We start from the raw sequence: 71,010 nt of genomic DNA, 5'->3' as shown, positions 1-71,010 counted from the left end.
AAAAAGAGAAATGTTAACATGTGTGGTGCAGAATGTATACAGCAGACAAAGCTCTGCTTGTTCTTCAACAATAGCTTTGAAAAGCAGGTGTCATAGCAGCTGTACAAGGTTAAAGCACAGGGACCATTATGTACAAAATGAGTGAGTCTTTATCCAGAGTCTGCTTCAGCTCTTAAGAATGTGCTTCCTATTGTGCCAGTGTTTGCTGGAAGGACTCCATCTATACAATGGAGAAATTTTTCATTCTCACCTTCCTTCAACCTCCATTCCACCATCCAAATCTACAGTTATGGATATAATACAGACCTCTGGCATTCAAGGTCCTCATTGCCCTATACTTCTGAAACAAAAGCTATTGTGCTGCACCATGAAAGCCTGCCTGTGGCAGAATAAAGCCATTCAGCAGTGGACCCTGAGAGAGTATTTGTGAGGCGCTCTCTAAAGTTAAAATCTTGGTGAAAACAAAACGCTTCCAATTAAAAATGTTCTCTCATTTTGTTTTGTGTTTTTGGTTTCCTTTTCTCTCTCTCCCTCTCTTGGAGATGTTCAGAGAGATGCTCATATAAAAAGGCAAGTGACCTGTCCTTGCTTTCATTCTCAAAGGGAGAAGATGGAAAGAGAAGCAAGAATGCACAGCTTGGGAGACAAGCAGTGTTATTAAAAAAAAAAAAAAAAAATTAGAAACCAGGCCAGGACCTATCTTCTTCCCTCTAGGCAGTGGGATAGGCTGATGTGCTGTGAAATACAAGATATGAGGCTCAACAGCTACCCTTTTTTTTGGTAATAACAAGCACAGGGTGTAATAGGACAGCTATCCCATTCCCAGCTTTACCGTACCCTTCCCCATAGCACATCCAGCGTGCCTCAGGTCTCTCCTAGAGAGAGCATGACAGATGGTCCCTATGTTAAATAATTTGTCCCCTGGGCATGTCTTTTAGACATAACAGGGTGTAGGGAAGGCATGGAGCTGGTAGCTCTTCCTATTGCCTGCCCCCAACTCAGACCAACCTTGCTGAAAATGAACCATCAGAGTATGGGCAACCAAACACATACTGAAGACACAAAAGAGATCAGTGAGCACTTTGCTGTCACCACCAGTAGATGCTACTGGGACAAACCCACCCCCTTATTTCAGAAATATTATCTCTCTTGGGCTATTGGACCCTTCTTTCTGTGGGATGTATTCCCATGCTTGTGGCATGGTCCTCATTGGCTTGCACACCTTTCCTGGGCACCGGAAGCATCAGTGTGTAGCTGAGGAGGCAGTGCAAGGCTTGAGTCTGCCATGTGTATTTGAAATGAGTCAAAATCTGAAAAGTTAACAAGCTGGCAGGGGGTTGATGTCCCCAGGATGATGATTCACTCATCTGCACCACAAATAAGGTATGATGAGGGGCTAGAGGTGGAAACTGCTTAGTATCAAGGAGAGGTGTGTGCAAGGGTTATTCTAATACCTGAGATCTGTATCCTCCATGGCTCAAATTGCCCAGGTTTACCACTGTATCTTGACTTTGGGATTGCAAAGAGAGAGTAAAATGGTGGGGGGAGGGGGGAGAGAGTTTGGGCTTGATTTTTCTGTGGCTGGCTCTTTTCTGCATTGAGTTTTGCATTTAGTGCGTATCTGGTGGGAGCATGGAACCAGACGAGGGAAGCTTTGATTCAGTACCTGCTGCAACACAGTGCAAGCACACCTCTGTGTAAGCAGTCTCTTTGAAATCGCTACCTAGCTTATTACTGATACCAGCATCTAATAAGTCTTTACATCCATGATGCAGAGATGGCTGAAGTGGAACTGAGATTGATAAAGAGGAGAAATTAAGCCCCAGGACCCAAGTCTTTGGACTCCAGCAGATGACAAAGGCTGGAGTTGTTCTTCCATCCTTGGGCACTTGGGTGGTAGCTCAGATGCCAGCTGGGAGTCCCCAGGCAAGCACTCTCCTCTGGGCTTCTTTCTAGTGCACCCTGCCTCCCCTGCAGCAAGTATGTAGTTTTCATCAGGACCTGCTCAAATTCTATGGGCTGTTCTCACTTCTGCTTTTAGCACTGGTTGGAGTATGCATGATCAGGTGCAGGTGTTACACGCTGGTTATTGAGCTGTGTGCATGTACAGTATTGGGTAGCATCTATCTGAATGCGAATTACTGTTATCTACTATACTACATACTAGGATCTGAAGTTGTAAACTAAAGGCAACAAGGGAAAGGGCAGTGATATAGGGGAAGTAAGGGCAGTTCACCAGTCGGTGCCAAACACTTTCTACAAGATCCCCAAAGTAACACACGCAGTGCTTCCATATCCACCAGTGCAAGGCCCTGAGGATAAGAGCACTTGGGATGGCAGGGTAAAGACTTTGCCTCAGCAGCCTCTAGGCATGTAGGCAAGCAGTTACAGCACTGCAAGTGAAAAGCAAACATCAAAACCGTATGTGGGAGAGGCCTGGAGTGCTACACAGGTTACAGCTCCCTGCAACATCTCCTGTCTTGTCTCACCCTCCTCTCTCTCTTACAGTGGGGAGGGACTAAAGCAGGGTATGTATCTCTGGATGTCTTATATCTGTGTTTCAGCAGCAGCATGTTGCTCTTTGGTATGCATTTGTACAGCTATCCATCCTAGTGTTGTACCTTCTCAAAGTAGTGCCTAGCTTGAGTTTGGGGTTTATACTGAACATACTTCAGAACTGATTTTGTCACAAATCAACTTGTCTTGACACTTTGCAATGGCAATGCATTAAAAAAAATCTAGTGAAGAACCTTGTTACTAAATTGTTAGAAGCACTTGAGCCTCCAGCTGTATGCTCCTGAATGCATTTTATTTATGTTGCATTGCAATCACCTGGGTGCTTATTAGGAAGCATTTAGGAACTGCATTTAGGAAGCAGTTGCATTCACTGCACCTTTATGCAGTGTTCTTCTGAATATTGGGTCTATTCCTAGTTTGATTTTCCTCTGGCACTGGTATTAGCACCCACCCTTTAAAATGTTGTGACAGTGTGGGAGCTACTCCCACTGTGATCTTTGAGGAGTTAATCCCAGCTCACACCTTGCAAATCACAGCTGGACCATTTCCCCACTGCTCTTGCTTCGCCCCAGAGCACAAGCCCAAGAACGAATTAATGCCAGGCATGGGAGGAGGATGGACGTCACAGCTTGGCCCCTGGACATGGAGGTCTTCTGAGTGTGAGAGCCAACATTTTTGGCCACCAAGGTAGAATGAAAACTGCATTGTTCGTTCCTTCTTCATGACACACTTCCTCCCATCATTCTCCTTTTGAGGTGAATGAACGTCTTCCAGAATGAAACCATAGTGGCAAGTGGCTCACAAATGGTTTTTCTGCTTCTCACAAAATAGCTGCTGGGCAGTATCTCCTTTCTCATAAGAGACTTAGTGGATTCACAGTTCTCTTGTTGTTTTAAAGCAAAGGGAGAAATGGAGCTAGAAAAGCAAGCTTATGTAAAGAAATGAGCTAATGAAGTGAGATCACAAAGTGTGCAACCCCAGCCGGTAGTATCTTTCTCTCCAGTTACCTTGGTAACTGTATAGTGATATGATGTTGCTTCGTTTTGTATCCTTCAAGTGAAAGAAGCTCAAAGTACCCACCACTGGCAAAAATGTTGGTAAGATATCATATTCATCTACAAATCATAACAATTAAGTTACGGACTCACTAGATACTGTGTCGAAGGGGGAAATGTATCTTCCTTGAAGCCTGGATAAAATAACTTCTGTTTTTCTGTGAGCCAGCAATTTAGTGCATCTTTTGATGGGATTTCTTAGGGCCAAATCAAAGGAATCACAACAGGACCACTTTTTTTCAGTGACATGGTTGGCTGAATCTCTACACCCTTTCAATCTTAGGTCTTTCTGCTGATGATAATGTTGGTTAAAGAGAGATATGGACTCCTGTTGAATTCAAACAGGACTTAAAATATGTTTCGATGGGGATGGACTTTCTTAATGGGGAGTTGAAAAAAACCCCAGCTCACAGTGGTGTAGAAACCTCTCTGAAAGATGATAGATATTGATTCACGACAGTAGTGAGTCTGGGCAGATTTGGATCCACCAGCCACCTTCCACACTGTTGGCAAGGGGCTGCTATGGACCCACCAGTGGGATCTTTAGCAATAGAGGACGATGGCTACTGTGGGCTCATTCTTTCCCCGAAGTGTCAAATATTGAGGCATTGCTTTTCTCTAAGGGTGATGGAGTGCTACTGCATCCCAGTTACTTTTCCCATCACTCCTCCAGCACTATGGCTACTCAATACCACTGGGTAAGATAATTTAGGGGGGTCAGCATGGGGGAATTGGATAGGGCATCCCTCTCTGGAGGGTGCACTGGATAAAATTGAAGAAGGTGCCGCGAACCAACGCAGCCTAAGGGAAGGCCACCCTGACAGAAAAACCACTGGCCCTCCAAGTCATGGGGGTTGGGCAGGAGGCCAACTACCTCCTCCCGGAAAAAAAAATAAAAAGTTGCAGAAACGACGAGCATCAACTCGGAGATGGAGAAAATCAGTAATGAAGTGAGGAGGAGGAGATGGAATTGGATCGGTCATGTCTTGAGGAAAAAACCAATAGAAGACTGTGCTGTGGCCCTTGGGACTCCAGAGCACGCAGCCGCAGACCGATCAAAGTGGAAGAATGATGTTCGCGCCTTGTGTGCCTCCTGGCACTGAGAGAATTCAGATTCAGATCAGAGCATGGGGGAATGGATCTTTACCTAGCCACCCTACCTGACCAACCACCAGCTTTTGCTCCTATATCCACCCTTTCCAGCCTCATTTGTGGCCCCTGACCCTGAGGTCTAGGGTAATGGTGTCATACAAGTGCAGTGTCTCTGGGGTATAGTGCTGTTCATATGGTCTGGAGAAAACCCTGGTCTGCTTCAGACTTCCTTGGTCTTCTTGGTCCAAGAGTTTCCCTGATTTTTTACAAAATCTGCAGCAAACTATTAAAATGGAAGGAGCTATGTAAGTAGAGGACTTGAACAGGAAAAGGAGATGGGAAAAACATTTGAAAGGGGGACAATTCACCTGGGAGGAGAGGAAGCAGCACTCCTCCACTGAGGGGGAAAAATGCCCAAACAACTTATTTAATACTGAATGTCATCTCCTTTCCAACCTCTACACCTGCAGGCATTGAAATAGCACGAGAAAATTTAGGCTGGGAGTATTCTCAGCTCTGGATGCAAAATCTGAATGGCCAGAATTTTACTGGTAGACCTGGAGCCTCTCTGGGGGAAATGTGAATTACAGCTTTGCACTGGTCTCTTTTCCCATGCTGTTTTCTGTGCAGTTCTGCAAAGCCCGGGGAGTGTGACCTGGAGACTGGGATGCTCAGAGCTGGAGGCAGGCAACTGGGTTTAAGAGCAGATGTCTTGGAGAAGAGCAGGGCTGGATACAGAGCATTGTCTCCTTGTGCACCCAGGGAAAGTGTCAGAGGTCCCAACAGGGCTGGTTAAGGTCTTTAACCAAAAAGTAAAAATCTGGCTTCAGAAAAACCACATGGCTTGTCTTTGCCAATGCTGTGAAGCAGTTAAACTAGAAAAACAATCAAACAAAGCAACTCTCTGGCTGGATATTACTCTAGGGGCTGATCATGGGAGATCTGTATGCGAAATTTATGTCTTAGTTCACTTACGGAACACTGACAGTCAATTCAGGCTCACCAAAACATGGAAAATCAAAAAAAATAAAAAATCCTAGGGCTACCACCATTACTTGCCTGCATAAACATCTAATATCTGTCTTTTAAAGGAGAAAATATAGCTACATTATTACAGAGAGAGCAGACAGAAAGATCAGGGCAAAGGCAGTAGCACTGATGTGAAGTTTGCAGAGTCCCTCCAGCTGCTGCTCAGGCCCAGCTGTTCTTGCGCAGTGAAGCACAGGGAGAGGAAAAGCAGGTCAGACATTGATACAGTGCTGTGGCTGAAAGCTGGTCCCTGCCTTTGAGAGAAGACCCAGAGGATGACAGACAGATGGACAGGCAGGAGGAGTGGGAGGGTGTTTTTGTTTTCCAGTGGCCTGAGCAGGTTTGCAGGTGTCCCGCTGTGCATTCAGGTCTGTACAGCCAGCTGCTATTGACAGCACAGCCCAACAAGTCAATAAAAAGGAGGGAAAATGAAGAAGAGCAACAACGCACCTGAAATGGGCTGGAAAGACTGAAAAGCCTAAGTATGTAAAGGTTGGCTAACCAACATCCTGGAGGGAGGCAGCAGTGAGGAGGAGGGAGGTGGACAAGTTGGACGAACAGCCTTTATATATATATATATATATATTTCTTATTAATCTGTGCTCAGCGATTCTGCAATGTCTCAGATGAAGTAGCAGAGTGCTCCTATCAATTAACCTACCAGCCTTTTGCACCATACCCCAAGGGGTGCCCGTGTCCCGCTGGGGGAAACCCATGTGCTGTGGGGCACAGGACACCTGTGTGGGTGCTGTCATCCTTTATCTTTGTACCATCTCCTTGAAATACCAAAGCAGGTCTCTGGATGGAAGACTTCAGAAGATTCCTCCAGACAATAAAACGATTCAATTTACTACCTATAATAGAGGAAGTCCATCATAGCAGGGCAGAATTCAGGCCAGCACTGGATCGACGAGTTTCTGCTGCCATCCTGTGGCCACGGTCCACGTTGCTTTGTCTGAGCCCAGCCTCTCTCTTTTTGAGAGATTTCCAGTCTGAGCAAGGTGGAGGCAGATGTCCCTCGTGTCCTCTGGGCAGCTGCCTGCACTTAGGGCAGCATGTGCTGGGGCTGCTCCTCTTCACACTGCTGCTGGCATCTCCCTGCCATGTGCATGCAAACGCTCCATGCTTTTTCCCCTGCCAGCCTGACATTTTTGCAAAAATATTTTGTTGTGAAAGTTTCCCTCAGGTTAGATCTGCAGGGTTAATCTGTGCGCTATTCTCCACCATAAAAAGTCCATTTTTTCCAAGTTGGGTAGGTGTGTTCCCATTACTCCAGCAACAGCAGAATCATGAAAACCCAGAGATCGCACAACTCCCAGGAAGGCAAAGTAATTATAAATATTTGTGTATTCATGTCACAGCCCAGATGTTGCTTTTATTCAGATCAATAGGCCTATCAACACATTTAAAGCCAATACCAGCCAGGCACCCTGTGCAGGGTCAGGGTGCTCTCAGGGGACAAAATGAGAGGCTCTGGTACATGCCACATGCTCAGGGGTCTGCAGGATCTCCTCCTGCAGCCTGTGCCTTGTGTAGAAATTAATTAGTCAAATGTTTGTGAGTTGCTTCAAAAACAAAGAGCCCTGGAAATATTCTTGATATGGCCAGTGACAATATTTATAGGCTTTTTTCTTCAAAGTAATCCATGGACATTAAACTTTGTCATTGCTTTGGGATGTGATAATTTTTAACAGTTTCACTATTTGCCACATCAGAAGGCAGCTTGAGGAAGTAATGTAGATGAAAAAGAGGACAAGAGAAAAAAAGCGCCACACCTAAGAACAGGAAAATGCAGGGGGGACTTTGGAGTTTTACCCTTGTTTGCCAAATGAAGAGGAGGAGATGGGAGAAAGGTAAGTTGGAAGAAATAAGGCTGGTACTCTGCACAACACTTGAAATTCTCACCCGAGAGGGGAGGTTTGGCCAGTACAAATGCAATAATTTGGCACTCCTATCTTTTTTCTGAAAAATCAACCCAGGATATGCATTAGACACCCTATGACTCTGAAATGGGGGTTCATGCAGCCTTACATTAATGGCATTGCACAGAAATATCTACATTCTACATACCAGAATTATGTGCCAGCTCCATTTCAGTTGCTTTTCCAACAAAGTTTACCTAAAAAACTGAGTTGAATTTAAACAGAAAATTGAGTCTTTTATTACAAAAAAGAGTATCCGCTTTCCTTGGAAGAGTAAGAGACAGCAGCAAAGGATACAGACACGACAAAAGCAAGTAGAGAAAAAGTTTACTTTTCTAGAGTGAAACTGCACTTTTCCTTGTGACTTTCTTGTCTAGCTACACATAAGGACAATGGATAGATCTGAATGCTTTTGAGTAAAAAAATTAATTAATGATTAATTAATGATTAATTTAAATTACAAATATACAATATGAAGGCACATCCCCTAATGGGTGGGAGAATTCTTTTCCTTCCTTGCAAGGACTCTCTGTTGCAGCACTGGGACTCGCCAGTGGCACCCCCACACCTTCTGAATTCCTGGACTATATAGAAAACTGTCCTGGAGGGGGAAAATAAATCCTGACTCTTAACAGCTATGGAGGGGAAGGTGGGAGAGTTTATTCCTCACCCCTTGTCCTGAGTGGACTTTGCTGGAGCCTTACAGGGACATCTGCCCTCATTCCTCACATGCTGCAACTTCTCTCTTTCATTCATCCTAAAATCAGAGACTCATGAAATTCCCTCCTTGTTTCTTTTGCTCTATCCAGAGCACTATAAAACAGGGCTGAAAGGCACCTTGAGAGGCCTTCTACTATGGCCCACATAGGCTTTCTTGGAAGTAAGAAGTTGTCGTGGTTTAACCCCAGCCAGCAACTAACCACCACACAGCCGCTCGCTCACTCCCCCCCGGTGGGATGGGGGAGAGAATCGGAAGAGTAAAAGTGAGAAAACTCATGGGTTGAGATAAAGACAGTTTAATAGGTAAAGCAAAAGCCACACGCACAAGCAAAGCAAAGCAAGGAATTCATTCACTACTTCCCAGCAGCAGGCAGGTGTTCAGCCATCTCCAGGAAAGCAGGGCTCCATCACGCGTAACGGTTACTTGGGAAGACAAACGCCATCACTCCGAACGTCCCCCCCTTCCTTCTTCTTCCCCCAGCTTATATACTGAGCATGATGTCATATGGTATGGAATAGCCCTTTGGCCAGTCTGGGTCAGCTGTCCTAGCTATGCTCCCTCCCAGCTTCTTACGCACCTGGCAGAGCACAAGAAGCTAAAAAGTCCTTGACTAGTGTAAACTCTACTCAGCAAGAACCAAAACATCAGTGTCTTATCAACATTATTCTCATCCTAAATTCAAAACACAGCACTCTACCAGCTACTAAGAAGAAAATTAACTCTATCCCAGCTGAAACCAGGACAGAAGTAAATACAAGAAGAAGAAAAAAAAAAAAAAAAAAAAAAGAGGATGATTTAGAAGAGTGTCCTAGGCACTTTCTGCCCACCAATGCAGAAGCCCTGCCAAAGTAAATTTTGTCTGTCCAAAGAAACTGGAGACAGATGCGATTGTTCTCTTCAATGCCAGGCTTTAGGTCTTGAGAAATCTGGGTCTGTACTGTTTGCAGGCACAGTTCCTGAATTTCCAGAGGGAATCTGTTGGTGTCAAAGCAATGAGAAGAAAACAAAGGCTTGGAGAAAAAGACTTGAAATGGTGTTTGTGACAGATATGTCTGAGCCTTTACATTCTGGCCACAAAACCTGAAGCAGGAATTTACCATCTGTTTGGGCTTTAGATGTTAAAAATCACCCTCCTCCCTCCCCCCAAAATTAATTGTTGCTGGTGGAGTAGGTTTAATATGGGTTTCCTATGTATAAGAATGATGTGGTTGGCACATGCACTGATGGTATTTCAGTAAGTCACCCACTTGTGCCTGGGGAACCTAATGGCTGTGGCTGCAGCATGCCAGTGGGTGGGATGGAGTTGCAGGCAGTCACACCTGCTCCCCTGTGATGCGACGTGGGAAGGTGATGCTCTTGGCTAAGAAGGAACACTGATCCGTACTGGGGCTCTGGCAGATAGGTGAGAGGAGTTGGGGTGTGTTTGTGTTCACACTGGTTTCCCTCCAGTTACCTTGGGTCACCTCCCAGGTAACCTCTCCACCCCTCCAGACTTCTTGCCTGGGTGGGCATTCATGCTGCAAAGGGAGACCTGGGGATAAAGAGGGTTTGACAAGAAGGCTTAAGATTGGGATTTGAGCCTGAGATACACAGATGGCTGGCGAAGTGGAGCTTTTCTGGTGGTGGCAATCAAGAGGTTGAAAAACACCGTGCTTTTGGCAAACCACAGAGTAGTAGGGCACCAGGATATACTGATGAGAACTGATACCACAAAACACTAAGTTGTGCCTTCTGTGAGCAGTGGAGAAAGCCATTTTGCATCATGAAGCCACTGAATGAGAGCATCATCCTTGCTATAATGTTCAGTGTGAGCTCTATTCGTGCTCTGGATATGGCAAGTAGAACATGCCGGCTCCGGTCTCCCTGCAGCCTCTGTGCAATCTGGTGCTCGCTCAGTTAAAGTGTGACACCAACTTCCAGAGCCAATTATTGAGAAATCACTAATGACTCCTTAAATATGCAGAAGCCAAAAAAGTCATTGTTCTGTGGCCCAAAATAGTGTTTAAAGTTGTTCTGATTGGTCAGGTGAATGGAGTTTACCATGGCACATCAAATTTATATACTTTATATAGTATGTAAATTATTCCTGTCTACCTCTCACAAGCAGAAAACTTTTTCATGGATTGCTTCTAGTATAGAAAAAAATGAAGGTACCAGGATTCAGTACACCATGTTGCCTTGAAATGTGTGAGCAGCAGCATGTCATCACCTCTGAAGTCCTTATGCACGTCAAACACACTGACCTTTTAGGCAAGCACTCCTTAATTGAAGACTGTAGGGTCTGAGTGTGTCACAACATGCATACAAGATATCACAGCTTATTCTACTTTTAACCTCAGTTTCTGCTTTTCTTGGCTTTTAAGTACTTAAATATGCAACCTCAGTGTTGTATTAGCATAAGAGGAAGGGTTTGTAGCGAGTTGTAAAAATAATAAAAAAAGCATTGATACACTGGAGGGGGCTGAAGCTGTGCAACAAATACAATACAAGATTAGAGAATGATTCATGTAGCGAGATGAAGAGATAACTGCCGTGCCACCTAGAAGAAAGATAATAAAAAGTGGCACACATGGTATTTGTATACAAATGCATGAGTGGAAACAGCACAAAGTGATCAAGAAATTATTTAAGGCAGGAGAAAAAGACCTATCGATCCAAATCTGGAAAAGAAAGGAAATCTAGTCTGGCTGTCAGCAAGAGCATCAGTTCATGGACAAGTACATTGTGAAAAGGCACTGTGTGCTCGTAGGAGCTCATCCTGGGGGACCACTCCCACCTGCTTCACAGTTGGACTCGATGATCTTAAGGGTCTTTTCCAACCTTAATGATTCTATGATTCTGTGATCGAGAATACCTGTGCCATTTGGTTCACAGTACAAGTTTCTGTTGTCACTCAAGGCCAGGATGTCGAAGCTAACTACATCCACTATTCTGGGCAGTTCTCAGATTCTTCCTTGCAAAGCTCTGATCCAGGAGAATATCCACTGTTCGGGAATGTATTTAATTGCACAGTTAATTGCACATGTGCTTAGCTTGTAGTAGTGTCAGTGAGACAAGATCCTGTACCTGCAGCCTATTGCTTGTTCTTCCTTGCTCGCAGAAGTCTCTGTCTGGGGTCCCAGATTGAGCTCGCTGGGTCATCTCCCTCCAGGGACTTGATTTAAACAACCTGTTCTCAAACACCAATAAATCTAAAGAAGAGGTATTAGCAAAAGCCCAGCCAGCTAGGTTCATAAAAGTGTCTAGGTGCCAATACAGGGTACTGCAGCCCCTGTAACGGGGGCCAATGTCGTTCACTTGTCCTCTAGACACACTCGAAGGTCCCAGCTTCTGTCTGCTGGTCTGGTCTTTCTGCTTCCTTTGACAATAACCTTGTCTGGGGACACTTCAGGGCGGGTTAGTTTTAAGATCTAAAAGTCATTGGTAGAAAAACGGAAGGCTGTAGAGGTAAGTTGAGGTTGGGTGGGAACAGGGGTTTCCCTACATCTTCAAACACTGTTTCTTGTGTTGCTGCTCCTTCAGGATTTTTCCTTATCACAAAACAGGGAAACAACCAGCAATTATTGAGTTCTCCTGAACTCTCTTTGGTGGACAAAAGCTCTCCTGCCCATATGTTTCCTCCTCCTCCTGGGGACAGGCAAGAGTGTAGTAGTTGAGAGGTTGCGTGAAGTTCACCCTTCCTGAGAAGCTCATCTTGCTCACGCATGTACAAGGAGGTGTCATGGTTGAGCTAATGAACTTGTCTAGGGAAAGCACTCCTTGTTCCTTTTTGAAGACTCTGATAGTCTGAAGCCAGGGCTGCTTCTCTGACCCGTTGGGAAAAACAGAAAGGTGCAGAGCAGCTCTGCTGCCTGTGCCCTCCTCAGCTACAAACCTTTTCTTATCCTGCTCTTCTGAGTCACCCCCATCACCCAGCCCTCCCTGGCTAATTGCAAAATGTACTCTATATCAGGTTTCCTGGTGTGCCCAGCATTTCTGGGACAAAGCTTACTATGCTGTCCCCTGTTAGAAGCCACCCAGTGATGGAAGGAGTGACTTCTTGACGTGGCCTTGCTCTTTTGATGGTAGCTGCCTTTCTTGCCTGATGACTAACACTCCTGAGTAGAACTTGGGAAGAGAAGTCATGGCCAAGTAACACCATTAGAATTCTCTAACCTCCTATAGGTAATGAAAAGCATAAATATATTTTTTGGGCATGTGGCTAAAAAAAAAATCACAGGAAAATACATTTCAGCTGGACCAACACGTTTCTTCTCAACCTCTTTTTTGCATCCTTTCCTTTCCCTTCCCTTTCCTTTCCTCTTTTAAATCTCTATGTTCTTATAAGTGAAGTTAGAAACAGAAATGTAATTTTGAAATGAAAAGTAGAAAAAGTTTTCACTTCGCTAAATCTGCATATGAAGATCTTGGCTTCTCTCTCCCCAGATTAGTTTTTAAAACCACACCTTGAAGAAACCCATCCTGAGCTCATCTGCAGCCACGCTCTGTGTTTTCCAGTGAGTTCACTCTTTGCAAAAATCCCAGACAAACCGAGTCCCTCCAGCTCCCCAAACCCAAACCCCCTTTCTAAATAACAGAGTACGGCGGTGCCTAGCCCTGAAAACAGTTAACCCACTGTTTTACTTGAGCATATCTTGTTTCAGAGAAGCAGTGGAGGCCCGTACCACTTTGTAGGCTCGTTTTTATTGACCTCTGGCAGGTACTGCAAGTGATGTGCCTGGCAGTTTATCTCCTTCGCCATGTAGGAGTTCAGTGAGGCCGGGAAGGAGGGATGCAAACAAAAGTATTATTAGCATGTTATTTGGCTCTTAATGGGTAGAAACTATGCAAGATTCTTTTGGCACAGTGGTACTTCTTTTCCTCCAAAAAACAGGGAAGAAAAAGGACTTTAATTGAAGCCTGCAATGTTGTATAAATGGAAGATCTAAGTTTTAATTGAAAAATAATTATAACCACTTAATCATTTTAAATGAGGGCTGTAATTGCAGTCAGTTCATAATAGCCAAATACAGACACTTAGATTCCCGCAATAAAGCAGGGATGGTACAGCTTGATTTGCTAATAGCTCTTCCACTTCTCTCCTCTTTTGTCTCAAAGATTAATTCAGGCAAGGGCTATTAGTGCCGTTAATTGGTTCTGCAATTTAGACCTTGTGCTTGTGAATGAGTGACTGATGCAGACCTATCAGCCAATAATGTGAACACTTTGTCAATGTGTTTCTCATTGTCCAGCTGCACATAACTCCCCCGGCAGCTCCTCCACCACCCAACCCCAGCTCCCTGGAGGGATCAAGAAGAGTGGGTCTCCTCCGGGGTGAGGGATTCACTTAGCTTTAGATAGGTCACCTAGATGTCTTTGAAATTACGGCTGGCTTATGAATAAAATAATTAGGCAGTCAAGGCGTCCTCCTTGGCAGGGACAAATCCCATATTCAGGAGAAATCTTCTCCACCGTGCTGGAAGAAGGAGGTTCAATGGGGCTGTGAAGTCGTTGAGGAGATATGTTAAATGGAGAGTGGACGTTGCTGGTGGGAAGGGGCTGATGGCTCCAGGCAGGGTCCCATGAGGGGTCCCCTTCCTAGGGGCAGTAGCAATGACTAAAGCCAGTCTAAATCACCAGAGTCACAGAGAAAAACACAAGCTCCACTCTCTAACAGGTATTATTTTTCACTTAAGCAGTCATGGCATGGGTGATGGGCAGTGGGAACAGCTGGTGGGCACAGCTGGCAGGACTTGGCCTAACAGGAGCAGCTGGTGGCATCATCCCTGACGAGGCCCTTAGAAAAACACCCAGGGAAGGCTTTGTCCTTGTCATATCAGTTTTGTGGGAGATAACTGAGAAGATACTGTGCTATTTAGTCTTTACCAGAAACTCCAGGTCACCTGCCCATTGTAACATCTTCCTTAACTTCAGCATCTCTTATCCTTCCTCCTAAGCTATTAGTTTGGAAAATTCACATGGGCTTGACATGCAGGGAAAGAGTATGAAAATGGGGTGTTCTGGGATGAGTGTTGACTTCCAGTCACACCACTTCTCCTGTCTGCAGGACAGGTGGGGAAAAGCATCAAACTGTTGCTGAGGTTTGGTGGTGCACACGAAGCACACAAATATTCACAGGCACATCTTCCTGCTTTAATCTTATTTGTAGCATCAAAAATATGTTTACAACTATGCTTCTGTGGAGTTCAGCTCTGGTGCAGCTCTTTTTATCCTGAGAGGAGATGCTGTGAGATCTTTGACCCTATGGGGAGATTTTCATTTCCTGCTGGTTTTTTTTTTTCATACTGGAGGTGGTAGCTATTCAGAACGGGTTTAGACTGGCATTCTTTCAGTTTTTTAGAAATAAAAAAAATTACTGGTTTTATAACACAAATTTAACAGACGTAGGGAGGAGATTGGGGCGAGCTAAATTTTCCTGTTTAAGATATTAAATTAAGTAATAAAAAATAAAGAAAAGCCACCCTTCACCCTCCTCTCCCCCCCTCCCCCCCTTTTTTTTTTTCTTTTGTTTTTTTAAATCTGCTCCCTTAGAATGAACAATGGTTAAAAGGACCTGCATTTCCTACCAAACCTTATTCTGGTACTGTTCACTGGAGGGTGGACCAGCTCTTGCTCTGGGGAAAACCACAGTCTAGGAATAAGCTTTTACAGAAAACCTAAACAGGGCAGGATGCATTTTATTTCAGTGCTGGGAAATCAAGGAGTAATTGCTCAGATGAGAGGCACTGTGAAAGGTGGGCAGAGGAGGGGGAAAGGCAAAGGCAAGAGCCTTTGTGGTGGTTGATCCTCCCAGGTGACCTGGGTGAGAGTTGTGGATTGCACTTCAACACAAGAAACAGTTGTTAAAGGTGCTGGTGACTTTTGAACAAGGGAAATAAGTGGTACTCTCATGTCAAGTTGATAAGTTTAGTTGGTTGAAGGAGTTCAATCCTTGATTATTTTCACTGTGAAATGCTGTCAGTAGATAGAATCATAGAATCGTTAAGGTTGGAAAAGACCCTTAAGATCATCGAGTCCAACCGTTCACCTAGCACTGGCAAGTCCACCACTAATCCGTGTCCCTAAGCACCACATCTACCCATCTTTTAAATACCTCCAGGGATGGGGACTCAACCACTTCCCTGGGCAGCCTTGTTCCAGTGCCTGACTACTCTTTCAGTGAAGAAGTTTTTCCTAATATCCAACCTAAATCTACCCTGGCACAACTTGAGGCTGTTTCCTCTTGTCCTATCGCTTGTTACTTGAGACTGACCCCCACCTCACTACAACCTCCTTTCAGGTAGTTGTAGAGAGCAGTAAGGTCTCCCCTCAGCCTCCTCTTCTCCAGGCTAAACAGTTCCAGCTCCCTCAGCCGCTCCTCATAAGACTTGCTCTCTAGACCCTTCACCAACTTCGTTGCCCTTCTCTGGACACGCTTCAGCACCTCCATGTCCTTCTTGTAGTGCGGAGCCCAAAACTGAACACAGTACTTGCGGTGCGGCCTCACCAGTGCCGACTACAGGGGGACAATCACCTCCCTGGTCCTGCTGGCCACACTATTCCTGATACAAGCCAGGATGCCATTGGCCTTCTTGGCCACCTGGGCACACTGCTGGCTCATGTTCAGGTGGCTGTCAACCAACACCCCCAGGTCCTTTTCTGCCAGGCAGCTCTCCAGCCACTCCTCCCCAAGCCTGTAGCATTGCATGGGGTTGTTGTGACCCAAGTGCAGGACCCGGCACTTAGCCTTGTTGAAATAAAACTGAGATAAAACTGCCCTTTTGGTTACAGCTATGAAATTTCTGTTTGTGAATGACACTGCTCATGCACGAGGACCCTACTCTTCTGGCTGCTGTAAATTGGCATAGTCATTGAAATAAAAGGAGTGATGACTTGGCCAATATCTATCCCTTTGCACATATTTAGTGCTTCCTACCCAGGGATCAAGGTGTACCAAATAGAGATGCATTTTTTAGGCCTTGCAGGCTGATCGAATGCAAGGCAAATTCATTCTTTTAGTTAATTTATTGAAAATAATCCCTGGCTGTCATGAGTCTTTCCTGTCACCAGGTGATCCTGGTTGTGACAAACATGGGGAGTGTATTTGCGCTCTAGTCTTAGGCTCTATATTTAGCTATGTGATACTGGGAAAGCTTTCTGTGATTAAGCTATGTTGACCGATACTGAAAGTAATTACAGCCATGACATGCAGCAGGTGAGGTGTGTCACTAGGACTGGGTATCACTGTGTCCAAAAAAGGGTCTGTGAGAAAGAGTGAATTACGAAAATGTATATGAATCATCAATACTGTTCCTTTGGAGAAAACAAGGAAAACAGGGTAATGTTATGTTTAAACCAGAGAACTCTTGGTGAGACACATAGAGTGTTATCTTTTCCTTGTTTGGTGTTTACTTTTGGGCACTACTTTTAATGAATGATGTGTAATGAACTTCAGTATTAGGCATAAAATTGTCAGAATTGATTTTTGAAAGTCTGGGATAAATTATCTCGAGTGAGAGCAACATCTTCCTCGTGGATGCTCTCTGATAGCAGGTCAGAGCTTTATGAGAAGTAGAGTTGCTCTGCTTTCAGTGTGGGAATGGACTGGATGGCTTTCCAAGGTCTCTTCTAGCTTGCTCAGTGCTCTCAAAAAGATGCAGAAACAAAATAATCTCTAGGAGCCAACCACTGCATTCACATAACAGGTTGGATCTTCTTCAGAAGCTGCTTCACAGGGAAGTCTGTCTACATATGAGGTCAAGCATCTGGGAGAGACCCAATGGTCCTTGAGCAAGGGTGAATGTAGCCAGATGATAGCAGTCCACTTCTTCACGCTCCTGATGACTTCCTTTTCCACCACCTAAATGTCACCCCACCAGGCTCCAGTTCTGCTGAAGGTCCCTTCCTGGACCCTTCCCATGCCATGTGTGACTCTGCCACTGCCGAAACAGGGCTTATCATCTCCTCCCTCCCACGGAGAGCCGCTTTCCAGCAACATCGCCCTTTACTCCCCAACTGCAAACAGGTTGGAACCAGCGGAAAACTGGACTAGGAGGGAAGTGGTGAGGGATGTAGGAGAATGGGCAGAAAAGACATTACCCAACAAAGAGATTTTCTGCAATAAGGTTAGGTCTTTTAGGTGCTCTTGTCTTACAGCAATACATAGCAACGTCTGCCTTGCCCTCATTCTTTGCGCATCTAAACAAGTCCAAATTCATATTTTTATATCCATGGATGAGGGGTATAAAGCAATAGTGAATGAGGCCATACCTTTGCTTCTATGTTTTTTTTTTCCTTAGTCTGCCTGCCAGACTTGGTCCTCCCACAGCAAACTGCAGGTTCACACCATTCACTCTTCAGCAACTGCTGCTTTCCCATGTCCTCCCAGCCCAACCTCGCTGAGCGGCAAGGTCCATCCGAGCATCTGCTGCAGCAGTGCACTGTTCTTTGTTACACACTATCCTTTTTTATACACTATCCTTTGCTTAAATGTTTTGCTTGAGCAAATATCCCCAGATAGAGTCCTCTCCAGTTGGCTTAAAAGCATCATCTCTGCCAGTAAAGGGTTAGGCTCTCCACAATTTTTACCCGTTTAATCTGATTTAAGCACCTCTGTAGTTGGCCTCCTGGAGCATGCAGTCACTTCTGCAGAAGCTTTCCCCTGGCTGTTTCAGAGGGACCTGCTGGTCCCCGTCTGCCCACATTGGCTGCACCTCTGCCTGGAGGGAGAAGGTAAACAGAGAACGAGGCGTTCACACCATGCGTAACAAACGGCTCTTGGTACCGAGCGAGGAAAATTATCTCACAGAAACAGATAAAGGGAAAGGCTAGGTTTGCATGGTGCAGTCCAGACCTCTCCTGACTCCCGTCCGTGACGTAGGCTGTGCCTCCAGCTAAAAGTCCCTTCTGCCCTGGCTGCCTGCCCCAGACCTGGCTTGTGGAGGCTTGTGCACGTCAAGGACCTGCCTAGCGAGTGCTCGGCACTATGTCTGTGACAATATGCCAGTCCATGGGCTTCGTGGTGTCTGCTTTAGGAATAGGAGGCATCATTGCATCAACGTGCATGGACCAGTGGAGCACCCAAGACCTGTACAATAACCCGGTAACAGCAGTGTTCAACTACCAGGGCCTCTGGCGTACGTGCGTCCGGGACAGTTCTGGCTTCACCGAATGCCGCAGCTACTTCACCATCCTGGGGCTGCCAGGTAGGGCTTGCTGGTGGCGAGGGCAGAGAGGTGGGAGGGCAGAGCCATGGGCACGTCATCTCCCACCTATGTTGCCAGAATCTGTGTGTGAGTAGTGGTGATGGGTGTGTTTTTTTCAGTGCAGAGCGGGCAACCCAAGTTTTAGCCAAAAGGGACCTCAGGGACTCACCCCATTTGGAGGACATGTCCCTTGGAGGCATCTCAACCTGAACCCCCTCCCATGGCCAAGCTGAGCTTCAGCAAAACTCGTTACAGCTGATTATGCATCAGGCGCCTGAGGTGTTGTCCAGGCAATACACTTGGGGCGATGGCTGCTCTGTGGGTGGATTCGTCACCCGTGCCTTGGCTGGCTTGGGTATATAATCCTGCCCCAGCTGCCTGGCTATGCATGTCTTCCCACCAGAAACCACTAATATTTTTAGCGTCAGAGAAGATCCTTTTCTAAGAGGATATGTCACAGTTCAGCTCATTGTATTTCTGTACGGGCTAACAACACCAGGCTGGATTTCTCCCTAATTCTCCTATGGTTCCATTTTTTTCTTGCATGGGTATCATTCCTGTGCTGGTTGTGCCCGGAGTATCTAGGGGTGCAAACAATTAGGTTACAACAGGATTATCTGGATTTCCTTCTTGCCTTAATACAGTGAGAAAAAAGGCACTTAGACTATTATATCCAGCTAGCCTCTGTGCTTTGGCACAGCAAGAATGGAGGGAAGAAGCCAATTATATCAGCAAATCATTGCAGAACTTCTGCAAAATGGCATTTCCAAAATACACAGAAATAAGCATTGTGCACAAAAATTGCTTCTTTCCTGAGTAGTCTATCTCTGGGCAAATCAAACCAGTATAACCCAATGAAGCTGTGGCTTCAGACACCAATAGGAGTGGTGTTTCATCCCCTCAGCTGTATTTCCATGTCACTCATCTCTGGATCCTCGTTCCCAACTGGCGTTAGCTGTGCTGCAGCATCTTCCTCTTGCTGGAGCCGTGGCTTTGAACGCCCTTGTTTGTTCACACAGAGTCTAGGGTGCAGACACACATTTTCCTAGCATTACAAGGGCCTGATCCTGCCTGGGCATCCAGTTGTGCAGCCCCTATCAAAAGCTGTATGTTGTAGCAGGTACAAGTGAATGTAGGATGACATCCAAAGAGGGATGTCTGTGCAGGGCTTGTATTCACACACTGCTATCACAGTCAGCAAAGCCAAGCAGTTTCACCAAGGGAAAATTCATGCAGCAAGGGACAGGACAGGTTGGTAAAACTTGACTTCAGCAGGCTAATTGCTTATAGGTAAAGAGATTAAAGTTGTCATATGAGGAACAAATAGAGGTGTAAAAAGCAAATCCTCCCCACGCACATATACACCCATCACAACTGCAGAACTTCCTCAGTTCTTCAGCTCTGAAAGCTTAAAATTACAGAAAATATAACTCTACAGAAGAAGAAATTAATCTTTTGAAGTGTTCAGCTCTGGGAACTACTTTAATCTTTGAAGAAACCAAAATACTTGAGATTTGGGATTTTTTTTTGTTGTTGTTCCTTCAAAATACCTCCATTGCTAAACTCAGCATTACAGTGAAAAGCTAAAGTGTCTTTTGCAATTCCCATGCCTCCAGACTGGTGTCTGTAGGGTGGGTATTAATTCACTAAAATGGAAATACACAGCAGTGTTGGGGGGATTGATTTCCTTCATTTAGTGGATGAGCTGCAGGAGATCAGTCTGTCCCTCCTCAGCTACATCCAACAACCTCTGCGGCTCATTCCCAGTTGTGGACAGAAACGAGCATCCTATCCAAAATGTCAGAGTTTCTAATGAACTGGTCGTCTTAGAGTGGAATTACCATGTGCGTTTGCTGGGCTTATTGCAGTCACCTACAAAAAGGAATTAAAAAAAAGTCCAAAGAATAAAGCACAACCTTTAAAAATAAAGGTAGGTGGGACCCTGAACCCCCCAAAATTGCTATCCTCATCCTTGGTGGTGTTGGAGAGTTGGTGCCTTCCCCACTGGTGTGTAGATATATGAATATTTATGTGCTTTTGTCCTGATGAGATGATTTCTGTGACTGGTGCTATCAGCATTGCCCTATAAAGTGAGGTGGATTTTTTTTCCTTCCTTTTTAATGAACAGGGCTTGCTCTTCTGAAGGCACTCTCTTGCTCTCCCCCCTCTTTTCCCTCCTGTTATATATTGTCTGACACTTCCAGTCTCTGGAGAAGCTGGTGCAAAAACAAGCGCCCCACTGCTGTGCTTTATAGATTGGCTCAGTCTCCTGAATTTATCTGCTCCTACAGGCATTTCTTCTCACCCGCTGCCTGCAAAGGGCAGCTGTATCCCAACCAAAAGGGGAGAAAAACGATGCTAAAAATCAAATTATTAATTTGCTAAGATATTATTTAAGCAGATCATCCCAGTGTTTATTTTAACCATGCTGCACCTTGATCTCCATTAAACCCTCCGTGCTAACCACACCATAGTTAATGGTTTGTCAGCATTTCCATTATAAACCCCTATTTATTATTCTGACAATGGCAATTTATATTGGGAACAATAGTGCCGGAGTGAATAAAAATAATAGGACTCTAGCAAAGCAGCGAGGTGACCTGAGTACATCAATGAAGTTTTGGTTTCTGAGGATTTTTTTTTCTCAATCCCGTGCTCCCATAGCAAAGATTAAACTTGTCTTGCCCATAATCTATCTTCAATTTAGTTGGGAATTTTAATTTCAAATAAATTGAGGAAAAATCAAGATAATAGATGAAAATGAGAAATAACACAGGTAGTTTATGGCTCTCACCCTCGTTGCTCAGTTATAAACAGTCAGTCTCTGGTGAAAACTGTCACTTGAGAGCTAAGCTTGTTTGTTGTGATTTTACTTTCTCTTATTATTAGCTGCTTGCTTTGGTGTGTTGGCAGACCTTACTGTGATTGTCTGGAGGACACAATCTGAATTTGAACACACAAATAATAGGCAAATGGCAATAGCTGAGCTCTGACGAGGCCGGCAGTTTCACCTAGTGCAGAAGTCACAAGGTACTTTCTGCTAAAAGGAGCATTTTTCAGTTGCTTACAAGTTTGCTAAACTACAATAACACAGGCAGTAATTTTCCTGTTGTCTGTCTTGGTTTCTTTTTTCCAGACCTCTTCAGCTAGACCAGTTCAGCCATTTTTGAAAGGACATTTTGTTTGCAAGTCAAAACCCCTTTTGACTCTTTCAGAAAGGCTGAGGCATCTCTCTGCTGTGGAACAAAAGGCTGTTGACTTGAAAAATAAGAATATTTTTGCTTTTCTAACAGCAAACTTTGAAATTCTGAGAGCACCCTGTTAAAATTCTCCAACTAGTAAAAGGCCATGTGTTGCTAGAGGGGTCAGAGTAAAAAATAGCTTATGGGAGTGTAATCATGACTGTCCAGACTTTTGCATAAAACAACTGCTCTCAGTTTTGCTGGTGCAGGGTAGCAGAGATGCATAGAGGTTCCCTGAGGAGAATTCATGTCTGGGAAGTCTTAATGCTGGTGTCTCTGGATTTTTTTTCTTGTATATCGATGCTCTGACAAGGTTTTCTTTTATTTCATGCAACCAACACACATTTTGTGGCATAACCCTAGTAAAACCCTTGCTCTGGGGATTTTAGAGACAGGGCAGCCCACTGGCCAAGGAAACAGCATCTCTGCTCCCTGGAACTGTTTCATGCCTGAAGGTTGTAAGGATGGGGACTGCTAATTGCTGTGTCACGATCTTCCACTCGTGATGGCCACGGCAAAGTCTCTTCCAAGCTCTGCTTGCTACTTAAAATCCTTTAACCCAGTCAGTTCAGCTCCAGATTTTGAAATGTCTGCAGGCAACTGCTGTAACCTGCTTAAAGTCTTTTGAGACCAAGTTTCATGCACAGAAGGTTTTAGGTGGCCCAGGTGGGCTAGAGACTTGATATAGCCCACCAAGGGCCTGTGTGAGGCTGCGGTGGGTTTGCGCTCACAGCAGGAGCTGAAGGAGGTGTGAGGATGGGGAAAGAGCTAATGTGAGACCCTTAGAGAGGTCTTGGTCACCCTGTTCCCCAGCAACACTCAGGGTGGGGAGAGGTGGCAGAGAGCCCAGCAGGGGATGTCAGGAAGCTAGATACATGTATCACATCCTTGCTACTGTCTCGTGCCTTTACACCATGAAAGGATGAGAGACATGAAAAATAATCCTAAAAGATCTGAGTTGAGGGCCAGAAGAGAAGCAAGGCAAGGGAAATGGCAAGAGGCGGTGGAGATGTGGGGTTGGGCTACAGCTCATAGGCATGTAGGGAAGGACACAGCTTCATGCACCCCAGCTCTGCTGAGGGACCTCGAAGGCCCCTCTGGACCACCTGAAGATCAATGGGGTAGAGTGAGTCTGAGCTGGGACGGAGGCCTTCCATGATCCCCCTTTGAGTTTCAGAAAGGCCTGTCAGCCCTTCTCATGCTATGGACCGGTGGACCACACGCTCCTGGAGGCTGTGGTCATCACAGCAATGGAGGGACAGAAAGAGAAGTGTGGGTTTGCTTTGTTTCAGTCTGAACAAGCTGGAATTGACTGGCAGGGTGTGAGACACATTTGCAAATTTTAAAGTAAACATGAGCTGTAGGTGATTTTTATGGGAGAGGCAGTGATAACATTCAGGAGTTGCAATGGGCCCAGTGAACGGTTTTGAGATAATATAGAGGCAACACCTGGGTAGATAAAGCAAGTATGAGCTGAAATAAAGGTTGCAGAGGGGAGCAGTCACAAAGTACCCTTCCTCTTCCTAGTTTGGGTAAACTGCTGGAGATATCCCAATACTCAGAGTGGGAGCCCTGTTCTCTGCTCCTTGGTGAGGAAGCTTGGCCTTTGCAAGAGCTGTGTCCCCACCATGTCCCTTCCTTAGATACTGCTTGGCATTACCACATGGCATGGCAAGGCCTCTGGCCCAAGCATTCAACCACCTTGCTGGAGACTTAGCAACAGACATGTGCTTGAAGAGAGATCCCCATCCTTCAACCACTCCTGGCTGTACACATCTCCCGGGGTGGCTGGAGATGAGCATCATGTTGTGGTAAAGATGCTTAGACATGCTCCACAGCTATCCTATCACCCAACCACTTTTCAGGTTGTGCTCTGAGCCAACAGTTCAGATAAAACTCCCAGGTGGTTTTCTGTTATTGGGCTGGATGCTGGGAAAATGGGGTGATGAGGCTTTTGCAAAGGGAAACATAGTTTTTCCTCAGAAACGCCCACTAAAAATAAGCTTAAAATAAGAACATTTTAGAAAGGAAGACAAAATGGGCTAGGAGAATGGTTGGGATGGAAACAAGTTTGTGTTTTTTCTCCAGAACTTTGCTTCAGCTAATCACCGAGGAAGGTATTTGTGGGAGCTTTGAGTTCCCAGTGTTTACAAGTGTGATGCTAATCAGAGCATGAGAAATGGCAAGCAGTTAATGCTGGGATGGCTGGATAGCACCTTGGGCAATATTCTTAGGGATGAGCAAATAGAAACCCTCCTAAAACACAATAATCCTTCAAAGACAACAACATCTGGAGTGTTGAGCATGGTTGGGTGTTTGTTTGCCTCTTTAGCTAAAGACTGCAGCATGACCCTCGTTACTGAAGCTGCTTTCTCAGCTCCATTTTTGCGGAGAGCATGCATGAGATTTCAGGGGGGAATATGGAACCCTGTACTCGTTTATCCTCTTCAGAGACATGATTCAATCTGGCCCTCAAAATCAAAGACAGACTGGTTCACCGGGGCTTTCTTGCATACCTGGAGACTATTGATGATATTTTTTGGTTGCTCCGCCATTGCTCTGGGCTTTCGATGACCCTGAGTAAGAGGGACGATGAGAAGCAGCATCTCCCATCAGCAGGAGGAAACTATATCCCCAAGGAATGGTTAGCAAGGCAGCACTGCCTGGGTGGCAGACCCCGCCTCAGGGCACAATTAGGGGCAATCCTGGGGATAGCCCTCTTTCCAATAGGTGTGTTGAGGGGAGCAATGCGTCTTGGGGGTGTGAAATGGTGGAGGGGAGTGGAGGAGAAAAGAAGGTCCCTATTGGCTTGAAGAGCTGCTCCAGCTGCACACTGCTGAAACCAGCAGAAAGGGTTAGAGGAAGGAGTGGTGACTCCCCTCCCAGCAAAGCAAATACACAGGCATGGTGCATGGGAGGGCCACCTCCACTGGTGTTCATGCAATCACCCAGATGTCCAATTTAGCAGAAAAAACAGTAATTTAAAAAGTTGTAGAAGTTTCTGGAAAAAGAATCTGGAACAAAATACGTTCGCCCTTTGTATTCTCCCCCACACCTTTTCTTTTTCCTCCCCAGGGGTTATTTTTAGCTGTGACCAGTCCATGGGTCCATTTTTCTGTGCATCCCTGCAAGCTGTTGCACACTAATGATGCAGGGTGGCACCACCCTTGGGAACAGGGGTTATGTCCCAGAGGAATATCTGTCCCTGGGACATGGTTTGAAGTGGTCTAGCCTGGAAAAAGTCATGTGGTCTCTTACCACTAGATGGCAAGAAGGCAGCAAGTTCTGGGGCATGAAGAAGGAGAGGAGTCCTGGAGAGCTGCTGAGGAGCATCGGTGCTTGGGTGCAACCAGCTTTTCTGTATTGGGACACAATTCTGGCCATGGGCAGTGAAGGATGGGATGGAGAGCAGGCCACATTACTTGTTTTAGCACTTATTGTCCTCCCGGCTTCTAGGTCCTCCGCAGCCTTTGTTGTCCTCTCAGCTTCTAGGTTATCTCCAGCCCTGATTTATCACAAAGCATTATCCAAGATGAGGAATGTTAGTCAGCATGCCCTCTCCCTCACTGAGGGAGCAGCTCTTACCACTTCTGGTTCTTGAGGGCTCACTTCTCTGTTTTTTGTTCATGCAATTATTTTTGCTGGCAACTTCTAACCTTTACATAAGTTGGAGGTAGCCCTTCCTCTGATATAAACTTGCCAAAGTCAGTGGAAATTACTAAATTTGAATAAAATTGCTTGAACAAAAGACATCTTGTGCCTGACCCAGGAGGGCTTTGGTGGCTGTGATTTGTGGCCACTAGACATATGAATTGTGCTCTGACTGCTACAGCAGAGTCCAGTGCAAAAGTATTTCTGTCTGCTGCCCACCAGCTCACTGCACAGCCACAAAAGCAAAAGGGGTGTCCTGGGTGGTCATTCTCCAGAAGGCAGAAGCAATAGCCAACATGTAATAACCTCACTGAAACTCGTCCATCCACAGAAATCAGCCTCTCCTCTCTTCCTGGTGGCTTTTACATGGCTTCACAACCAGGCAATGGTGTTGACGGTGCCTGTGGCACAGAGCAGTATCAGGACTGGTTAAAGCGGGAATTTGAAGTAAATCAGTCAGAGCAGGGTATTAGATGAGAATGGATGAGAGTAAAGTCTGGAAGGTCCTTGTAACTCGCTGTACTCCGTTGGCAGAGTGGCACGGCGAATTTATACTGCTCCCCTGAGCCCAGCACTTCTCCACTGTGCAAAGAGATAATTACTTTCCTGATTTTTATACCCCCCGCCCCTTTTTCCAGGACCATCCCCCCAGCCAATATAGAGAAGCACCTGTAAAAAGGCAGTTTCCAAATGGTCCCTGTGCCCTCCCTCTTCTTCTCCCCACACAGGTTTCAGTGGGGCCACGAGACAGATGATGGGGATGCGGGCAGGAGGAGAACAGGGTTGCAGGAGCTTTGCTCAATCAGTTTGGGGCTCTTGGCTCAGTGCCCTGGGTTGTACCATGGTCAGCATCCGAGGCAACCTCAGTGATGTTTGAAGTGGCTGCAAGGAGCAGCCACATCCCTGTTTGTTCCCTAGGTTGAGCCAGTGGCCCTACATCCTCCTGCAGAGCTCACTGTTGGCATCCCTATCTATTACTGTGCCTCTTGTGCGAACACCTCCATGGGTGGCCAGGTGTAGAGATGTCCCTACCTTGGCCTAATGGCAGACCTTCTCCCCCTTTGCATAAGCAGAGGGGCCAGGAGGCAGTGACCTGGGCCAGGTGCTGAGTTCATCTGGGAATGTGGTCCTTCCCTCTGCCCCTCTCAGCACCTTTGCACCTTGCCAAGCACGCAGGAGAAGCCCAATGGACAGCAAAGGGTTTCAATGGGAGGACGGCGTGTGTTCCAAGTGGGTTGCCCAACACTCGACGGAGCACAGCTGCTTAGCTGGGGAAGGACAAGCACTTCTAAAGGACAAAAGCTCATATCTCTGGCCCTGCCAGCACAAACCTACCCAGCGAGAGTGAAACTGGACTATCTTGCAAAAACACTTTGAGCAAACACACCGCTCAATGGAAAGCATCTGATAAGAGCTGCTGCATTTCTGGTCGCTCAGTCAAGAGGAATTCTGTGCTCCCATTAGGTCTGTGGCTTCATCAGGGCTGTCTTACCTCCTCTCTCTGGGGGAGACACCATGTCCACGACCATCTGCCAGGTGATGGGGTTCATCGTTTCATCATTGGGTGTTGCGGGGTGCATCGTGTCCACTGCCATGGATATGTGGAGCACGCAGGACTTGTATGACAACCCGGTCACAGCTGTCTTCCAGTATCAGGGACTGTGGAGGAGCTGCGTGCGGCAGAGCTCTGGCTTTACAGAGTGCCGGCCGTATTTCACCATTCTCGGGCTGCCAGGTAGGGGCAAAAGATGAATCGGGTTTAACCCAGGAGCTCTCTTGTAGCTCTGCACAATTTTCATCCAAAGCAGGAGCAGATATCTTAAAGCACTTTGCGTGGAATAAAATTTCCAGTTTACTCAGTGGATGAGCATAAAAATATGTGCATATTTGTTACCAAAGTAATACTCAGTGAAGGTTACAACTTGGAGCATGTGTAGGTGATCTCTGGATGAGTGTCATGGGTTCAGCCCTGTTGCTGGCACGAATCAGCACAGCTCTATTGATGCGAGGAGAGTGAGTATGTTTAAACCCAGAGATATTCTGTCCCTTTGAATCAAAACATAAGGAAAACAGTTGCATGTAATTTTGCATTGTTATCGGAATAATGGTTTCTACAGAAAACAATTGAAATAATATTTTTTTTTCCAAAGAGAAAACTGGTACTGAAGAAATCTGCCTGGGAGCAGCGCATGTAGGAAGGGTGAGAAAGGGAAAGGGGCGCTCAGTCACTTCATGTTACCTGGGCAGTTTTAGTGGTTACAGAGGGGTATTACTTTCTTGTTTGCTTGCTTACTTTACAAAAAGAGCTGTTTTTCCCACCCCACAAGGGTGGGAAAATGCGAGAGTATCCCAGTGCCCCTGAGCTAGCTGGACCCATGGGAGGGGAGCAGCCAGCCTGGCTCGCCATGCCTCCCTGTGACCTGTCGTGCCTGTGCCCTGCCAGCTAGCAATAAATACGGCCCTGAGAGTGTTCTTCACTTTACACAATTGCAAATAGGTACAAGCAAGCACTACTGTACATAGGCCTTTTGTATCTATTGACTGGTGTAGATGAGAGCATGATGTGGGCTCTCAGCCCTGTATCGTCAGGGATGCCAACCTTGCTTCCCTACTGTGAAGTAGGAGGGAGCGCTTTGCTGAAGACCAGTGTGTTGGCTGCGGTGTCTGCTTTTTGAGAAAAGCCCATGACTGTCCCAAGGGGTGTGATGGAATAAATGTGTTTCTGTGTTTCACCTTCAGGATTGCTAGGTGACTTCTTTTTCATTTGGAAGAGCAAAACTGATGTTTGGAGTCACTTATCCTATGGGATCATTTGTTTTAAAGAATAAAAAAATACATTTATTAAACTATATATACCAATGTTGATCTATATATATACATATCCTTATAATGCTGTGTGTAGGTGACTGTGTTTTAAAAGATCAATGAGGCAATGGTAACCATCATTTTGATGCTAATTTATCATAATCAAGATTTTACTTTTTATGTTATTTTTAGGTAATATAGCAATAAGTAAATGTGCAAAGCAGTCACAGGCATTCCCTGTTGTGTCTTAGAGATATTCTGTCAGTTTTGTTCTCTTTATGTGTCCGTTTAGTTGATGAGTACCTTAAAACATAAAGGAATGCCCCTGCTTGAATTTAGTTAACTTAAAAACCTTATTTTTTTCCCTAAACTTTCTATATTCCATTAATCATAACTAGAGTCATAAAGTTAGATTTCCAGCTTTGTATTTTGTATTACTAACAGAAATGCAGGTGATGTTAGTTTAGATGACTTTAAGTTGTTTTTCTTCACTCACCTCTCACTACTCACAGCAACGCTGGGGAAAAAGGCAACTCTCCAGTTTCACTTATGTCTGAAAAACACAGTGATGCAAACTGCTTTCAGATCACTGACATTTATTTTGGTGAATATGCTTGCGTTTTTACTATTTTCTGTGCACACCATCCTTTCATATGGAAATCAGGTGTGAAAAATGAGCAACCATATGTGTGCAGGTAGGAAGCAAAGTTATCCTACCTCATGCAAAGTGTGTATGCAAAACAGCAGGTAGTTTCTGTGCTTGACTTTAATTATAGGGCTGTTTGCTACCTAGTGCTCCTGATATAATTTTTTTTCCTTAGTCTCCTATTTTGTTTGTCTAAGCCCTTCCACTCCTTCCTTCTAGGGGAGGTCATTCACCTCCTATTCAGAGGACTTTTGATGGATGCCAAAATTCACTTGAAACTGCAGTGCTCTCTTTCCAAACAGGTCTCACTTTCAGTCCCATGAGCCAAGAGGCCTTCATGCCACAGCAGACCTGGGAGCACTTTCTTCTCCTTTCTGTCCCTTTGTGGAGATGGTGCATAAGTCAGCCTCATGGAGAGAGAAATCACTGCTGATGGCTGTTTTGCATTTTTCTCTTCATTTGCATTTTGTGCCCTGCTGTGTTCCTCTCTCTACCCTTTCCAATAGCTGCAGATTGCTCCTTTTCAATGGAGATTCACCACACATGGACTTCAGTGCTCCAGCAGAAGTGCAACGTTCCAGGAGCTGCTTGGCTTGGCCTGCCTCTTGTGCCCTTCCATGGGCACCCAAGACCCTGCGAACATCTCTCCTGGGAACCCACAATATCCCTGTGAGGTCTTAGCTTAGGGTCCCTTCTTGAAGGATTGAGATCACCACAGTGATGGCACCTAGGAACCATAAGGTCTGCAGGAAGCATCCCAGGAATGAAAGACTGTCTTGGGGACAAGGACCTTCCATCATGATCTGTAGTGTCTTATGCTGCTTTGGAGTATCAGCCTCTTCTGCCTGCCCTGAAAAAAAAACAGCTGCAAGAAACTTAAGTGACTGTAAAGACAAATGAGTATTATGATTTTCCTCTCTTTGCAGCTTTCTGCTTTGCATCAGGTGCAGTGCGAACAACCTTTGAGGGCTGATAAGGCGTATCCGACATCTTCTTGTTCTCTGATGAATAATAACTAATGAGCTCACACCTGGGGGCTGATGAATGGGAGATTGAAAATCCCAGGCTCTTTAGCACTTGTTATCAGCTGATAAGGGAAAATTGAGTCATAAGAGCAGCAGCCCCAGTGGGACAGCCAGATGGGAGAAAGTGGTGTATTCCCAGCCTGTGGGATGGCAGACCACTGGCTTCCTTGTGCATCATGGTGCTAATGCAGTTCTGCTCAGGTTTGTCGTACCCCACAAGCAAGGAGACCCACACAGGCACCCCAGCACCCACCCTTGCCCTCCTGGGGAGGGTTTAGAAACATTTCCCTTCTCTCTCCCTGTGCAAGACCAGCAGGGTCTACTCCTTGCTCTCCTGCACCAGGGCCTTCTGCTCCTGTCGGGCCATGCTTGGGCGCAATGGTCATCCTGGCCAGCCCAGCAAAAAGGGTGACAGGCAGGCTGAGTGGAGTCCCTGGGGCTGCAGGATATGTTGCCTGTCCCTCTCAGTTGGTCACAAGCCCATGTCATCTTCCCTGAAGATGGACAGTCATGTGTGGGGAGCATCAAAGCCAAACCCAGGGCTGCAAGAGCTCATGGGAGGGCAAGAAGAGGCTGCATATCATCCCAGCCAAATCACAACAGCCCTTGAAATACTTTTGACCACCCCCTCCCAGTGTTCTGCCAGCCCTGCCGCCTTCCTGTCTCTGCCAGGGACGCATGCACAGGCGGGGAGGAGAAGTGTCTGCGGCTAGCACTGAATTGCAGGTGAGATGGAGTATGTGCCACTTTATTAGAAAATCATCTTGGTATTCAAATGCATGACCTTTTCCCTTCACTTCTCCATTTTAAAAGGTGTAAGTTTCCATTTGCCTTTTCCCCTACTTATCTACTCTGGCCAAGAAGAGTCCGGAGGGTTTTTGCTACCTTCATCTGATTGACAGCACCACTCAGCTCCCACAGGCATGACCCACCAGCACCACAAACTGCCTCCAACCAAGCATTCCCACCTTGACAGCACGCTGCTAAACAAATTCAGGGATAGGGTATTTGTGTGTTGTATTAATGAATGTGGACAGATGTATACAGGACTGATACTACAAATAACCACGGAAAGGATACGCTGCGGGAGGTCATTGTCGAAGCTTTGCTGCTCTCCCTTGGTGTGTGTGTAATGTTTGTCAAGGCGATTTTCCTCTTTTCCTGTGCCATGCGTTTTACTGTAAAGCAGGAACATACAGAACTTCACTTTGAGACAAACAGTAGCTGGAAATACCATGGATAGCTGGGTGGAGCTGTCTGCTTTCATTGCTGCTTGGGGAGAAAAAAAAGCTTTCTCAATCATTTCAGTTATGAAACAACTCATGCTTATCCCAGCTGTACACCAGCTCAATTTCAGCTGAATAAATCATTAGTAGTGCCAATGAACATACACAAAAATTATGCTGAAACCATCAAACTTTTGGAAGTTGAAAAAAACAGCCACATTTCCTGAGGTGTCCCATAAAAAACCACTGAGAGCAGATCTGGTGACATTTTCCAAGGCATAGTCTTTGCTTTCAGCAAATAAATTGCAAAATATGTTCAGAGTTTTCTTCTTTAATATTTTTATTTTGGACAGAAACAATATTTAAAAACCTCCCAGGCTCTGACAAACCTCATTTCAGTCGTGTAGAGTGGCTCTTGTCAATTTGTTTTCCAGCCATGTTCCAGGCTGTGAGGGCCCTCATGATCGTGGGTATCGTCCTGGGCATCCTTGGCCTCTTTGTGTGCATTTTTGCTCTGAAGTGCATCCGTATAGGCAACATGGAGGATTCTGCAAAAGCCAACATGACTCTGACCTCTGGCATCATGTTTATTGTTGCTGGTAAGTGGGTGGTGTCATGTCTTTCATGTGCAAGGTATTGCAGTTGCCTCGAATTGAGGACTGGGCAAGTCTTCACACTCTTCTGGTCTTAGGTAGCAGATGCTCTGGAGCAACCGAAAGCATTGCTGCTTGCATGAAGTTATTGGCATTTGTCTTCTAGCCTGCGCTTCTGGGGAAAAGTGGTTTCTACCTTTGCTTAGTAAAAGAAGACCAGAATTTTGTATGGGATGGAACATGGAAGGCTGAAAAAACAGCCCACAGACAAAAAAAGAAATTAAATCTCTTAATTTGTTAGATGTATATTGTTGTTATGTACTACTATATCCTTTATTTATACATAAAAGTTTTATGCAGAGTCTCAGGCTTTATACATAATAATTTTATGAAGACTCTCAGGATTGTTGTAGCTTAGCTTGTAATTTTTTAATACCTTCGATTATCAGGGAGGCTGGAGGAATACCTAATGTTGCCTAGATACCTCGAAATTGCAAATACTTAAGAACATCACTTACAGGTTTTCCCACACTTTATTGCAGATGAGTAATCAAATCGAATCCATATCCTAGTGAAGGGAAGGAGAATGTCCGTTTTTAAAATCTTTACAGTTGAACAACACTTACTTTTGCTGGGATATGAGACATACAATGCAACTTAAAGATGTACAATAAGTACAAGCTGGACAAAGGAAACCACCTCCTGCAACACAGCTTTAATTTTGCATTTAAAATCCATCATTTTATTGATCTGAGTCAATGGGTTGAGAATTTGGCCAATGAGGATATTAGAAAAGTCCACCATACATTCCCACAGAAAAGGTGTCTTAAATGATGATATGGCTGGCTTTTGGGATGGGACATCCTTTGGTTGATTTCACCCATTTCAAAACAAGGTCCTTAGTTGAGGAGTTGGGTACAATGTGCCATGGTGGACCTGGCCCTTGGTCACACCTCTGTGACCTGGGGGTTGTGTTTCTTCCTAAAATAAGGGCTGCTTTCAGGACAGAAGAGATAAAGACTGTGACACTGAAGTACCACGATAGTGACAGCTACACGGGGACCTGAGGCAGAAGCACCACTGATTGCTCAGTCCCTCCCCAGTGCTGTGAATAATTGGGTTTCAGGAAAGACTCAGAGGTCTTGGTGGGTGTAGTGAGGATAAATAAGACTTGGGGTGCTCAGAAAATCTGGAGTCCATAGTTACTATGTGGGTCTCATCCACCCTTCTGTCTGATCTCAGGTCTGTGTGCCATCACTGGAGTGTCTGTGTTTGCCAACATGCTGGTCACAAACTTCTGGATGTCCACGGCCAACATGTACCAGGGAATGCAGAATGTCCAGAACAGGTAGGTGATCATCTGGCTTGGGGTGCTCCGCAGTGCAGATGTCCCTCAGGGCCAGGGTGTGCTGTAGCTGAAGGAAAGGCAAACTCTGGGTGCATACTAGTATGATCCCAGGACTTGGAAGATTTATTGAGTCTTTCTTATCTGCACTGGAGATAATTTGTCCAAGCATATTTGCTGGAATGTCTCTGTTCACGCAGCTCAGGAAGGAGGTAGAGAGCCCATTGACGATGAGCCTGCAGGTGGGATAGTGCCCATGGGAACTTCTGCAGGGACAGAGAGAGAATGACAATGTTCAGTGAGTTTCAGAAGAAGCAGACTGGGACCACTGTCACAGCGCTAACCAGCCACGTCTCTCTGTTTTGTAGGTACACCTTTGGGTCAGCCCTCTTCGTTGGCTGGGTAGCAGGTGGCCTGGCCCTCGTAGGAGGCATCATGATGTGTCTTGCTTGCAGAGGGCTGATTCCAGAAGAATCCCGGTAAGCCTATCTGTGGTAGACATGGGAACATATTGCATGAAGCCTTGAGTGTTGGGGTAGGATACAGCCACCTCACCACAGGACATGTCTATGTGTAATACCCCTGTTGCAAGAGTTATCATGATGATACATCTGTTTGCCCTGTATTGTGGGTCAAAAGCGACCATTTCCCTTCCCTGACTATATGACTTGCAAACAAATAGAGAGGGCAGGACAGATCAATCTTAAAATCTAAAATTTGCAATGTGCTGGCTAAGTCAGGCCCATTAATTGCAGCTTTGATTGCAAATTGCATAGCAGATCATCAGCATGTGTAGACTGTATCAGCTGAGCTATGATTTACATCAGGCAGGACTTTGTATACCTACGTAGCTGGTTATTGTAGGTGGCTCCTTCACTTAACCAAGGATTTACTCATGGGAAAGAAAGTATAAGTTTATGAAAAAACATAAAAGAGACTTGCAGCCTGTCCATGGAGGGTTGGCTCTGAGCTCATTGAGTGGCTCCAAGTGATGAGACAGCACAAAGCTGCCTAAAATCCAACAGCAAACAGGAACACCAGGTGCAACGTTGGTAGCCACAGAGCCTCCAGTGGCTGATGCCATCTTTCATGTCTCTTTCAGTTACAAAGCAGTGTCCTACAATGCGTCGGGACGGAATATCTCCTACAGAACGGGGCCTTATAAGGTTGGTTCGGGGTACGAACCTGAAACGAAGGCTAGGAAGGGTGCAGGGTATGAAGAAGCTGCTCGAAGTGAGGACGGAAGACGCTCGTACCCTTCAAAATACGACTATGTCTAGTAGACTTTCTGGGCTTGAGATGCGCTATCTTTTATAAAATATTTTTCACTTCAGAAGCAAAAAGTATATGCAAACAAAGCAGTCTGTAAATAGGATTGTGTTTTCTATAATGTTTCCCCTACTCTGAGGTTGTATCCTAGCTTGTTATGAACATTGGTTTTATTCAACTGCCTGCTAGTATGCCTACGATGAGGAGGTCTATAACAAAAGTAATGTCTTTTTATGCTCTCAGAGTAGAACAATTTGCTCATATTTTACGTATAAACTCTAATATCCAGGACCAGGATTATGCCTTGTACCCTTTTTTAATTCTTCTAATAGGTTAAAATTTCCATTTAATAATAGCCCAGATGTAAAAGCGGTGCTACCCCACTGCCTTCTCCCCTTTGAGCAGGCTTTCATGCAATTAGGAAATGTCATCCACTACTTTCTCAGAGTTTGGAGAGCTGAACAGTATGCCATGACCTTGGTGTCCTCTGTTCATCAGAAAAAACGGTGTTTTGCTGAAATGGTAGTGTGTATTTGCTCTGGTTTTGCCACCCAATTTTTTTTTTTGAGCAGGTTGAAAAGCAAAAATTATAATCTTGTAGTCTCCTATATTATTTTGCTGTGTATTTTAAGTAAATTCAGTTTTGTCCCTTTGTCTGTGGCCAATGCGTACAAACCCCACAGTTATGGCATCTTCCTCCCTGGTGACTGTTTCTACTCAGACACACCTTTGCTTTGCTGGTTGTACTACGATGCTGATCTGCTGTGATATTTAATCTGATTTATGTTACTTAGACATTTGCTATAACCTGTGATACCAAAGTGTATTTATTTCTTCTGTTCTCTCCAGGGAATATGTATAATCCATTGTTATTCCTATGCTAGATATTTGCTGTAATAGCTGAAAAACTCTGTGTGTGACTGGTGTTCCTACAGATGTCATCTTTAATGAAGCCATATGAATTTCTCATTTAGAATTAATTAGAGTTACATTTGGAGCAGAAATCCCAGGGAGCATTAGATGTGTAACTCCATACTGACATCAGGACTTTCCTGTGTTAATTCTTCCCCCGATGATGTGAAAATTAACTCCTTAATGGGACATTGCCTCTTCTAGCCAATCCATCAGAGAGGAAGTTTATTTGAAGGGGTCAAAGGAAGAGACACAAGAGCTTATGTGGGAGGGGAGAGCTGTGTGCCATTAGTAAGTCCTCCCACCTGGCTCCAGAGCACATCCTAGTGAAGTTATGGAAAGAGGAAAGGGTACTGAAGGATAAGTTAGAGAGAAAAAAGGGGTCCAAACCCTCCAAAGTAGCCATTTTGATAGATATCTGCAATAGGTTTTAGCCCCGCTTGTAACAATTATAAGTCCTCTGCAGGAGTTCACTGGCAAAACTGTTTTGGTGAAATGCTGATATTCCCTTCAGTGGCTTCATGTTCTGGAGGGATTAGAGGTAGAGCTGAACATTTTTCCAGAGCTGGACCTTTGGTATGTCAAGCTGCCAGTCTAGCTGGTATCTCTGGTGGCTTGTGTGAATAGGGGGGGCAGACTGTCTCACTGAACATCAGTTCTCCCAGTGAGCACAAACCGTATTCACCAGCTCTCCATAACCCTCACCTCTCCATAACCGCCAACTCCCCACCACCACATGGAGGCACATCTCCAGCACAGGGCTGGGAGATGTGGAGAGGTTGCACCTTGGGCAGGTCAGTGAAAGGAAGAGGGAAAGCCTGGCAGGGTGCGGGGCCAGGGGCTGATGGTTGGAGGAGATCACCACCATGCAGAGAGGTGGGAAGAGCTTCCATCCAACAGAAGCTCTTGGTCCCATCTCAGAGTGGACGTTGGCCCCTGCTGCCACCTGGGGTAAATCACTGCCTCTGCTGGATGTCAGTGCTGACTCTCCCTTTTGTACTAGCGAAGGACTTGTTTTAATGATCTGTTTTTAAAGGAGAACAATTCAGTTTTGCAGAGGTAAATACTGTCCTATTTTTAAAAGATCAATATTCTTTACAATGGATTTTTCCCTATCTCTCAGTATAGACTTAGCTTTTCTGCCTCTTTTTTGCATGCTGGATTTTTTTTTTGTTTGTTTGTTTTGTTAGTTATTTTTTTTACATGAATGCTAAAAAAGAAAAAGTCTTTAAGACCAAAATCACTGTTTTCACTTGTTCTCTCTTTGTCACGAACAGCAGCTACTGACTTTCCTGCTCAGCTAAACTCACTCCAACTTCGTGTTCTACAGCTTCTTGGGAGCAGTATGGACAAGTATGTGTGGTTGAGGGGAAAAAATAAAAGATGAGGCTTTTTTTTTTTCCTTTATAAGATACAGTTAGTTATATGCTGAGACAAAATATCAGTAAAGTAGTTGAATAAGCATCAGGGGACCCCAACTCACAGATGCAATGAAATCAGAGGTGCTTGCTGGGACCCTGGGCTTGCTGAGGAGTACAGTTCAGCAAGTGAGTGAGTCTTTTGGGGTTTGAGGCCACTTTGGTCAGTCCAGCATCTGCCCAAATTTCAAGGTAGCAATTAAACACTTCTAAATACTTCACTGTTCTTAGGAGGGCAGAAGAATTGCTGGTATGCTCTCACTCCTGCCAGCCTCCACTGGGAAGGAGCTGAAAAGCATGGGAATGTTTAATTTAGATAGGAAACACATAAGTGGTCGTTAGGTAAAGGTACACAGGGTAATGAAAAATACAGAAAAACACCCAGAAAAAACTGAAATACAAGTTCCCAACTGCAGTAGAAAAAAAAAAAAAAGTGCACACAGAAAATCACAAGGAAGTACCTTTCAAAGTTACATTTTATTTTTATGCAACACAAATACTCTTGACAAACTCACCGAGCCAGCTATCTCTCAGTTTCACTTTGATGTGTGCAGGCGTGTAGATGACAAGATTGCGGGCAGGAGCATTATGGAGAGCGGCAGAGAGCTGAGACAGAGCTGTATCCAGGAATTCCTGCCCTCAGTAGATTTCTAATCTTCCAACATCGGTTTTCATTTCCTTACCTTGGCTGAAAACTTGCAGTATGAAAAATTTTAATGCAGTGAACTTTACTGAAAAAAATCAAATTCCGAAGCAGAGAATCATTTATGTATGAACCTCTTTGCTGTGTAACAACACCTGATATTATGGCTGCTCCCCTCTTTTTCTGGCCCTAATGGACCTTATCTTGTGGTGAGCATCACCGCGAGTGGTGAGCATCCTGTATCAGGGGAATGACAGCATGGGGAGAACCAGTGTCTGCAGCCACGGAGATGCAGTTCCTGCCGCAGAAAGCACTTGGTGTTTCCCTGTCTTGGGACATGGACCCAAATATCCCTTTCTGAGCTGAACTGATCTGTCTCCTGAAAGCCCTGCAGCTGAAACCACCTGCTTAGGGAAAGCCTTGGTCTTTACTGAGAACAAAGTTCCCATTTCCAGGCTTTCCTCTGCAGCCCCATTGGTTAAAAAAAATGAGGATACCCTAATTATTTCTTGGCCTTTAAGAAAAAAGCAAGACCCAAAAGCCCCTCAAGGATGACCCAATGTTGTCTTAGTGGCAGCTCATTGTGTCCCAGTGCTGCTGTGTCCAAATGCCCACATGCAAAGGACACAAAACCCTGTGCCACATCCACAGCCCGTGGTGATAAGCACCAGCTGAATGGGGAGGAGGGACACCCAGACCATATGCTGCCTGGGGAGCACCCTGGAGCCACCCACTCAAAACACAGCATCTGCACCCCACACTGTGCCTGGGTCCCCAGTGCTGCTGGGTGGCACTTTTCCTTAAAGGGTGTGAATTTAGGCTCTGAACCCAGCACTATATGCAACTGAGCTGCTCGAAGGAGCGACACCCTGTTCTCAGCTAGTCACCCTGCAGGCAGAAACTCAGGAGGGTACGGTGCCATACCGAAGCATGCAGAGCAAAGCCCTCACCATCCTGCCTTGATGCCTGGCTGCAGTTTGGGAGGAGCAGTTAAATCACTGAACTGGGCTTGCTGGTTTGACCAATTGCACAGCAACAAGGAGGTTTGTGGCTCTAGAAGTCAATGGCTGAGTAAAGCCTGGAAATAACTAGAACCCAGATACTGCAGATCTCTTGGCTCCGTGAATAAATCCAGTGTTTCCTCCTGCCATTGTTACTGGCGAGGGAGGGAAGACACACACACACACCCACCCGCTGATTATTTTGCCTTTAGTGACAATAAACTGCAGAGCAAAGGATGCATTGGGTAGCACTTGCAGAGCCAAGGGAGAGGAGTCAGGGAAATTGTGACTGGAGATGTGTGTGTGCATGTGTGCCTGCACTCAGAAATGGTTTTGTTTCCATAAATTTGATCATCCTCTGAAAAATGTATATCCTGTTTCAGAGGTGCTAATTAAATATAGGCTTGTCTAATAAAGCAAACGCTGAAAAGGCTGTGTGTATTATCTGCCAGCAGAGCCCTATATAATTTTTTCCTGAGCTTCTGCAACTTTTTTAAGTATATGAGAGCACAGCAGATTTGCATGGACTTTGACTAAAGGAGGCAAAGACCCATATCTGAAGCTACAAATTGGACTATGAGATAAGAACTCTCCTGAAATCTATATGCAATTAAAAGCCCAATCTTCCTTCCTATAGTGACAAGGTTATTGCTTTTATATAGCTGAACAGAGATGAATGAGTCTATGGATTAATAGCACTAAGATTTATGACACTGTGCTTGCCCCAAATATTATGGGAGAATAGCTCTCTGGGTGAGATATTCCAGCTGAATAAATTTGACAGGATTTTTTTTTTTCCTTTATTTTTTTCAGCTTGGTATTATTTGGGAGAGTTGCGTTGCATTCAGAGATTGTTAGTGCTGTGGTTTGATTATCTACTAATTGTCCCACACATATTCATGCTTTATAAAAGTGTTACCAATAACTGGAGTCTCATGAAGACAAATGTCATTGAACAAAACACAGAACATGTTATTTTAAAGAGCATGACACTCCAATGGCATTAAACTCCTGGCAAGGGCCTGACCAATAATTTCAGTGTAGCTGTGCTGCTTTGTACCCATCGGAGAGGGTCACGCCTATGCCCCATGGATGTCCTAAATGGTATGGCTGTTACAGTACCTGCAAGCTGGTTGTGCAGGCATAAGCTGGGATACCGTTTATAAAACCAGCATCAGGTTTCCCTTAGACCCTTCAATTTGCCATGGCAGTGCAAAGGTCCCTTTTTCAGAGGGAAACCCTGATTTGCATGGTTTCTCCTTCATTAAATTGGCTAGTTCTTTATGTTGCTGGCTCTGAACATGTTTTACTGTTCCCAGAGACTCCAGAGAGGACGAAGACAAAGGAGATGATACTTCTGGTAGGAGAAACAAGGTTTCAGCAATTGGTGAAGACCATGGAAAACCCTCCATGCTGTGCTAACCTGAAGACAAGGTTGAAAAATTAGGGGGCAGAAAATAAAAACCTGTGGGAATTTACGGGGAGTCATTTGGGTATGGAAGGAATGGGGTTACATGCCCGAGTGGGGGACATAGGTCAGGGCAGAGGGGTGAGTATTGGGGTGCTTGTACTGGAGGACAGGTAAAACCATGGCAAAAGTCATGCCAAGGAAAAAGCATGAGTACTGGACAGGACCTGCTCTTCCAAATCACGCCATGATGCTAGGGTTGCATCTTCCATCATTTAATGAAACTGCAGGTTTTTTTTAGCTTTTCAGGAAAAGCCTCTGGATGTTAAGCAGCATGGACAGACATGTGTGCTCTAGCCCATGGACTGAGCCTGCTTCACCACCCGCTAGCAAGCAGCAGGCTAGCGTTGCACAACCACCGTGTGCTGGTGGGCAGGATTTCACCCAAGGAGCAGGTTCAAAGGTTTGAGAGGGGATGTGGTCTTAGGCTCTGAGAGATGCTGGCAGCGTGCAGGCAGGATGCCTGTGGTTTGCACGGGTCATCTCTGCCTGCAGCAGCCTCCCTATTGCTTTTGCTGCCAACAAAGTCGCGTTGTCTCGTGGTGTCGCAGCATTGCATCTTTACACGGTGAGGGAAATGAATTTTGGAGGCGGCTCTTGTTCCATTGTTGTTCTCCTGCGAGAGAAGCTGAATTTGTTTCCTTAATGCGGTCACAAAGAAATCTTTGTGTGAAGGAAATATCAGGACACCTGTCTACCTATTTAACCTCAGCTGTGAGCAAGAGTCCCTGCTTGCACTTCTGACTTTCTTTTCCACTGCATGCTTTCTGCTGGCTTTGTTTTGCTTTGTTTTGCATTCCCCTGGCTGCAGTAATCCACCTGCTCGGGGAGCATCCCTGCTGCTCTCCACTGGTTCAGCATCGTGCAGCACAGCATGAGCGCTCAGCATTGCCAGTGGGCACAAGACTTGTGCCAGGTAACTGGCAATGTGGCCCAATTTAGTGTCATCAGGAAATGGACAGTACTTTAAAAAGGGGTACACAAGCAGTTGCTTTCTCTGGGGAAGGAGTCCATAAAACAATGGGAAAAAAATTGAGTAAAATTTCTTTTCTGGACAAGACACACTGATGGAGCTGATATTGTTGGAGTCGCTTCTCTTCTCTTCTCTTCTCTTCTCTTCTCTTCTCTTCTCTTCTCTTCTCTTCTCTTCTCTTCTCTTCTCTTCTCTTCTCTTCTCTTCTCTTCTCTCCTCTCCTCTCCTCTCCTCTCCTCTCCTCTCCTCTCCTCTCCTCTCCTCTCCTCTCCTCTCCTCTCCTCTCCTCTCCTCTCTTCAGACAGAGCCTATCACCTGTGATAACCTAAGGTGAATCTTCATGGCTCTTCCATGCCCACTGCTCATCCTCTGCTATGTGGCTCGCTGCATCTTGCAGCACGTAGAGAATAACTTCCCATGGAACATGCTGGTTCAAAATGTCCAGTCTGAAATAAAAATGCTTTGTCTGTATGTGTATTTGTATATTTGTCAGAGTAGGAGTGTCACCTTTCTCTTAGCACAAGGCTGTCAGCTATTTTTGGAGTTTCCCAAACTTAGGGGAAATTCTCCCATCTTTCTTGCACTAGCTGGACTTGGTGTTGAGTGCATGAAGCTCACTGCAACAGCTCAAAAGCACCTCAGGCATGAAAATTGCTGGTAAAATGAATGTAAGAGTGATTTGGGTGAATACGTGCAGGAGCAGCAGACCTGGGGCTGGCAGGGTTTGGTCAACAGCTGGCAGGACAGGTGTGATTTAGATTTTAGCACTGGGCAGGGCACCTGCCTTGGCACTGAGGTTGCCACGTAGTCAAGGTGAAACAGTTTCTGCTTTCTACCCTTTTCCTACCTGTTTGCTCTGTTGGGCAGAAATTTATTTCCCCATTGGTTTTGGACTGTGCCAGCACTGGAGCCCAGCCCAGGGCTGCTGTATGGCAGGCCACAAGGGCAGAGGTGTTCAAACCAGGACAGGTTTCCTATCACCCCTCTCACAGGAGCAAATACTCACTGGTATCTCCACCTGTAATTTTTTACAGGTAAAAAGCTAATTTCTTTTTCCCAGTTACCAATACCAGTGCTCTGAAACAGGTGAAAACATCCCTCCTTTATTTAATTTATTAAAAGCAGTGTTTGTTTGATCAACACTCACCAAAAAGAACAACAGCTGTTAAATTAAGCATGAAGTAACACATCTGGCAATAGCACTGTAAGCAATGAATAGCACAAGCCAGGTATAGTTCTTAAAATTGAATGATTAAAATAGAAAAAATCCTTTTCAACGTAGGCAGCTACAGAGTCACACCCTATGGGTGGACATAAGCACATACGTGAATGTGCACATACTGGGGGACATGGGGATTTGCCAGATATGGGGAGTTTTCTGCATGTTTGTCAGCAGTTATCTGGAAGGCATTTTTGCTGTTCAGTGAAATTCAATTAATTCACCCTATTCTGCTCAGCCCTGGTTGGGCTTTCTGCTACCTAGCATTAAAACCCACATGCAAATGTTAGAAATAGGGAATGGTAGAAGTCTGAACCATTAGTGGGGTGGGTTGGAAAAGACAAGAGAAATTGAGAAGTGCCAGTTTTTCCTGTTGCATTTTCCAAAATTTCATACTTTTAAGGAATCAAGATCATAAATGCACTGCTACAAATGTACAAAATACAGACAGAATTAGGAAAATGAACTTAATTTACACAGATGAGCATTATCAGCAGAGTCAGGCTTATGTGGTCACGTTTGCAGTGCAAAAAGTCATCCTTTGGATTGGAGTTTCCACTGATTCAAGAAGGAAAGGAGGAAGGAGACAGCAGCTGTGGCTTGTTACTCTCTCCAAGTGCATTCAGGACAGGTTCCTCCTAGAGCAGAAAACGAGACCTTTTCCATCACCCTCGGGAGCACCGGCAGAGAGACGCAACGAGAAGGAAAGCTGCTTTCTCCCCTCCCTGACTCTGTTTTCTGAACGGCTTAAAGAACAAAAAAGCCGCACACAAGTGCCAGACTGTGTCCGGCATGGAGAGTTAGCCCCAGCCTGTGGGATGCAAAGTCCAGGGAGAGCTGCTGTGGCTCCGAAAGCTCATGGCACTGTCAGACACTGTGTTATTGCTCATGTGCACGATGAAGGGAGAGCAGAAATCACTCCTTTTCATACCACACAGCATTTATCCTCCTTGGTGCGATCCACAGCGGCTGGCCAGGGAGGACCCAACCCCAATACTGGGGTCTTCCCAAGAAGAGGGGCAGCTGGAGCCCAGGAGCAGCCCTAAGGAGGCTGCAGAGCAGCTGCTGCCCGTTTCTGGTCTTGTGGCACCATCCAGTGGCTGCTGGCAGAGGACTCTCACTTCCCTGTCACCATCATGTATCCCCTTGCAGCCCAGCTCCCCAGGGCCGAGGTGGCCCCCTGAGCATCAGCAGCCACCAGTGCCGGTGGCTCGGCTAGGTCCTCCAGGGACAAGGTCTCCAGGTCACTGCTGTTGCCTGCAAACTGGAAAGGAGGACAGAGAGGGTGAAGAAGAGCAGCAGTGCCAGACCCACACCCCACATTTGCACCCTGTGCTTCCCTGCTACAAATCAACAGGAGTTTCTTCTCCTTCAGGCTGGTGCAAAAATTAGAGCAAAGAGGGCCAAACATGGTTGCACCAGGATGCCACACAGGAGATCTTTTCTCTATTTTCATGGCCTGCAAATTGCAAATTGTACCATAAATCTCATGCTTCACCTTTTTTTTTTTTTTTTTTAACTTTGCCAGATGAAGGCACAGAATTTCATTGTCACTGCAAGAAGAAGAAAAAAAAAAAATCTTCCCAGTAGTTGTGCTGGGCCTTCCTTGGGTACAATCCTTTTTAATTTTTTTTTCTAAAAAAGCAATTTGATTCTAACACTGCCACCACTTTAATTACATCAGCTCTCTCCCATAAATTGAGGTTACACTTAAGTCCTGTTTTAGTAATTTAATAATTGTGCCATTGCATCACTCCAATTATCTCTGGATTTGTTCCACAGACCTTTTCTCAATTTGATTCTCTGGCACTTAGTGTTTTGCTCCCAATTGCATGAATACTGATTCCCCCCCCGCCCCAAAGAGGGTGAATGGACAAACATTAGGGGAAGGACAGACAACTGTAACTGGATGGAAGGGCCAAGGGCCAAGTCTCTGCTGCTCTAAGTTTGAACTCCCTGCACATAGACTATGCCCTGTGGGACTGCTGATGGGTAGGAGCTGAGAAGAGGGTTTGACATGCCTTTTTTTAAATAGAAATTATGTCAGAGAACATCCCTGTGGCCACATTAACATGAGATACCTGGAGTTTCTTGGTGGGCTGGCTGGTTTTGGGCAATGCTGAGCTCAGGGCTGGGAAGGGTTTCACCCCACCAGGTGGTCTCTGTGCCACTGCACCCAGGCGTCTCTCCAAAAGCCTTACCATCGTGGATGTGGCTGTCCCTGTGCAGGACAGAGCAGGTTAAAAGGGGAGACCCAAGGCACAGTGATGGCACAGCTTGGTGGGAAGGGAGGGGACCATCACGTGTCCCAGGGCGAGCTGGTTTCTAAATAGCTTAAACTCACTAGCACTGTCTGGACCCATCCCAATGGAGCTGTTTCAGGAAGCAAATATTTTTTGCATAGGATAAAGCACGGGGGTTTCTCTCCCTGAGCAAGCACTGGGTGGGTAACGCTCCTATGTGTGCAAGGATGCTGGAGGAAACACAGTCTGGGCTAGTGGTGTGTGGCAGAGCACCGACAGTTCTGTTTCGGCCTGGGACACACCAAAGCCACATGCAAGGAGTACCTGCTGCTGTCTGAAGTTAATGCATAGGCAAGAAGTGCCTCCTACTGCCCCCCAACTCTCTGAGGAGCTCAAGAGCAGTCCCCACCTCATTCCCTGACACATGGTTCACATCAAGTTTTACAGCATATAGCTGACAGTTAAAACAAGCTTGTTTTTGACACCCCTTTGGGTCCTGTGGGGTTCCCTGCATGCTCTAGACAGTCTGGTTTCCCTCTGTGCAAAGAAACAGCCATAGGAATTATTGAGCCCTAGGAAAATACCCTGGCAGGATCAGGCACACATGCTGCAGATAGTTAAAGCCACCAGTGCCCTGTTGCCTGGCTAGGTATGGGAGATGGCACGGTACGACTTGTCCCAATTCAGCCCCAGGAAGAAGGTGACTTGGCAGCGCTGATGGTGTTAATCAGGACTTTCCCCACCACCTCGCTGACCCACAGTGGTTGCTACAAGAACAGGCGTTACCTGAACCAACCATTTCCTCAGTGAGTCCAGGTCCCACCCATCGGAATTGGTTTCACCCCCTCGCACCACTGTGGAGAGCGCTGGCTGTTGCTGAGCGCTGAGCCTCACAGGGGATGGGGCAGGTTTCTTCCCTCCCAGCATTGCTTCTGAACTGGTGCACAGAGAGACTGGTTGGGCATGGGGTAGCTCTGGCATTCCCCTTTTCCACTGCTGCAGCACATGCAGGGAAGTCCTGAAATGCTCTGGGTTGTGACCTGACCCTGAGCAGGGAAGCTCATGGAGAAGCTTTACGTTTGCCATGGACATGTCCATCACACCCACTGACTGCAAACACTTTCCTGCTGGCATATCCAACAGATGATACTCACACCCATACCGCCTTGCATTTGGATATTGCTTTGCTTGAGTTTAAAACGTAGATCTGGCTTTTTCTTGCTCCTGGAGCAAACAAGTAATGCCTTTTCCTCTCTTGCTCTTGGTCACAGATGAGCTCCTCTTCCTCTCTCCTGCCATCTCACACCCTCTCTCTGTTGTTTCTTCTCTGCATGGTCTGCACAGTTTCTCCAAGCTTTTATTTTACATCTTTACTACTTTTGCTCCAAAACCCCAAGGTAACTCCTTCATCTCCTTGCAGAGGTTCTCGGAGGGGAAGAAGGAGCTGAACACCTGTGGGAAATGCTCTGTGTTTGCCTCCAGCACCACATGGTGGGTACAAGCCCTCAGGTCTGACTTTGTTGAGTTGAGTCAGCCTGTATGGGTAGGGAGATCCCAGGAAACTCCTTTTCCAAACATATCCCTCTGGGGTGCCACATCACCCACCACTTGGCACTTTCCAAAGGTGCTGATGTTTGGGCAGCACTCAGCATACTTGGGGCCAGGTTGTGGCCAAGGGTCCTGGGTACTGCCCACCTACCTGGAGACCGAAAGGAGGTGACGGGACTCACCTCCACCATGGGACAAGTCCTTGGTAGGGACTTCTGGCTTTGGAGGTCTGCAGGGTGCCCGAGGGAGTTCTCAGGGGGCTGTGGGTGGAGCGGACTCTGCTCCGAGGAGCAGACTGGGGGATTACCGAGGCTTCAGGCTCTACTGCAGCTGATATTGCCATGGGCTGTGACCCACGAAGGGACCTGGGGGTCTTTGGGCTTTGAGGTGGAAGGCAATATTGAGAGCAAGGACAATCACCACCCACCTCCTGTTAGTCCTGTGAGCTGCCCTTGGGGGAGAAACACAGCTTACCCAACATGGGGTTGTGCAGAAAAAGGGGCGGGGGGGTGGGGAGGGGGGAGGGATTTGCAAGCACTGCCAAACCTGTATTTCACTCTGCTGGGGCTTTTGGGGACAGTTGATGTTTATTTCTGAATATGTCAGGCCAACCCACGTGAGGTCAGTATGCAGAGAGCAATTGCAGAGACTTGCATCACCTTAAGTGCCCTTTCCTGCCCTTTCTTTGTCTTGTTGTCTCACTGAGTACGGGAATGGCATCCTGTGGCCATCAGTGGGTGGCCACAGGTCCCCATGGTTGGTATGTAGAGAGGACAGGAGGTCACTTCACCTGAAATGATGGAGAGCTGTCGGGGAAAAGTAGTGCTGGGCTTGTTGCATCGCCTCACTTTCCCCATCACTGCTCGGACCAACTCATCCTTCAGGCAGAGGAGAACAGGAAATTTCTCAGCCTTCTGTTGCTGCTGAAGCCTGACCAGAGCCTGGAGGCTTTTGTAGGTCTGAGTGGAGATCCCCTTCATAACCTCAAGCAGAGGATGGCTGAGGGGCCTGACGTTACCCTCGCACAGCGCTGGGTGGTGAAACAAGCCCTTGGCAGCACTGCCCATATCTCAAGAGCATCCTGCAAGCTCCAAGCCCTGTCTGAACCCTAAAGAAGCACTCACCAGCCCTGACACCCATTGTTTCCCCAGCGCAATGTATCCCATGCAAACAACCCACAATTAGGCTTCAGTCATCGTTTGCAAAGCCCTGATCTACTTTGGTAAATGACTGCTTAAGAATAAATCTCAGCTATTTTGGGCAATTGCTAGGCTACAGGGTAAGTGCATGCAGCATTTTCTTTTAGGAGGTATTTACAACTCGAGCAGGTTTTGCGACCATGATTGTCCTGGGCTTGTAGATATGCAAAGGGATTAGAAGCGAAGGGTGAAGTGGGGTGCACACCTGTGGGCCTGGCTTTGGGCACCTCTGTTGCTTTTGACACCACCTCAGTGTTCCCGAATAACGTGCCAGGGAAAGGGAAGACATGCCAGGGCTCCAGCCTACATGAAATGAACCCAGCACCTCCAGGAGACAATCGCACAAGAAGTCAGTCACTGCTTTCTCTTTATGCCTTTGGGAACCGAAACAGAAATGTTGCCTTGCTCAGAAATGCAGGTCGATGGAGCAACACGGGTCCCCAGCAGCCATGCCTGCCGCTTGCCTGCTCACTGCCCTTGCACCAGCTCTGCAAGGTGCTAGGTGGTGGTGTTGCATTGCCGGGAGCTCGGGAAGACTTGTAGGAGGTACTATTTAATATGCTTGGCATGAAAAGCAATTGGACAGTGAAAGTCCCCTTGAAATCCCCGTGACAGGGGCTGCTGTGCCCTCAAACACTCTCCTTTCCTAGAAGAGAGGGAGCCCTGGGTAATTTAGCATATGAAAGGCTGCTTGTGAGAAAGATTTGCTGGAGAGATACTAATAACCAACCTCAGAGATGGGAGCACAGCAGTTTATTCCCTGTGCTACCGTGTGATTCTGCCTCCACCTTCCCATTTGCCTCTCAGGGTGTGATTGCTCCAGATAGGGATTTTTTTTTTACTGCCTGCTAGTGTTCCAGTTCTTCTCCCCACAAAAAAATAATCTTTGTGGCCCTGCATTGGCTCAGGGCTGGCATTGCAAATGCTGGCACTGACAGGGCAGACTTACCCTCTTGACCCCCATGCTCTCCAGCTTTTCCTCCAGCACATCCTCCAGGATGGGGCGAAACTGCTTCAGGAGGTTTGGGTTTCTCTGTAGGGCTTCCAGCAGCCTCTGCTTCCCACCCAGGGCAGCCTCCTCCCTGTCTGGAATAAAGGCGGGTGCTGGCACCAGCACAGTGACATGTGGTCTGTGCCTTGGGGAGTGGGCTGGTGGGTCCCTCCTCCTCTTTTGGGACATGGGTCCCACCAGTTCCAGAGCAAGTAACTGGTTGCTCTCAGCAGACTATATCCCTCTACAAAGGGGCAACTTCCTCCTCTCATTTGATTAATTTCTGCCCACAGCTTTTCCAAAATCCCACCCACAGCCCAGCAGCTGCCTGGGACAGCTTTCCCAGATGAAGCGCTGACAGTGGGGCTAGTCATGGTGCTGCTGTTCTCTGCACAGCTGAGAGGGAACCAGCGAGCTCATCCCCTCTGCCCCCAGCCCACCACCTCATCACCACCAGCTTTGCCCAGCATCCCCTCGTCCTCACTGCACAACACCCCAAGCTGAACGCCAGCTTCATCCTGGTGCTCTTGGGGTAGGGATGTTCCCAACTCCAGTACCCACCTGATGACTCTTCGTCAACCACCACTTTGGTCACCTCCCGGGTCACTGCAGGGAAGAAAGAAGCCTGTGAGGGTCAAAGAGAAGCTGAAGCCCCAGCGCAGAAGCAAGCGCTGATCATCAGCTGGTTTTCCTACACGGAAAGTATGGACGCACCTGTCCCTTTGGGGATCCAAGGCTGGCGCAGGTCTGGCACCAGCCCTTGGAGAACATCCCTGAGGGAAACCCCAGGGCACTCACCCACCAAGGCCACTGGCTGGAGGATGTCAGTGGGCGAACAGCCCTCTGCTACCCCTCGGGGCTGGGGTCAAGGATTCACTCCTTGGGTATTGGCTAACAGCCATCCCTGTTTTATGGCCTTTTTTGTTTTCTGAGCAGCAGCACCTGGCTGGGTCTGTGGCTGTGCCGCAGGCATTAGGGAGCTGAGAAGTCCCCATTTTTTTTCCCTGGCACTTTATTATAGAAAACCCAGGCTGTAAAGAAGAAACCACAGCATGCCTCAGCTCCTTATTTTCATGCAAATAACCACAGGCATCATTGTGGAAAATGCAAGGTCATCCATTTGCTGTGAGCATTTGATTGAAATCTCATTCCTTTGGGGTATGGCTACAATGCAAAACCCATCCAAGAGACAAGTTAGTTTTGTGCCAGTGACCAGAGCTGTGGTCTATGCTGTTGCAGCAGATAGTCAAGGGACTGGAAGGTGTCCACTCCATGGCTTTGTGTGAGAGGACATACAGCCAGTTCCCTGGAGAGGACTCCATGGCACGCTTTTGTAAAGGGAAACAGAGAAGACATTGTGGTCCGAAGGGCTGTTAGCTATGAAAAATTTATCTAGACCCAAATTGATTCACTTTAAAAATGCAATCGTTACCTTCAGGTTTGCTTGCAGAGAGCAGCTTGATCTGTAAAGAAATAGAGTGGGCATCACTCAAAGATCATTTCTTTGTCTATAATTTTGGGTAATTTGGGTAATTGTTCCTCTCTCTGCAGAGTATTATTATTAAATGCATTTAAAAAAAAGAGCAGAAAATAGCAAGGGCCTAATGTGGGCACATACACTCCCCAAGAGCTATTTACTTTAAGCAGACCATACCTGTAAGGGGTCAGCTTAGGTGCTTTCCTTTCCATAATATGATCACTAGCACATCAGATGCCATCCTGTTATACCCATGTGCTATTCACAGATCTGATAACAAGTAAAAGATGCTCCAAATTGTAATGCAAAGTGTTGCTCTGGTGATCTATACCCCAGTGGGCATGGTTCGTGCTGGATGATATTCATGTAACACTTTGTGTTTAATGAGTGCAAAAAAGAGCCGAACGCAGCAAAGCATTACAGAATGGGCTTGAAATTAGGCTTAGTCTTAACTCAGCAAATATTTTAAGGTTGCTTAGAGTTAAACATCTGCTTAAACCCTCTTGATGAACCAAGGCCTCCTTTTTTTTTTTTTATTTCACTTGCCGCCTTCTCCTGGGACTTCATGACCTTGGGCTGCTCCCTGAGACGGGTGCTGAGGGCATCCATCTGCTGATGGAAATGGTCCATAACTGCCCACTGGTCCTGGGATGGGGTTGCACAGAGTGTCTTGTTCTCTTTCTTCAACTGAGAGGGGCAAAAAAGGAACAAGACGACTTGAACATGGTAAAAATGGGTTTGGAGCCACCTCTTCCCTTCACCAGTGAGGGCAGCTCTCTGGATTTTTATTCATTATTGAGATGCCCTCCAAAGGGCAGATCTGGCCTTGCAGAAGATGTACGGTCAGCTTCAAAGTCTACTGGTGGCAAGCTTGTGTCTTCTCATGGGTTGTGACAGGACACAGCTTTGGTTACTGCATGTCATTTATTCTTTCCCCTCGATAACCTAATAACTATACTCTGTTGTGCTAGGCTTTGAAGTCCAGCCAAGGTGCACTTTAGGTGTGTAGCCCTGCTCTTTCTGTCTACCACCTGCTGGGCTGATCTGCAGAGAGGGCATCTCTGTTTTTTCTGAAGAGACCTAACATCTCTGGGCTTTGAAGCTAAGGTGGAGAAAAAACATAAGGTAAACATACAGGCCTTTTCTGAGTGAGATGCCTGGGAGCTGCCAAGGACATCTGGCACCCACCTGGACCTCCTGTGCCCGTTTCTCCCTCAGTGTCCACCTCTGCTCTGCCCTCTGCCAAATTAAGCACACAGGCATTTACCTCCTTGGGTTGTGGGCTGGGGGCTTCTTGTGGGCATGGGCACCTGATCGTGTTCATAGTCAGAGAAATTCAGCTTCCCTTTGGGTTCTGAAGGACAGCTGGCACCATAACAGCAGTGCCGTTCCCACCCCACTCCATGTTCAAAGGTACCATGCAAGGTAAAGCCTTCTTCAGATGTTTTTAGATGTTGAGAAGGCAGCTGATTCATGGGTAAATAAATTTCTTTTGTTTATTTGGTACTTTAAATGCTTTTCCATGTGGTGAGCTTCTGCAGTGCTCCATTGAAGATGGGTTTCCCTGCAGCAAGCAGGGCTGACCTGGGACTGTGACATGCCCTCTGCACCCTCCAGGTCTCATATCTGGACTCAGACTGTCAGTGCTCTACACCAGCAGGAGCCCATTTCTACCTGAACCTGAGCTGACACTGGACATCCATGAAGCAGATGCATACATTGGTGCATGGATGGGGGCCTAACTCCATCCAAATGCACCTCCTGAGATGCACAGTAGGGGTAAGGACACGGGTACCACGCTGCTCACCTGCACTGCCATCCTCTTCTGCTTGCCCCACAGCTCTGCCTGGCTTGGTGTCTGGCCCCGTGCCTCCTTGGTATCTGCAGGGTCCCCAGGTTGGACCCTGCCGCCTCTCTGGCCTGAAGCTCCTGCAGTTTCTAGAGTGGGGAGAGGAAGGAGCTGTGTGTTCCACAGGAAGATCCACTTTCCTCCTGGGGAGCCCAACCTTGGCCAGCCACTGCTTCCAACCCCAAAATGTCTGCATGTCCCAGGAGCAAAGAAATGAGGCCTCTTTGGGCTGTGAACTTGTGATACCACCTGGACCAGGTGAAGCAGCAGGCTTGGACATTCCGTCGCCTGCTTTGAGGAGCATGTGGGGTGCTTGCTCACCCCCTCCATGGCACTGTTCCTGCTGGCCATGTCCTTGAATGCTGCGAGGAAGAGCTGCCTCAGGCCATCTATCTCTTCCTGCAGCTTCATCCTCTCCTCCTCTTTCCACTTTTCCAAATCTCTCCTGTCCTCCTCTTCTCGCTGGTGAGCTCTCTCTGTTTCCTAAAGGGAGTGGAGAAATTGGGGCAGGAGACGTCTTAGCTGCAGACCAGAAGTACCAAGGGCTGGGGCTTGTGCCCTGGTGCCAGTGGGACGAGCACCAACGTTCTCATTACACCCATCACTGGTCTGAGCCTGCCTGCACACCATGGGGAGGTCGAGGCAGCACAGCCTCCCGGGAAGGCACGCTTACACAGTCCTTATTTCCATTTGACATTTCCCACAGGAATTTTTGGGGGCAAATTTTCCAAAGAAATAAACATGAGCCCCACTGTAAAATAGTTTTCAGAGCCTTTTTCACCTGTGCTTTAAAAATGTCCTGTATTTCATCATTTCTCCTCCCCTCATTTTTTCCAAACAGGCAGCGATGCCCTCACCCCATACCTGCTCCCTGAGCAGCTTCTCCGCTTCCCTCTCCGCTTCCAGCTGCTGCTGCATCTCCCGCAGTTTTGCCTTCAGCTCCTCCACCTCGTCCTCCATTTGCTCCACCTGCTTCGTCTTCTGCCTCTCTGCAAAGCTCAGGGAAACAGAGGTGCTGTGAGCAAGGGTGTGATCTGCCAGCTCCTACTGGGACTTCGCTTTGGCTGTGGGGAGGAATCCTACTAAAGTACTCAGCAAAACCACTGCAGGGCTTCAGGGTGGAGAAGCAGGTAGCTGAGCTGCAGGAAAAACCATGACAAATGTGGCCATGTGGCCTCTGATTATTTTTATTTATTTTTTATTTTGGTAAATGTGGAGAGATTAGTGGCTCGTGGAGCAGCGTGGCTTTGCACTGGGCTTGCTCTCCCAAGCAGCCAAAGCGCCCTGCTTGGACATTTCAGGCTGTACCAGGGAAGGTGCCTCTGGAGCAAAGCTCAACCTGTGGCATTGCATCAGCCCTGGGCTGGGGTTTCAACCTGCCAGCAAACAGCAAAAGTGGCTTTTTTATCTGCCAAGTTCAAGTGCTGGGAAGCTGTAATGAGGCTCCGTGGCTCTCACGCAGCACGTTACGCCTCCAGTTGTCAAAGAGTTTTGCAAAGGAGCATCAACTCCTTGCCAAAAAAGGGGCATGGGGAAGGTGAACCCCTCTCCCACTCTAGCCAAACACTCTCCCAAACTCCCCAGTGTAGCTCCATCTCCACGGTCCCATGGAACCTTTGGGTGGAGAAGATCCTTAGGGAAACTGAGGTGCAGAGATGAGCTTTAAATGCTCATGCAGTCTCATATTTGGTCACATGTCCTACCTGTGCTTGAGGGAAAGGCAGTAAGCAGAAAGCATTCAGTAAATATTCACAGAAATGCAGAAGAGGAAGTAAGTTATAAGAAGGTGCCTTTAACCTCCTGTGGTCACTCTCTGGTTTCCAGCATCCACATCCACTGGGGGAAAACCTGCCTGGTAAAGTGAAGGGAGAAATTGTCCCACTGCTCACCCGCCTCGGTGGCCTCTGCATGCTGGCGCTGCACATGGGCTTGCAGGAAGCAGTTGTTCATGAAGGCTTTATCACAGAGGTGGCACTGGAGAAGGGGGAAAAGTCAGCAGAGGGACTGGGATCTGCAGAAAGGGGCACTTCCCGTGTCCCCTGCCTGGCACGCACAGCTTTGCTGTCTTAAAGCAAAAGAGACCTCAAGAGATGCAGCTGTCGTGTTGGAGGTACATAGATGGAAGGTACTAGGAGTTTCTTCTGTCTGAAGCCAAAGAAAAACCCCTTTAACGGTCAGGAGAAGGCAGAAGCCAAGACGATGCAGGGATACTGCTCGGCAGAAAAAAAAATCCTGCTTTCCCCAACAGAGCAGTGCAATAAGGTGGCCAAAGCAGCAGTGAGGTCCTAGTTACAACAAGGTCCTGGCCTGGCTCTGGAGGAAGGGAGAGCTGCACTTGTGGGGATGACTAGGCTGTATGAACCTAAACCACCTGGTTTGGATGGCTTTTACTCTCCAGGAATAAGTGAATGGGTTGATTTGGCGATGGAGAAGCAGCAGACAAAAAGGCACAGCCAGCAGGCTTCCTGCTGAAAGGGTGGGAAAAGCTTGGTGGGGGGCAAAAGCAAAATCATCATCAAATCCAGGAACATCCAGAATTCTTCCACTGGTCTGGAGGATGTCTAAAGTCTCCCTGGCATGAGATACCACACAGGGATCTCGTGAGATCTCCCCAGCCAGCCCTCTACAGACCCCCTCTCCCACACTCTGTGCAGCTCTGACTACCTGTAGTTTGCACAAAGGAAGGGAGCTTCCCTAGCAGGGACTTTGCAGTCTCCATGAAGGTGATAAACCAGCACCAGGGAAAGCAGCAGGGCTGGCCAGCACCTTTTCTGGGGCCAAGGTGTAACCGCAGCAGGGCTACAAAGGCAGGATGCAGCAAAGAGCATCCTGCATGGCGACACACTTTACAGCCTTTACACCTTTCTGCCACGCACCTTGCAGTAGGTGTTGGGGCCAGCTTGCAGGAGGAGCTGCTGCATGGCAATCAGCTTCTTCCACCTCCTGCTCTCCTCCTTTGCCCCCTGGAGCTGTGCTGCCTGCTCTGCTGCCTGCTGCTGGGTGCAAGCCAGCTCGGCATGGGCAGCTTGCAGGCGTTGTGCATGCATGGTCAGGCTGGTCCCCAGGCGCTCCTGGCAGTGCAGCAGGTACTCGATGCTCAGCTGCGCCATCCTGAGCACCTTCAGCAGGACGGGGTCCGCCGGCTGCCTGCAGCGGGGGCACCGCTCCCCATCCAGGTTGCAGAAGATCACGCTGGAGATGTGCTCCTGGAGCGTGGCCATGTCCACTTCCCGGACCACTCGCTCCACGTCGATGGCGCTGAAGCGACGCCAGTCCATGCCAACCCGGCGGGGCTGGAAGTGGAAGCAGGGGATGTCCACTGGGATCATGAGTCCTGGGGATGCCCCTGGCATCCCCGCAGCCCTGGGCACAGGCTGGTGCAGTGGGTGGTAAATGTCTGTAGAAAAGCGCTGGAAGGCAAAAGGGATGTGTTAAGGCTGACCTTGCAGTCGTTCCCCGGGTCTGCTGCAGCCCCCACCAGCCTGCATACACTGCGGCATCGGGGAGCAGGTCAGAGCTTCTCTTATGTGGCAGAAAACAAAAAACCTTCCTTTTCCCTCCCCAACCAGAACTCCTATCTACTGCTTTGCCAAATTCCACAAAAAAATTTCTGCCAGTTTGTTCACCGTCTGCTTTTGGTAAGGGAGACCTCTACAAGCGTTGCATTGCAACTCTTTACAATAACCCGTTCTGAATGAATTTGTAAATCCCTCTGGAGTGTACCTGTTTTAGGGAAACAGAATTAGCCTGTTTTCAAACAATACACGGTAAACACTGGACACACTTTAATATCACAACACTGCTGCCTTCTGTGGTAGCTTGCTCTGACCTAAACCCAGATAATTTCCAGAAGTGGTGTTTGCTTGTTTTCCTAGCTGGGTCCTAAACAATAATTAAACAATTGTATTTAGAATACATAGGTTTATATCTGTGAACTAGACCTATATTGTTCTTAGTCTCTAGCTAGGGATTAGCTGCTGCCCCACGTTACAATTTCCCCTCTGCTACACCCACCTGCCATTTTTAAGATACTTCATTTTTTAAAAAAAGCTCTTTGCTGAAAGGCCACTTACCATGTTTTTGGATGCAGATGGGGTTCCCACACAGGCTGAGCACCCCGGCACACGGAACAGAGCCACCAGACTGGTGTTGGTGTGTTGCTGGGTGTGCTGTGCACAGTGGTAACGCAACTCCTAGCCAGCCCAGCACCTCCTGCACACACGTATGCCTCCTGCTGTGCTCACCGGACAACAAAAAAACAGGGTCAGGCAACCCAGAGAGACGCTGAGTAACAGCAGGCATGGTGCAAGAAAGCCAAGCTTTCCTAAGCTCTCCTCTGCTAACTCAGAGGAAGAGGGGGCAGTGGTTATCACTGCCTGTTTGCAGCAGAGAGAGTGCCAAAAATCAGCTTTTTTTTCCCCTAATTTCAGTCTCCAAACTGTTGTTTGCAAGTGGAGGGCTCCAAGGCTCCCACTCGTGTTTCTCCCAAGGCTCAGCCCCACCAGGCACACAGGGTGATGTGGCATGGGCAGGGCAGAGCATGGGCAAGGGGCTGCCAGGCTAAGCCGACCCCGCATGCAGGGCTTTCAAACCAAGAGCCTAGCAGAGACACTTTTTGTGCTGCCTGCATGTGTACTGGGATAAAATGATCCTGTTCTCATCTTTTTTTTGATGCTGGAGCAATCACAAGGTTTCCCAGAAGTTATCTGGGGTTGCACAGGGTGGAGCCAGTTAATGCTGATATTGCAGCCAGTGACGTCTGCAAGCCTGCACGCATTTTCCATCCCGTGGGACTGTTTTTTCCACCCATACCCCAGGGCCTCCACTACCTTCCCTGCCAGGGTTCCTTTATCTGCATGGTGCTTCTCGTGTCCCTTGCAAGGCTGTTTTGCTCTCAGTCCAGCTCAGCAGCATTCAGACCCACTGCAAACTCTGCAAAGTTCCCTCTTCTCAGAGACAGAGGGTCTGCTCCTCCCCTACGAATACTTGCCCTGCATAAGTCCCTTTACATCTCTGCCTCTCTCTGGTCTGCTTCATCAGCTCATCAGGCACCTAAATACCTTTTGGCCTGTAGTCCCATCTCCCGCAGTAGCCTCTCCCTGTTGCATGTAAACAGTAGGGGTCAATGACTGCTCTGAACCAGTCTGGATCAACCTGGGTGGCTCTTTTAAGCACTTCTCAGCTCTACATCAATTTTACCACACCCTTTCTTGTTTCACACCCTTCTCCCTCTCATTCCACTGCCTCAATACGGCAGGAGACAGGAAAGCCTTGATTCAGGGCTGCAGCAAGAGGTCACACACTGCTGCAGCCTCCAGGAACAGCTGTGGATCAGTGCGACATTGTAGTTAACCATAGTTTCCCTCCAGGGTTTGCTCATTTTTTATCCTTTTTGGTGCCTACCTAAAAACACCAGATCAGCAAGCCCCTTCCCTCTCCAGGCTTGTGTGGCCAGCAAAGATCATTATTGTTGCTATTGCTGTGATATATATACTGTCAACAGCACTGCAATGTCAAACAACCCAATTCATTGCATCAGGCAAAGTGAAATGTACACATATACACATGCTTACATATATACACACATGTATATATATACAGTTGTAAACATAGCCCTGAGTCATAGCTGCATGTTATGTAGACCTGTTGGGTAATGGTGCAAGGTCTGCAGGTGAGGTTTTGTTGCATGAATTAACCACTTCCTAAAGAGGAGAGGTTTGCAGGGATGACTAATTAAAATCCCCTAACGATCTACCACATACCCCAGGAGGTAGGCTGTGTTCCATAAGCTCGTTAATATTAACAAAGTCTTCATGCACCAAAGACAGCCGTGTTTCACCTGGCTGACAATGCCGACCTGCTGCTTAGAAGCATGGCTGTGATTGCCCCATTGCCTGCTTCAGGCATGCCTGTGGGTGCTGGAGCCTGCTGGGTTTTCCTCTCCATTTCATAGAAAATGATATATATAAGGTTTCAGACAGCGCAATCATGGCTTCAGCAGGATGTTGGTACAGTAAAACCACAGCATTAGGCAACCTGGGAATCCAGCTCTGAAGATTTTTTTCTTCTCTTCAGTTCTTACTTGCATTTGCCTAGGACAGGTCCTCAGCTGGTGTAAAGCAGTAGAAGTATTTTGACTTCCATGGTGCAATGTAATGCAACATCAGCTGATGCGATGGAGCTGCTGGCAAAAGCTGTCTTCATCACCCACAAGAGAAGCGTTGATATTCCTTCACTAGAACTGAGATTTTGCCCACTGGATGGTGAAAGCATCAGCCTTGAGGGTGCAGGCCCATTGCAGAGGTAGCAGCTAGTACCACCCAGCAGAGCTTAGAGCTGAAGGTGGTCACCTGCACCATTCCCACTCCACTGTGTGAAAACCAGCTCCACCAAATTGCTGGTAGAGCTGGGTCTCAGAAAGCATGATGGGCTTTCACTTTCCAGGCTGGCAGATGTTTTTTTTGCTGTCCCAGCTCATGGCTGCTGGGCCAGGCCGTTGCATGGTCCTCTTCTCTGCAACCCTCAGCCTTTGGCAGGGAAATTTCTCCTCATTTCCTTCTCCTCCACCCTTCCCCACTGCCACCCTGGGGCACTCCTCACCTTCCTGAACTCTTCAAGGGCTTCTTTGCTCCCTGCAAAGTCTAAGGGTGCCCCAGGTGCCAGCATCCCTCTGCTCCCCTACCAGCAAACCTTGGGAGACGCCTTACCACGAAGCAGAGGGGTGTCAGGAGACCCAGACTCTGCTCATGACCTGCTCGAGCAGCTTTTACCCACCTCCTCCGGACCCTTCCCAAAGGCACCCATGACCTCCCTCCCTTTCTGAGCTTTTCCTCTCTCCAAAACGTGATCTCCTGAGACTCATACCAAGCAGCAGTGGCTCGCTCAGGTGGGGGCAGGTGAAAGCCCCCATGCAGGACCTTTGGTGAGGTCGACTGTGCTTGCTGCCATCAGCTCTGCTTTGCGAAAAGTACTGACAGTAAACAACAGGCAGGAAAGGGAAGTGAGACGGGGTTGGACCTCATCTGGAGAGGAGCTGCTACATAACAAACCAGAGCCTCGGAAATGTTTCTTGCCTGAGCTCATCTGCAAAGGCAGCTCAAGCAAGTCAAGTCTCTGCCCGTCCCCCAGCCCCGTCCCTCCCTTCCATGGACACAGCCATTGCCCAGAGAGGGGAGCCTGGAGACTTGAGCCATGGGGCAGAAAAAGGCAAATACTCACTTGTTGCCAGAGACAGAGAGATAAACTGAAGAGGGAGGACAGGGACGGGAGCGGAGTGATGAATGTTGGTGGTGAGAGGCAGCTGGCAGCGGCCCCGGGGGCTGTCCTAAGCTGTGTGGGAAACAGGGAGGACTTTCTGGGCTGTAACCCTACACTCCTCCCCTGCATCGCCTCAGCCCAGGAAAGTCAAAGTCATGGAGAAAAAGCAGCTCCCAATGCCATAGGCAGGCAAAACCCGCTGTAACAGAGCAGGGAGCAAAACTAAACCAGTGTGGACAGCACTGGCACGTGAAACTCATGAGCCGTGAGAGCTTCACCCTGGGAAAGGGAATGGCAAATATTCCCCTGTGCCACATTGCTGCTCTGACAACCTGCAGTGCTCAGCTTGGCACTGCCTGCCCTTATAGTGGTGCAGCTTGACTGACTTGAGCAGTTACTGGGTGGGGGGAACACGGGGCTGGAAGGAGACTCGAGCCTGGTGTCCGAACACGGCACGAAGCGCACATAAACCCTGTGTGCAGAGGGCTTTCTTCTCCCCATTAATCCTGCTGTGATTTCTAGCGGCAGAAACTGGGCTGCCGATTGCAGCATGCTCATTAGCTGTTGTGTTTACAGAAGATAGCATTGTGCACATGGCAAACATGCGATGACGGGCGACTGATCCGCCCCCGTCTTTCTGCTCCCAAGTTAAAAACAGCTGTTCAGACAGACTCAGAAGAGATTTGCAAGCTGGGCTTCTTTTCAGGGGGTTGGGTGGATTGGCATTACCCTGGGAAAAAAGTAAATGCAAGGGATGCATTGCTCTCTGGCAGAAAAGAAGTCACTGGGTGCCCTGTTGAGGTTAAATGGGGATTTTCACACAGCTGGATAAGGGTGACCAGAGCTGCTGCACCTCATTTCCAGGGTAGTTGAACTCCATTTATTTCAAAGAGATTTGGGAGCCCCGGAAGGACATCCCTATCCTTTCTTGGTGCCTCAGCATCTCCTTTCCAGGGGGAGATGTGACTCTTTGCAGCCAGAACTGACCTCAGAGGATGAGGCAGTGCAGCCCCTTCCTGGAAGAAGCCAAAGTAAAAGTGCAGGAGCACAAGCATTTGAAAAATGGGACTCATTTTCCAGGGGCATGCAGGGGAAAGCAAGCTCAGAGGAGTAGTGGTTTATTAACCGTTTTATTTTCACTTGCACTGGTAAGGGCCCTCTCAAAAACGTATGGTGTAAAGTTCATGTGAGAAAAAACACAGGTTAATGAAAAGACAGTGATTTGGGCTTCTCTTCATTAGCAAGTACTGTCATCCATCCTCTGCTATACATTTGCATTACAGTTGCCTCAGAGGCTTCAGCCCAGTCCAAAGCCTGTTCTATTTGCAACTCTTCTGACATGGGTAGCTGCCAATAGTGCCAAGAGGTGCAGAGATTAAATTCTTCCCAGGAGGCCGTGCATCTCTTTAGGAACTTTTCCCTTGGAAAAGCTCACTAGTAAGGCCTGCAAGTCCATTTGATTCAGGAATGTTTGGTTCATGAGCACCTATAAGGAAACAGAACTGAGGCAAAGGTGTCCTTAGTGTCACTGAAGGCTACGTCCAATGGATACCCACCACCATTCTGCACATGCTCCTTAGTGTCCCAATGGAGTAGGTATGGTGCTTATGAAAAGGTCTTTCTCTCTCCTACAAAGCCAGCTACTGACACCAGTGGTGACTGTGTTTTGGCCCCAGGACAGGGAGGGCTGGAAGGATCACCTCCCTCCTCCTTACACCGTGTCACACAGTGTCCTCAGAGAGTGTGAAACTGCTCAGCTCTGCGTTTTGGATCAGGTCCTCGTACGTGGTGGGGCAGTAGGTTTTGTACAGTTTTTCAGCCAGCATGTCACTGCCTGCGACCACAGCTTTCCGGTTGTGGTTCATGAAGTTCCACAAGTGCAGCCCGTAGGAGTGGTTGAAATTTGGGCTTTCGTCCCACACCTCGTAGTACCGGCCCCAGGCTGGGTAAGGTATGGGGTAGAAACGCTGGGGATTGAGGAAGGAGATGTCCTGGCAACTGTGGTCCTCAGTGCCTTTGAAATCTGTAAGATTGCAGATGGCTTTGAGCATCCTTGTCATTAAAAAGGGTCCCTGATTCCCCCAGATGTTCCCATTGTACTTGAGAACAAAGTCCTCCATGCAGTCCCAAATAAATTTGTGGTAGGCAGGGAAACCAAAGATCCCGTTGCTGGAGAACTGCGACTTCTGTGCTGCTAGGAAGATTTCCTCAGGGATGGGCCTGATGGAGATGACATCTGTGTCCATGTAGATGCCCCCATACTTCCAAATGAGAGCCAGTCTGCTGGCGTCGGAGCTGACGTGGACCCAGTTCTTCTCCTCCTCCGGGACTACCTGCAGAGTTGGAAAGGCGAGACAGTGATGCTGCCAGCAGAGAACAGACCACATCCATCCACTGGATGCAAATGGCACTGTAAAACTGCACCTGCACGCCTGCAAATGTCACTGACGACCTTTTCTTCCTCCAGCTATTGAATTTTATTGGAATAAGATAAGGGGCAGTGCAGAGCAATGCTTTGTTAATATAAATGAATGCAGGCACATTTCACGGGTGTTTTGATGGAACCTACAATGTTAAATCAATGATACCATTAATCATTTCCTACTATTTCAGTGGGACACAACTCACTTAACATACTCCCTGATCACTCCCAGCACTTTGGAACAGGCTGGAGGGTTTTCATGGGCACTGTTGGTATTTGGAGTCATTTTTTCTCAGAAGGAAGAGTTTGGAGGAAATATACCTGCCCTGCACAGGGCTGGAGTCAAACAAATTTGACAAAAGGGACTTGCAAGCAGTTTGCCAGGAACTTCTTTCCAGGGCGGAGCTCACAAGATCCCACCTTGGTTTTGCATATTGCCATTAAAAAAACCTGAAATCTCTCCTGCATCTTATCTACTGCAGGCTCTGTTGTGTGTGGCAGCATTAACAAGCACTCAGATGACTCGGGCAGCACATTTTGTTCAACCAGCTTCTGTTGAGAAAGATTATTAAGCGATGTTTTATCAAAACACGTATGCAATCTATTTTTACCAATGTTTCGTTTAGCAAAAAATCTGATTCTCCAGATAGGGGGGAAAATGCTGGTAATATGTTCAATAAACAGAGAGATGAATACACTGCAAAACATGGCAAAACTGAATCTGTTCTGAACCAAAAAAAAGTGACTAATTTCACATAGCCAGTCCTGAATTCCTCCATTCATTTTAAACCTACTTCAGACCTTTTCCCCCCCCCCCTATTTATAACGATTTTCCTATTTCCCCCTTAATATAATGCTCACCTGGTTGTACCACTGGAGCAAAGGGGTCTCCTGGAAGACAGTTTCCATCTGGAGAGGAAAAATGAAGACATTCTTCATAGAAGACAAAAGCGAGAAGGCTGCATAGCTGGAGTTCAAGTCCAATGCTGTGTCGTTCGTAAGTCCCTTCATGAAGAGGATGACGGGCCGGTCCTGGTAAATCCTGGCAGCAGACTCCACAGAGCAGGACACCAGTGGGGGTGGCTCCAGGCGCTCTGTTGTCTCCAGAAAGATAATGCTTTTGCCGAGGCTCAAGACCTGCTCAGGTGTCAGGAGGTGCTTGGACATAGGCATATAGGAGAAGCAGCAGCCGGACAGCAAGGAGATCTCGTACAAAATGCCCGAGACAAAGAAGAAGCAGAGGCATATCTGGATTTTCTTCAACATTCTTGCTTTCCTTGGGCCTTTGGGGTCATGCCTCGGATGTGGATGCTATGGAGAGACAAGGAACAGCAAAATATATATGCCAGTGTTATTACTTAGCAGGACTGGGAAGCGGTAGGCCATGGCTTTGGACAGTGTAGCATGAAGGCAGTTTGGCGAAGCTCATGCCTTTCCCCCAGGGCAAGCCTGGCAAGATGTCTCACGGTGCAGAGGGCTCTGCCCTGGGGGGTGAAGTGCTGGGGTCCCACCTCCTCATCCCCACCCAGGCATGGGAGACCAGGACAGGTCTTGGAGAAGGGACATGTGGCTGTGTCTCATGGCACAGCTACGCAGTCTTTGGGTTGGTAGAGAGGATCAAGGGAGAGAGCGGGGAGAGCAAGGTGAGAAGGATCACCTCAGCCCATGCCAAGCCAAGGACCCCCAAGCACATCCCTGGGGCAGGCTGGTGTAGCAAACTGTTCCCAAGCACTGCAGCATCATGCCAACATGTCCTTGTCCACAAGCAGGAGATGTCCAGGGGGTTTGAGGAGCAAATCCTGATGTGCCAGTGGAATTAGGTGGCCAAGGGTACCATTGAGGGGAAGGTCATGATTACAGTTTGGGATGTGTCAGCCAAAGCTAAAACATTAGCATGTAGGCACCGATGTATTTTTCCCAGTTCGCCCCTTCTTCTCACACTTCAGCCCCAAAGGCTGTGAGGGACTTGGATCCTGCAGGGATGGGGGCTGCAGAAGGACCAGAGACAGATGTAAGGGCAGAAAATGGATGGTTTTGTACAAGCGAAGAACAGGACCTACCTGGATTACAGTTTTGACTAATCCACATTTCCAGCTTGTTTGTTTGCCATCACGGTGGCAATCACGTTCCCTTAAAGCCCAGCTCCCTGGTGAAGACACCCAAACTGTTGGGAGCATGCAAAGCGATTTTGGAAGGCAGGAAACTGATGCACAGAGGAAAACTGGGCTGAATCTCAGTCCCAGAAACAGTTTGGGGCCAATAGGACCCACCTAAAAGGACAAAAAAGGGACAGGTTTTAGGTGAAACCCATCTCATGCCTCCATCAGCCCAGCCCAGCTCCTGATTCCTGGTCTCACCACGACATGAGCCTGTACAGCACCTGGGAGTTCCTGACGGTGAGAGGCAGGATTGAATCTTATCTGCATTGCACTATTTGACGGGTTTGTGACGCAAGGAGATTCTCTCCTGAAATGCCGCCTGGTTGCATCTGAGAAGCCCACATTTGCTCTGCAGATACCACGAGCCAGGGTCCAACAGGGAGACACTCTGAATGACAACCCAATGTCCAAGCAACCCCTGGAAATGTTTAAAGCCTGATTTATTAAAGGGAATGGGAGGAAATATGGCTCTGTGTGCTCAGTTAATTAATGAGATGCATTACCATGTCACCCAACCAGAATATAGATAAGTCCGCAGCATAGCAAACCCCATGGAAATTCCCCTGCAAGTGCTGAGCACACACTTGAAGCTGTGGCAGCTCCTGATCCTTTTCTCAGAGCTAGATCTCATCAAATTAAATATTAAAGCAATGTTCTTATCAGTACAGCTTTCCATGCCGCATAGCAAATTTTGTTGTTTTTCATTGCCACTGCACAGTTTCTCATCACACCCTGGGTTCCCACAACAGCATGGGAGAAGATGCCAGGGGTGAAGTGGGTGACAATGCTATAGCCACCAGGCACCAGTGTGGCTGTGGGTATGATCTGCTGGACAAAGCCAGCAGGTCTGCAGCCTGCAGAAGAGGGAATGCTACTTTTTAATTATTATTTTTCCCTTAATTTTCCCAATTTCTCTCATTGCCCAAGTACTCTGCAGAGGACTCCCTGCTGTGAGAGGCAACTCCCCGTGCCCAGGGCCTCCCTGCAGATATGGAATTTGGACAGAAGACAGGGAATGGAGAACAAATACAAGTGGTTTGGAAATGACTTGTTCCCAAGCCTGCAGATAAAGCAGCCTGTGCTGCAGAGCACTGCAGCCCCAGCGACGTCCAGGTGCAGGATGAATGCCTGCTGCTGAGCCCACCATGAAAGGGCTTGGGAAACAGCAGCAGAAGTGAGATTAAAATAAACTACATCATTAGTTGAACTACAAAATTTCCTCCCACATTCACCTCCTGCCTTTCTCAGACACATGCTTCTGACTTACTCCAGCCATTTGAAAATAAAACAGAACAAAAAAGTTGCCTCCTAGCAGCTCCCTCACCAATCTCAGTGTGGCCAGATTTTCAGGCTGATTTTTTTTTCCCAGTCCCAGCTCCAACCTAAACCATGCCTGCCGCTGTTTCTGTGCTGCTCCTCTGCAGTCCAGGGACCGGAGCTCCCTCCCTCTGTTCTTTGCAATTTTTAAATCTTGATGCCACTCTCTTGGCAATGTTTGCTTGAAGCAGAAAACCCAGGCTTTGCTTTGATTAGAAATGGGACCATCAGGGCATTCCCATTACTGGATTAATATTTCTTCTTTGATGGCCTAAAGATCTGATGTCTCAGAGCAGCCTAGCAAAGCTGTGCTTGCAATAGCCGTTCAAATTTAAAATAGTCCGGGAGGCATTTTATTTGCAAATTGTAGGGAGAGAATAAGTAGACACTCTAACAGATACTGGCTCTGTGTATGACATTGTGAAGAGAAACACGAATCTTCATCGTCTCATTCTAGGAAATTGTTTTGCTTGGTTGGTTTTCCAAAACCCCTATGTGGCGAGTTATGAATTCTCATCACATTTGACCTGGAGGCTGCTGTTATCAAAATGTTCACTTCCCTGCTCAAGTTAAAAGGACTGCAGAACTGAATGTTAAAAATAAATCCCAGCCATTGAATAGATTACCCTGCTGAGTGGGTTGCTTTTCTGGATGCAGCAGACTGCATGCTGGCTTGATGGCCCATCTTGTAAAGATATTTCTTTTCTCAGGGCAATTTCAGTATTTCAAGTGCAGGATGAAAACGGGTGGGAGACTACAAGAGAGATTACTACAAATGTGTGATAATTCCTCCGAGGTGTCTGCGAGACATGTGCGGCAGGAAGGTACAGTGGGATTTTTCAGTAAATGACCCCGAAGGGAGTGAGTAAATCAACCCGCCAGGATGCTCGCAGATGTGCACACCCCCTGCATATCACAGCCTGACCCGATGGCAAACGCTGGGGTCCCTGCAGTGGCAGCCTGGCTAGAGGGATCCCCTCCCAGGGCAGCCCACAGGGTACAACCAGGAACATTTGGAAACCTCTTTCAAAATGGAAAACCTGTAGGAGAATATATTGTATTCATTGCAGACCCTAATTAATGCTGCCTTTCCAACCTCCAGCAATGCATGCCAGTGAAGTGGCTGCTTACTGCACCGCTTCTCACCTGCTTTCTGATTCTGCAACCTGACATGTTTATAGCGATAAAGCAAAACTCACCTCTTGGTGGCAAAAAGCAGACAAAATGTGCAGTCTGTTGGGAAGCAAAGCCAAGCTGAACCACACTGGAAGGTATCCACAGCCAATGGAGAGCCCTTCACCTATGCCAAAGGAGCTGCACTGCCGCTCCACTATTTTCTGCCCTGCCAGGGCTTGGAGTAGCCTCATGGCTTGCTCTCCACCAGCTCTGGTGTTTGCATTCTTGGTGTGTTGAGATAAGGCTGAGGAAGGAGCTAGGGCTGTGTTTTCAAAGGTGCGGGCACACAGGAGCATGCAGTGCGAGGTCCTTCCGGGCAGCCAAACGTAAGCCCCACTCCTCTGTGAGGGTCAGGAGAGATGGGTGGGACTGAGTGAGTGCCAAAAGGCAGACTATTTGCACCTTTTGGCGGTGGTTTACAGCATATTAAGCCTTTTCTCTTTGTATCTAGAACCGCATTTATGGAGGCTACTTTGCACCATAGCTTAGATCTTGTTGCCCTATAGCAAAGAACAACTATGCTGGAGTGGCATTGATGCTCTGAATACTTCCAAGGAAGGCAATAACAGGGCCTCCTACACAAACACATCCCAAATAACACCACAAGTCCTGAACTGGCTGTCTGACAAGCTCAGATGCCTGCCCAGATCCCTGTTAGAGATCAGGCAGGCAGGGAGGTTTGCTGATCTGTCAGAGCTTCTGCTTGTCCCCACAGCCTGTCCCCAGGAGGATGCCTTGAGTGATACAGGAGCACCATCAGGTACCCCCAGGACTGGGATGACCCAACTCAGGTTGGAAGGATCCCCAGAGTTTTCCTGGCCCCGGAGTCTAAGAGGTATGAACTTCAGTGGCTGTCCTGTACTGGGACAGCAGAATTTGTAAGGGAGAGGAGGAGCTGTAGCACTAAAGAGAACTCCCCAGTGCATCCGTCCTGCAGCCCTGACCTGTGCTGGACCAGAGCTGCTCAGCCTGTGCGAAGATACCAGAGCATCCTGCTGGGATGCAATCCCCGGCTCCCGGTCACCCACAGCAATCAGGCTCTTTGCAGCTTCCCTACTGCTCCTTTTTCCCTTCTCCTGATTTTTGGTGAGGCTGAAAGCTTTGTCCAGCCAACAGGTGCCAGCAGCCCCACATGTTGCACACAGGCAAGCATGGCAAACACATTCATTTGCCATCCAGAAAACCACCTCTCTACACCAACAGCAACCACTTAGTGCTTATAAGCCACCAAAAAGCGCTCAGCTCATCCCCTCCACAGCTTGTGGTAGCAGCAAAAAGCCAGCCTGCCTGCTCTTAAAATTTAGCCACCAATATGTCAGAGCATGCCCGTTTGCTCCTGGCCAACTTGGGAGCACCCCACCTTGCCCCACAGCAGGGTGCGAAGGGCCGGCTTTGTTTGTGCTCCCACGTAAGCGTTTCCTGCTGTGGAGAGCTGGCAGAGGATGCAAGAGTGGCTAATGTTGCCTCAGCCAGGCAAAGCAAACAGTCCCCACAGAAAGCTATCGAGATAGTCAGGGCTTAATCAGCAGATAGCACCCTAGGCAAAAATGCCAGGAGGGCTCCAATTCCAAAGTCGTCCCTTGGGCAATGACGTAGGTGAGGAGCCCCTGCGCCCCGACACACCTCTCTGCAAAAAACCCTGTCCTTTGGCAAACACTCGCTCAGGTCCATCATTTGCAGTCTGACCTGCAAGGAAATAGGATGGCCGGTGTCCAGCTCCAAAGCCAGGAGCTCCCCCGGAACACATCCATCCATCCCTTCCCAGTGCACATACTCAGCGCCTGCTGAGCCTAGAGGATGTATTAATACGGAGGCATGCATGGGAACAGATGGCAGCTGTTATTAAAAGTTTCTGTCCAGTTTTTATGCACAATGTGAAAGCATCCCCCTCCTGCCCCAGCTCCCCCCATCGCCTCAATGTGCTACTGAGCTCCTTCCCCTGGAGTTAGGAGGGGAATTTTCTATGCAACCCAATCCTGCAGAAGGGGCAGTGTAAAGTTAAAACCTGGAGCAGCCCATATCGCAAGCATATAGGGGAGATGATGAAACTAAGCTAAAGTGCACAGGCTCAGCCTGCAGCAGAAAGTGAGAGGGCTGTGCGTTAATGCAGGCTGCCTACGGCCCTGGCTGCTTGGTGGGAGCATTTGGGAAAGCACTTTAAGGCAGAAATGGGGTTATTTATCTTAGGGGATTCTTCTGTCTACCCCCTGCATCTCTACAGGCACAGCCCCAAGATTTGGCTGGGCTGTGATCTCCAAAATGAGCATCTTTGCCCCAGAAACATGCTTTTGAGGGCTGGATTCATCCTGTCTCTTAATATGTCAGACAAACTGAGGCAAACCTCTTTGTACCCTTTCTCAGCCCCCACCTGGATGCCATGAGCTGCCAGCATCTCACCAGGACTCTGCCCCATCCTCCTGCTCCATGGTGTGATGAGCCAGGTGCCACTGCCATGGCTTTGCCTGTGCCTGCCAACCTGGCACATGAGTCTGGGTCCCCAAAAGCCTGCTGGAAAGGCATCAGAGGGGAATAAGCAGGCTCACACACACCAGTGAGCCCAGTCTGCATGGAGCTGGGGTCTGCACTGGTGGATGGGGCACTGCCAGGTTACTTGGACTAAGACCATTGCATGCTTCACACCCACGCAAAAAAAAAAGAAATACAGGGAGTAGCCAAAATCCTGGTGCTGCTCTGTATTGCTCTCTGAAGCAGTCTGTTTTTTGCTTCATTGCATGAGGAGCCCAGAAAAAAGGGAGTCTGCAGGCAGAGCCAATGCCAGGTACCCCTGCATCATCAAGGGCTTGGTGGCATGGCCAAGGGAGGCAAAAATCACACCTCAGTAGCATATAAGCAGTCTGCAGCAGACTGAGGCCCCAGCTCCCAGCAAGGTGACTAGTGACAAAGTCATGTTTTCCCTTCACCTCTCCACGCTGCTGCACATCCAACAAGTGCGGAGCAACATTTCAGCCTTGAACACCATGGTTATAGGGAAGGCGTTGCACCAGCTTTGGCCCATGGCGTGCCTGCTCAAGTTTGGTTCACATGCAATGTTGGCCACTTGCTGCTGCACATCCAGTGTCCTGGGCTGCAGATGTTCAACCATTTCACCTGACGGTCTGCAGCAGGGACAGTGCTCACTGGGACAGTCTGGTTTTCTGCTCTAGAGCCCACCCAAGCCTTCATCTTCTCCATAGCAGAGACCCTATGGAGATTTCTCTTTATCCTGAATAACCTTAGAGACAGTAATCCTACAAAATCACTGTTGCTCCACTCAGAGATGAGGTTCGTTTTATTCCTAAGCTTGGGAATCTGCTTTGATTTTGCTCCATGAAAGAATGAACATATTTGCTCTGGAGATCTCCTGCAAAAATCGACGTGCATCAATGTGGCTGCTCAAGCAATGGCTGAGCATTGCTCTCCAGGAGCACAGCCAGCCACTGCTCTGGATTTGGCTCCAGTAACGTTCAAAAGGACGATTTCTCACCTGTTCAGCAGAGCAGCCAGGGCCTGAAGGCAAGCATCCTGTGTGGGCACTGACTTTCCCCTAGAAACATTAAACATTATATTATTGCTGTACACACTCTAAGCATCACCCAAAACAGGTTATTAAATAATATTGAACAATAGCTCATTCCCTAAACCTTACCAAAGGTCTGCTCAGGTCTGTGCCTGTGACCACTGCCAAGTGCAGGGGTCAGGTAAGTTCCTTGGGGCTTATCACCCACTCAGACTTCCCATTTCTCCCTTCTTAAACACAGACACTTGTCCCAAATGAGCCAGCCGATGCCATTGTTTGCCAAGGTGGCTCCAAAGACTGCTTTCTAGAAAATTTCAGCCCATGTGACAACCATCTCAGGAAGTTACAGCAATTAAACTCAGGTGCCCATCATTCAGGGGCTGTGCACAGGGCACAGCCCAGCTTTTCACCATCACCTTTCAGTGTTTTGCTGGGCACTTCCAAGAAAAGTCTGGCTCAGCCGCCTTTGTGAACTCTTTTGAATAGGGAGAGACAGCAACTAGACCCACCTTCGCCTTCTCTGTTCCGGGTTGAGCAAACACAGCTCCCTTGACCTCTCCTTGCACATCCTCCATAACCATCTGGTGGCCTGCCATAACCATTCTGGTGGCCCTCCACTATGCCCTCTCTGGTTTTCCAATGTCTTTCTTATACTGGGGGCCCAAAGCTGAACACAGTAGCCAGCTATGGCCTCCTAAGTGCCAAGACAAGGGGAGTAAACCCTTCCTCGCCCCACGGTGCTCAGTTTTGAGTAAGACCTCTGGAAGACCACCCTGAACATTCACAATACAGGGAGAAACGTGTCTGGATTTGCTCCCTTTGCACACTAATCGTTTTAGGCATCCTACTTGCTGTTGTTAACTGCCAGCATGTATATCTTTTGGCATTTACTGAAAGCTTGTGTCTTTTTTAGAATTATGTTGATCTGTGTTATAGAAAACTCATTTGCTCCTTTTGAGCTTTCTTAGTTATTTTACAAAAAATCAATAGCTGTCGCTTGGGAAACAGTAAAGCACTTCTTATACCTTACATGCATATGGACAGAAGTGAAGCTTATATACTTTTATAATAATATATGTATTTTTATATATACTTATATAATAATATATATATTACTTTGTTATAAACAGGGGGACCCAGAGTTACACCTCTCAAATGTGAGCTCGTCAGTTGATTCAGAGGAAGGCAGGGCCACAGGCACTAATGCATGGAAGAAAAAATATCAGAGAAAGGAATGCAAGGGGCTGAATTGTGCCAAATTACAAGCAATTGTAAAGCAATATATTTGTGTTTAAAGGTTTCCATATTTATAACACCTGCAATTCCATACAGCTTTAGAGATAAAACAAGTGTAACAACTAAAGAAGCAGCCACCATATCTGCAATATGAAAGAGTTTACTTTTATGTGCCTAATTTTATGTTGTTAAGCTTTTTGCAACTTCCCAGCTCTACACACACATGTGCATTATTATAGCCTTCCTCCACTTTAATTTAGACACCCTTTGCGATACTAATTTATATATCATCATATCAGGACTTTGGGAACTAACTGATATTAAGTGTTTTCTGCATTGGACAGCCTTCATTTTTTTATGAGGGGTTGTTAACTGAAGACATGATGTTGTTGGTACAGTATAGAAGGAGATGGTTTAGTTGGGGGTGCTTCTAATTCTGCCTTTACATCACGAAAGCTTTTTGTGCTGGTATATCAGAGTGCAAATACCATTAGACTTTGGGGGCCTCACTTGGCAAAAACTCTTTCTAAAAATCTCCTCCCATTAGAAACAGCTCTGTTACCTCTGACCAGAGCCAGTGTAAACTACCAGTTTACAGGCTAAAGATTATATTTCAGCCACCGAGATTCAGGCCATGTCAATCCTGCAGTCCCTGCAAGGCAA

At 47.2% G+C, this 71,010-nt stretch overlaps 3 protein-coding genes across 3 annotated transcripts; 1 reads left to right on the top strand and 2 right to left on the bottom strand.

The window, feature by feature from the left end:
• Positions 1 to 26,928: 26,928 nt before the first annotated feature.
• On the top strand, positions 26,929 to 34,333 carry CLDN18 (claudin 18; the record flags this gene model as incomplete). The annotated part of the gene is made up of 5 exons (XM_082319566.1): positions 26,929 to 27,148; positions 31,550 to 31,714; positions 32,951 to 33,056; positions 33,422 to 33,532; positions 34,156 to 34,333. 5 exons carry the CDS (start codon positions 26,929 to 26,931, stop codon positions 34,331 to 34,333), a joined length of 780 nt encoding a protein of 259 aa, XP_082175692.1.
• Positions 34,334 to 44,023: 9,690 nt separating this feature from the next.
• On the bottom strand, positions 44,024 to 55,840 carry DZIP1L (DAZ interacting zinc finger protein 1 like; the record flags this gene model as incomplete). Its single annotated transcript, XM_082319059.1, is given in 21 exon segments — positions 44,024 to 44,177; positions 45,930 to 46,134; positions 46,538 to 46,730; positions 47,896 to 48,032; positions 48,499 to 48,543; positions 49,370 to 49,400; positions 49,961 to 50,101; positions 51,222 to 51,298; positions 51,301 to 51,352; positions 51,585 to 51,746; positions 52,128 to 52,252; positions 53,153 to 53,237; positions 54,140 to 54,673; positions 55,337 to 55,456; positions 55,460 to 55,490; positions 55,492 to 55,573; positions 55,576 to 55,621; positions 55,623 to 55,667; positions 55,670 to 55,747; positions 55,749 to 55,783; positions 55,786 to 55,840. Coding segments are annotated over 21 exon segments (2,433 nt in total).
• A 4,401-nt stretch (positions 55,841 to 60,241) lies between these two features.
• On the bottom strand, positions 60,242 to 63,119 carry A4GNT (alpha-1,4-N-acetylglucosaminyltransferase; the record flags this gene model as incomplete). The annotated part of the gene is made up of 3 exons (XM_082320513.1): positions 60,242 to 60,853; positions 61,804 to 62,253; positions 63,003 to 63,119. 3 exons carry the CDS (start codon positions 63,117 to 63,119, stop codon positions 60,242 to 60,244), a joined length of 1,179 nt encoding a protein of 392 aa, XP_082176639.1.
• Between the last annotated feature and the right edge of the window lie 7,891 nt (positions 63,120 to 71,010).

This window comes from Platalea leucorodia (assembly GCF_965183815.1).
Source record: "Platalea leucorodia genome assembly, chromosome: 8".
Taxonomy (NCBI): Eukaryota; Metazoa; Chordata; class Aves; order Pelecaniformes; family Threskiornithidae; genus Platalea; species Platalea leucorodia.
This window is presented reverse-complemented; position numbering and strand designations above follow the sequence as displayed.